The sequence below is a fragment of the Ornithodoros turicata genome, chromosome 1, assembly GCF_037126465.1.
Source record: "Ornithodoros turicata isolate Travis chromosome 1, ASM3712646v1, whole genome shotgun sequence".
Taxonomy (NCBI): domain Eukaryota; kingdom Metazoa; phylum Arthropoda; class Arachnida; order Ixodida; family Argasidae; genus Ornithodoros; species Ornithodoros turicata.
The window spans coordinates 80445730-80517818 of NC_088201.1; the positions used below are offsets into that span (position 1 = coordinate 80445730).

Sequence of the window (72089 nt, forward strand, 5' to 3'; positions counted from 1 at the left end):
CTTCTCACTTAGCCTCACGACCAATGAGAACGGCCAGCAGGGGGCGCAGGAATGCTCTTCTCTCTTAGCCTCTCGCAGGTGGCGGTAGGAGCGCGCAGAGGGCGCTACGAGCGCGCGCATGCGTAGCACCCGTAGAGTGGCGCTTACGTCAGTCCACCTCTGGCTCTCGTTTGGAGAAGACGTGCGGTCGTTCGCTCCGTCGTCACTTGATCCCTGGCTGTCGACGAGAGCAGTCGCATCGGTCTGCGCTCCTGCTGCGGTGAGGTGATTTGTTGCGTAACTAATGCTTTCGTCAACTTTGTTCCCGCTTTGTTTGCGATTTTCGTGCCAGTGCTGGTTGCTGTTGTCCGGGCATTCCCGCCATTTTCTATCATCTTCTGCCTTGGGACCGGGAGTAGCGCTGGCGTGATTCTTAATAATTTTGTTGTGAGATTAGTTGAGAAAGTAACCGCTAGGGGGTGCAGCTGCGGGGCTTTATACAGGACAAAAAAGCATTACGAGTCAGTTTCTGCCTGCCTCTCGGATGGAGCAGTCGCATGGTTCTGCGCTCCTGTTCTGGTGGGCTCATTTGTTGTGTAACTAATTGTTTTTTCTTGTTAGCTATTGATGGTTTGCATACTCTTGCTTTCCCAGCCTCTGTATTACGAGTGTTTTTCTCCTTGCATGTCCAGAGCTGTCCTAACTTGCCCAGACATGCCATGATGACGTCACAGCTGACGTCACAGGATGTGCGGAACTGGTGCTGCGATGCTTTGCAACCTGCCTCTGTGCTCCGTCGCCCAGCGACGGTCAGCGGCCGTTCCGGGCCGCTTTCTTCAAGATGACGTCGTTGATCTTCAACTAAACTCCTTCTCTCCACTCTATCTCTATCTTTTTATTTTATTTTCTACCTATTTTTTTATTTTTTATCAGCTCAAGTAGCCGGAAACTCACACAGTGGTCTGGACGTGTCTTAGATGATCCCCAATTAGTGTAATGACTCCCTGGTGGGTCCTGATTAATGTGGGGGGTCCCAATTAGCTCTAATTGCTAATTAATGGCGTCCAGACGAAGATGTGAGTTTCCGGATACTTGAGCTGATACATTACTACTTATATTGCCGTCACGACAGAACAGACAAGCATCACTGAAAAAAAAAAAAAGCTCGTCTCATATGCTGCCAAGCATATCTGCCAAGCCAAGGTCCTTTCAAGGTATTGTTCCGAAGTTGACATCTATAGCATTTGAGATTAGCTTACTGCGTCATGTGAAGAGGAAGCGTCTGCTTAGCGTCATGTGAAGAGGAAGCAGACACTGCTAAAGGGATAGTCCATATCTCAATGAAAATGACTGGCAAACTCAGTAAGTCACACACGGCATGTGTGAAAAATTACACTCGAATTTCAAGTATTCTGCAAATTCTGCACTTTCAAAGGCTTCATGTCTTTCTTCCACTAGCAGCCGTATCAGCAGCCGCTTATTGCCACGGGATCATATGTTTGATTCTGCCACGCAATTTCGTCAACATTGTGTGTGCTCGCATTCATTTTAATGCCAAACCAGGGTAATCCTTGGTTGCTTAGTCACTCGGTATTCCAGGCCTACACAGTCTTGTTTCATAAAATGTGGCAGCACAATTTTCTTCATTTAATGCGATGCCAATGCACACACTATTATTGGCAATTATAAGTGAAACCTTTGGCAGATCTCTTCCACTGAAGTCAGACAAGCACCTTTGCTTTTCAAAGTACTCCTCGTTTGCTTGCACAAATGTTTAGAAAACAACCTCTTTATAGTCAACCTCATGTAGCAAAAACATGACTAAGTGAAGTCACATAATATACACAGATACTGCAGCTGCTCTGTCATATGAAGAACAACGTCACTTACGCTTCAATGCACGAAGCTTCCGAGGAGTTAGTGGACGTTTCCCCTTCGCCCCTTGCTTTAGATATCTTTGGCATGGTCTGCCACACTGCGTCCCTGCAGCTGTTCTGGTCGCCAAAGGGCCCTTGCAATCTCTCGCACAAATAGCGAATCTGATTAGCTCTCTATTGCACACTTCAACTTTTCGGGTGGTATGCCAATGCCATCATCATGGCTGTCAACCTAAAATGGAGGAGGTTCACATGTGATATTTCACATTGAATACATCTATGTCTCGAACCATGGTTGATGCCACATTACAGATAAATACCGAATATTAATTTTTACCCGGTGCATAAGGAAAAGCACAATGCAAAGTCATTTTCTGATCGCCACTGTTTCATAGTACCGTCATAATTACAACAACATGATTGCACCCCTCTTTCCGCATTTCTTAGAACTGTGTGCCTTAACAGTCTGAGAAAAAATTCACAAGCCATTAGGTGAAACAGACTAGACATTTAATGTCGGTGTCCCTTGTTGTACACTCTATTGTCTTTTAACAAGTTGTGTGTAAAAGCAAATTTTCTTGCAGACAAACGTAGGAATTTTAATTTTCACATATGGCTGATAATGGGGACTGTAGAACTAATTATGTGGCTCCTACAACATTGGATCGTCATGCGGCCACTGCAATTAGGCTGCAGGCTTACCTGTACTTCAGCCAGAGCAGAAGTTGTCATACTCCCATCGCATTTGTGGTGGCAGTGGTGTTCCCATGTCTGCCTGTGGTTTCCCGTCCCGGCACACTGAGGATGGCACTCAGGTCACATGACGGAATCTAGCAGATGGAACGCAAACCACAATTTGAACGCAAAGAATAACGATGTGGGCTGGTTGGCATAAACTGAGCAACATCGTAGTGCGCAAAAACAGACACGACACGAAATAAGAATTCGGGATGAGCACAACTGCCATTTATTCCGAACATTTCCAAACAGGAAAAAAAGAAAAACAAGCACTGGAGCGACACCGTTCACCTACAGCACCATATCTAAAAAAGCAATCTCTCTTTCAGATAAAGCAATCGACGGCTGGCTGACCCAGGCGCGACCATCAGCCCGAGCAATCGTGTGCCTCTCCTCTCTAATCTCTCCTCACTAATCCTCCTAACTTCTCTAATCAAGGCTTTTTTTGCAACCCCCCAAAAGCACCGTCCTGTCAAAAAGGGGTTTGCACGAACAGCGGCTACAATGGACTGCCAAACACAAATCCCCGTCTGGCCAATAAAACGTCGCCCACATTACAGCGGAATCTTGTAGGCCACTCCCGTTCTGTACCCAATAAAGGGCCAAGCATGGCTTTCCTCACACCAGGGACTAACCACAGGCAAATTAGCATATCTGCACCACCTACTAAGCCGGTTCGAGAGATTGCCTTTTAGATATGGCGTTGTATTTGTGCGGTGACACTTCGGTGCTTGTTGTTGCTTTTTCCTGTTTGGGAATGTTTCGGAATGTTTGGAATAAATGGTAGTTATGAGTGTGCGCTCGTCCCGTCTTCTTCTTCCGTGTTGTGTCTGTTTTTGCGCACTACGATGTTGCTCAGTACAATTAGACAGCGCAGAATAAACAGCTTACAAAAAGGCTGCAAGCATGGGCACTCTCAAGACCCTGAATATCTGACAAGCGAAATGAAGTGAACTGTACACAACTAATTCCACAGAGGATTCTCACGGCAACAGTAAAAAATGCTATTCCTGCAGACTTTAAAACCTCCCTGTAATGGTTCTCTCCAAAAAGTGAATTGGAACATGTTCCTCGAACTAATTTGATGACAGTCATTTGTAACGAATATTACTAGATGTCCTCAAGGCAGCCAAAAATGGCATGATCGCAACAGTTAGGTTATTAGCAATGGGTCTTGGTACTTCATCAGATATAGTGCAACCCTAATGTTGAGTGCGAAGATGTCTGTCCGAGCAAAGTAGATGGTTCTGGGCAGAAGCTTGATTCTGAAACGTTCCTTTCTTCTATGCTTTAACCATGAGGCAGCGACAAAATGAGGAAAAAAAACAAGACGCTTACTGCTTCAGGTAAGGCATCTTCATTCAGACATCTCCACGCATTCTGGAGATTCGTAAAGGTGCCTGGGCATGACTCCATAACTCCTGGCGTGCTGACTGCACCACATTCGTCGTGTGGCTTGAACACAGCATCTAGTGAACAACATACAAATCAGCATTCAGTTTAATGATAGGCATAGTCAAATAATGTTAATTTCACTCAACACCTTGTATAACGAGTGTTTGTCAATGGTCAAACATATTATGTTTGCCACCAAAGAGGTACAGTATTCACTGTGAGTGCCAACATCAATTTTGGGCCTCAACAAAAAAATTGTAATGACATTACAGTAACGATCGAAGCTCATTACCTATTTTATCAAGAGGCGTTTCCTGGGTGCGGTGACACAGCTCCCGTTCTCGCCGAACTTCATCCCTGAGTTGATCAATCTCACACCTGAGCTTTGTGATGGTTTCATTTGCTGCCTCGAGCAACCTCTTGGGGACAAACTCTTCACCAGAAGCATTTTTTGTCAATATTTCCCTTAGTCCTTTATTTTGCGCTGTTCGAGCATTAGGTCGCTTCGTGTTCTGAGAAGGAACTTGCGGCTGCTGAAGGGAAGAAGCGTCATCGGTTGTAACCGTTATAAACTATGTCCCACCTAACTTGCCAGGAACGTTCAAAATTATGTGCACAGCAGAAAAGGGTGTGCTCCACAGGTTGTTACCGTCAAGACGTTTTCCTATAAGCTGATAAGCTATTTTATTTAATTTCCACCGCACTGAACCAGATATCCTGTATATCCTGTATAGACACAGTTCTTCTGATTTTGTAATGCAGGCAAAATCACGACACTAACATCACCCGGAATATCAGAAATGCACCTTTGAAGTATCCTACCTGCCCCCCCCCCCCCCTTTGAGTGGTTACCAAATAATTCTGCATCAAAGATAGTGGGGTCGGCCTCCGCAGGCGTGAGAGTGTTGCCAGTACACTCTAAATCTAGTAACCTTTGACGTTACTTTTAAACCGGCGTAACTTCCAGAATAAGGGTTACCGTCGTTGACCGTAGAGGTTACGCCACATTTATGAGCGGTTTCTTGTGTCTGAGCTGTTTTTAGCGGTTACTAACACACGCTAACAATGCACGTTACCTATAAAAGACTGGTTACGCTTAGCCTGAGTAACCCTTAAAAAGAAAAAAAAGAATAGGGGTTACGATATGCGGCCAAAGTTTTGAATTCGGGACAGGTGTCATGCTGCATGTGCATGTATAAAAGGAAACACCAAAATGTCCATTTGTGGATCAGCTCACCAATCCTTAAAGTTATCTCGAAGTGCGTGCTCCAGAGTGCCATCCAACGCGATCTGCAGAATTCGTTTTCTATCTTGGTGTTCAAGAATTAGCTATCATTATTCACAGGATAACGTCATAACCCAGATTCACAGACCTCAAAACTCGCGTGTTAAAATAATAATAAAGGAAAAACAACAACAACAATCATAGGTGATATTTGCGGATTAGTAAACATCTGCCAAGAATGTAGCGGATTCCGTTCGAACGGCGGACTGCAGTTCGCAACACTACCACAAGAGTTTGCGCCGGCTTTGATTTAGTTCGCGTTCCTCCCTGCAGCTCACAGAAATCGGGGAACGCTGGCTTTCGCAACATTCGAAACGCTGCGACAATTGGTGAGTATGTTTCTCTATAACAGCTTGGGGTTAGTACTCAGTTTAATCTTGTGACGTCAATGGATACAGGCGGATGACTTTGACAAACGTCGATATCCGTGGCGTCCCACGTGGACGCTGCACGGACGGGGACTGCGATTGTGACGAATTCGTTACTGACCACGACGATAATGGTTGCGCAACGAGGGTGCAACGCAAAACTGCTGTGTCGACCATTTGTCACGACGGTAATCACGTACATCACGGTAAACATCATGGAAACGTCTCTTGCTTTTCTCGGCCTCGGCCTACGAAGAACCGCTAATGTTATGTTTGATAAGCGCCGCGAAAAGTGGTTTAGCAAGGTAAAACTGTGCCGGGAACGCCGTCACATGAGGGATGTGTTTAATTAAATCACAGTGAAAGATAGCAAAGGAATGTTAGAGGTCATGTAGAAAGCAGATCTCGTTCACCAACATATCAATGGATTGTTTAAATAGTGTTCCTGTCAATGGACAACTGACGTTTTCGTCCCGTCTATACTGAGAAATGTTGGCCCAGAGCTTGGTTTCTGGATGCCACAAAACACTTCTCGCCAATGTGGTGCACTGTGACTCAATGGGGCATTTACAGCTCAGTGTCATTACCACATGAGGCAAGTAGGCTCTCTCAGGTGCTGTAGAAGATCCAGAGTATAATCTTTGTCATTGCCCACACTACTGAGCTTTCCAAACTGCCATTTTGAGATCTCAATAATCTGAACTCCTGCCCCTCTCTCTAAAATTTCTTGGCCTATAGCTAAATCGAGCCCACGAATGTCTGCTCTCGAAGCTCTTTTGGCAATTTTGGACTCCATGGGACATTATTTCCTTCCTCACACCACAAGCAGCTATGGGGTAGAGTACCGCCCCAGGCAATGAAACTCTCTGTCCATCTCAAAATAAAGTTGATGAACAGCATCTGCAACTTCTGTGAGGTGGTTTAAACCACTCTTATATCTACATGATACAGACAAAATATAGAAACCGACACTTCCTCAGGTAGGACCTAAGGAAGCGTGGACCTCCATGCGAAACCTTGTACAAATTAAACTTAAACAAAAATCTTCAGTGTCGGTTTCTGTATTTTGTTTATGCGATCTACAGGACTTGACTCCCCTCTTCGTATATCAACCACATGGTATGTGTAACCTAGGAATGCTGGTATGTGGGTGGAGTGACTAGTTTGCCACAGTACCACAAATAGGAACACAAATGGCTGATAAATCTGCTACAGAATCTGGGCCAAGACGATGAGCACTTGGAATCATCACAGTTTTCAATACCATGCAGAGGAAGATAGAGTAGAGTACCCTCAAATTTTGCACTACTTTTTCTGAATTACTTGTAATTATGCAGCAGCTACATAGGCAGCAGTTAAAATGCTACTCAGAATTGCCAAAACTTCATGCTAGCACTCAATTCTTTTTACAAACTTTGGTTTGTGATGTGATGAAAGTTTCGGTGACTTCCATAGGCCCGGTTTCACCACCTCTGGTTAACTGAACCAATATCAAGGGTTGCCAATCCTCGAACAGACACTTAACAGATACTTCTTTTTTTCCATCGGTGATGTGGTGAAGCAGATAGTTTAATGACCGTTCATCTTAGTTCAGATGCTGAAAAGGTTGGTGAAACTGGGTCATTATGTAGCCTTTGTGTTCTGGTGCTGTGCAATGGTTTTTCAAGGGATTCAAACTATAAAAAAAGGGTAGTAATAAAAAAAATTATTGGCATACCTACCTACCTACATATATGTCCTGGACAGCATGTAAGAAACTCAACAGAATAGAAATGTCATCATGACATTGGTAGCCAGACTGATACCGAAACAAATCGGAAGGGGAGGGCTGGGTTCCACGAATGGGCACTTGTTCACTGCCTCCTCTTGAAAGAAAAGTAGGACCGAAAGTTGCGTGCTCTGTCAAAGACCACCATAATCCCCTCAAGACCGTGCCTTTTTGATGCGAACTCGTCCCACCTAGCTTTGAGCGTAGCTCAACTGTACCAAATTGGTGGCACTGTTGAACAGTATGATGTCATTTGTTTTTATGATGGACAGTGTGATGTCATTTGTACCGTTTCTAAGGCACTTTGTACGAGGGTTTTGTATGCCAGCAGTGTCGTGTCTGCGAAAGGTAGTTTCCGTGTCCACTTCAAGAAGACCATTTTATTTAAGAGGCTTAGAGGATGTGTAACTAATGTGTGATTCCCACTAAATATCAGAAGAGAGGTGCACACTTAAATACCTGAAACCCTCAACTCAATTAATTGTAGGATTAAAATTACGTGGAAATATATTGAGGTTTGTCTCGTTCACAAAAGACATCATTGCACACTCTGCAAAGTGCATCGGTAGTTGCCATGGCCTACATCAATCATAGATACTGCAAACCGCTCATTGAGCATAGTCAGTCCGCGGTACACAAAGTGAAAAGCGTCATTGCCCATTGTGAACATGGCCATGCAACAGTGCTTGCGGCTCCGCATTTCTCACTAGTTTCTTTCATCACTTTGTTATGAGATGACTAACGCTTTGCCAATTCAACACTTGGAACTTTGGAACAACTTTGCAAAGCATATGTACTCGTACGCACTTCCTTTAATCGCTTCAGGAGTATTTCTTCCGTAACATATCTCAGCAAAGCAGTATGTCATGTAGGTAACACAATTTTGGCACAGTATTTGCTTGATATGTCCAACAAGCAGAAATATCAAATCTTTGTGCCAAAATGGTGTGCCACGTGTCCGTGTAAAGACGAGTCGCTTAGATGGAATAGGTACAGCATCTTGATGTTGAATGCAAGAAGTTAATGTTTGACAACATATATGTCATGGGTTAAATAGAGCAGTATATCATACACTTCAGAAGAATGCCAACACTTCAGTGCTTTGCCTTTACCTGTTATTCCAATGTTTACTCTCCCTTCTATTGGAATTATGTATTTCAGAATCATTTTTGTATTACTGAATTTTAATGTGGCAATCCTTTCACATGTCTTGTGATAGACAGGTTAGCAATGTAAGCAGTGTTTATGTGCCTCTCACAACCTGCATCTTTATGCAAAAGTACTCCAAAAGCCGGGAGACGACATAACTAGACAAAAAAGTAGAGAACTCCAACTTAACATAACAAAATAACAAGGTTTACTCAGACGTTTCATCCGTCATGCGACAGACATCATCAGTGCCAAACTGAATGAGCGATTGCACAACCGGTCATTATTTAAGGAGATGGGAGTATTGTTCGGGGAAGGGCCACGATTTTTCTTAAAAACCGAGGGTCACTGCGTATGTTCCGAGACTCTAGAAGCTTCCTGTGTCCCCATCTTTGTTCTCTCTTGTTATGTTAAGTTGGAGTTCTCTACTTTTTTGTCTGCATTTTTATGTCTGAGGGTGTTTTTGTGACAAGAGGGCAAGGGTGCCGGCAACATGGCACATGTTCACAAAAATGCGGAACCAGAGACACACACACACACACAAAGTATAGCATAACACAGTCCCAATCATTTTGTCGTGTCCTTTTTGATGTGTCGTCTGTTCTACAGTTTTTTTTGTTTTTTTTGTTTTTTCGTGTGTAGTTTCTGGATTTTAAGCCCAGGAGCAGTTGCTGTAGAGGATGCTGAGAACATGTGAAGCATACATTTTCTCATTCTCACATTATGCTGTAAGCAGTATGAAATACAACCCAAAAGGAATTTAATGAGAGACAACTTGTCATCAAGACCAGTGTGGGAACATTGCAAAGGAAAAATAATTCTGAACCATAATGAATTTCTATCCTATTTAATGGTACAGTATCAGATGAAAGTAATCCAAATAATATTAAAGAAGTAACCGTGCAAATTATGAGTCAAACAGCGAAGCTGGCTGCAGTACACTACAATGTGTCACATGTAACAATATCAGTGTTTCCAAAACTGACACATAACCATAGGGAGGCCGCAATAGTCAAAGCAGGGGTTACACCAGTTCGCGAAAAGAAAAAGCAGATGAAATGAACGCAATATGCGACAAAACCAAGGAAACTATCAAGCTACAACTGCAATATATTGAAGTTGTTTTTAAATAATAGAATTTAGTTCAGCGCACAGATATCAGCTGTCGAACACACAGCCATCCCGAAAACTATGCCCATCTTCGTTGATGTACCTACGAATCCACAGGAAGACCGCCGAGGCTTTCCCACTCGGATTAAGTATCTGTACCTTGAACTGTGAACAGTTTGGTGTACACTCCAGAAAACGAGAACAGCTGATTGCCGATTTCATGGGCGCGGCCATGCGAGCCGACAAGGACAGTTCAACAGAGGAGCAATTTGAACGCGAATGTGGCGCTAGTGGTAGGCGCAACAATTTGCACTTCAAACGACGTAAAGTGACCAAAAATTAAGCAGCGAGGATGCGTGCTTGCTCATTTGTGATTATTTGGGCCTGCAATCCACATCACGGTTCATAAAAGCTGCTAAAAATGCCGATGACTGGCACACGAAAAACGAGTTTGCAATGTTTTTTGACCCGTTGCGGTTCAAGCGAATATATCTTTTTTGTGCTTCCTTCCTCTTTTTTTTCTTTCTTGTTTTTCTTTTTCTTTTATTGTTTTTTACTGTTGTCGGTTCCTTCCGGAGCCCTAGCTTGGAAAGCTGCTCCTGTTTAGTTTCGGTATAAATCGGAATGGGCAGGGGGAACAGTCCACCGCTTCTCGAGTTTTCACAGTGCTGGCTCTGCCCCCCACCCCCCACCCTCGAATTTTCCCTCCGAGGACCTCTTTGAAAATGCCGTACTTCTCAATCTTTAACTCCTTGTCCAGCAGTGCTCTCCTTCAGGTTAGGTTAGGTTGGGTTAGGTTAGGTTAGGGCTCGCTCCCCCTTGCCGACTTCCGAGTTAGTGCGAGCGAAGTATCTCGATAATGGAAAATCTGAAACGGTGCACTAAAAACAAATGTCACCTCTGGGGATAATAATTTGAAGCATATAGATGAAGGATTCATCTCATATCTAAACCGATTGCCAGCAATTCTGCTCTTTCTGTTTCTCGAAGAAAGAAGAAGAGCTTCACACACACACACACACACACACACAAAACATCTTAGTGAATTATGCAAATTAGAATGCCAAAATACCTTGCAGATAAGGTTTTCCTCCACTCGCGTACGCGTACGTGCGAAACTAATGTACACATAGTCCTAGTTGTTTTATTTTAAAAAAATCTCCATTAAAATATGGCTACGACCACGAAGTATGCGTTTGTGGCACCCGGTTTATTTTGTGTGTGTGTGTGTTTCAGCTTGGGGGGGGGGACAAACTTTTATAAAAAAGTCACCAGAGCACGTCATTTTCACAGTTGAGTTCTACGGGCGCGTATCTTTTCCAAGAGAGACTGTAATGACTAATAAGGATGACTAATCAATTAAATTCATTAATTAACTCTAATAAGGACGTCTTGAACAAAAGCCAGATACCGATATGAGAGACTGTCCTAGTTAAAATCCACGTTTAAAAATTTTGAAACGCGTACGTGTATTAAAATATCAATCCCTGAATTTTGACATGCAAATGGTCAAAACCGAAACCGTGGCAAACCACGTTTGGGGTGGTGGTCTTCACGGTACGGGATCTGTATGGGATACTTCTGTAAGTCAACTGCGCTCGCAACTATATTGTCTTGGCTCAGAAACCGTATGTTTCTGGAACGTAGAGAGGGAAAAAAGGAATCACACAACAGGAATATACTTCAAGTACTCTTCTCCTTAGGGAAGCGAGGAAGCGAAAGATTTATTGACTCTACGTTGCACTAGTGTCAGCGCGCTGAGCGGTTGAGCTGGAATTGGAATTAGAATTGGAAATGAATAAAAAAGAATGATAAATATTACTAGAAAGAAAAAGAATGAAGAAAGCGTTATCTGAGCTGATCGAACTCGGTTCACTCTGGAAATTGTTGCACCGACGACTGGCGCCACGTTCGAACTTACCTAAAATTGCTCCTCTGTTGAACGGTCCTTCTCGGCTCGCATGGCCGCTCGCATGGCCGCGCCCATGAACGCAGCAATCAGCTGTTCTCGTTTTGTGGAGTGTGCACTAAACTGTTTGTAGTTCAAGCAACAGGTACTTAATACGAGTGGGAGAGCTTCGGCAGTCTTCCTGTGGATTCGTGGGTGCATCAACAAAGATGGGCATAGCCTTCGGGATGTCTGTGTGTGTCAGCCGGTGTCTTTCTCCGTCTGTTACGTCGCGAGACAACTGAGATCACCGTCTGTGCGCGCTCAGGAAGCTTGAAATCTGCCCTGATACATATACAGTACTATACACCTTCAACATACGCTGATACATATACGGTCAATAAATTGGGACTTGCTCCACGGCAATCTTTCCCGGAGTTCACAAGAGACACTGTTTGTGGATTTATGCCTTACATTTAATCTATCGCATGCCGTTCCACATCCTACCCGAATAACTCATGCCACGCAGTCAACCCTTGACTTGGTTTTAACCTCCCATCCTGAGCACATCACTTCTTTGCATGTCACTGATGGTCTCAGTGACCATTTTCTAAGATATCTCTCCAAGTAGTCCAAATGTTCCTAAATTCAACGATAAAACCATATACGACTATGCTCGAGCTAACTTCCAAGCCATCAACGAGGGTCTTGAAGCTCTGTATGAAAATTCATTTCATGGCACCTTGCCTCACTCCATTGAGGATAACTGGTCCCTCTTTCGTGACAAAATAAACTACCTTACCGAGTACAATGTTCCAAAGATAAGAGTGAAATCTTATTATCACAATCCTTGGTTCACGAAAAGTCTTAAAATCTTGCTAACCAAGAAAAAGCGCTTATTCAGGAAAGCAAAGCGTCTTGGCGACAACGTATCATGGGCTAAATTTCACTACTGTGAACGGGAATACAGGTGCTCGATCAAGGAAGTGAAACATAAGTTCTTTACCATCGACCTCCCGTCTCTCTTGACGAATAAACCAAAACAATTTTGGAAAATCTTATCTCCACCAAAATCCCACCGTATCAGTCTAACTGACACACGCCGACAGCGACTGCGCCAACGCTTTCGCTTCCTTGTTTTCATCTGTTTTCAACACCGATAACGGGTACACCCAAACTCCATTATCAGTAATCGCCTTGTCACTTATGGTCCCCATTCATATCAGCACTCATGGTATTTGTAAAATCATTGAGTCACTTAAGCTGTCGTCGAGTGCTGGTCCGGACTCTATTAACCCGAAGGTTCTATACAACACGAGATCTATTTCCAGCAAGATTCTATGTTGCATATTTACTCAGTCACTCCAAGATTCTGCCATACCGCAGGACTGGAAGATGGCGAAGATTGCCCCTATTCACAAATCAGGCAGCTGCCACATCGTTAATAACTACCGCCCCATTTCACTCACATCTATAGTATGTAAAATTCTCGAACGCATACTCCAACGTAGTTAAGTACCTTGAAGAAAAATGCTTCTTCTATTACTTGCAGCACGGGTTTCGAAATCTCTTTTCATGTGAAACTCAACTAGTCAGTTTTGTTCACGACATCTTTCTCCACGCGGACAATAATCATCAGACTGATGCCGCTTTCTTAGACTTTCGCAAGGCCTTCGATATGGTGCCGCACTCTAAGCTTCAATACAAACTCTATCTGCTTAACCTCGACCCGTATGTCGTCCATTGGATAGCTCAATTTCTGACTAATCGTACGTTACTTGTTACTTGCAACAACCACCTATCCCCAGATGTACCTGTGCTTTCTGGTGTCCCTCAGGGTTCAGTCCTCGGCCCTCTCCTTTTCCTTATCTATATAAATGACCTTCCTTCAGGCATATCTTCCACGATTTGTCTCTTTGCTGACGACTGTGTAGTGTACGGGCAAATCCTCTCTCTTTCTGACCAACTAACCTTACAAAGCGACCTTTAACTAATCCGGCGTTGGTGCAATGGGTGGCAAATGCCTCTGAACATTGCACAGTGTCGCACTTTGTCGTTTTCTCGAAGACGGGTCTCCTGCCTTCCTCCCTTCCCCTACACTCTAAGTGATATCACATTAACCCGAGCAGATTCTTACAAATATCTTGGAATCCACCTTTCCTCCAACCTAACTTGGAACGAGCACATCAACCACATAATAACTAACGCTTCTCGCTCCCTAGGGTTTGTTAGACGCACCCTCAGGTTGGCGGGCTCATTCTTAAGCTCCTAACCTTCACGGCTCTTGTACGAAGCAAGCTGGAATATGCATCACCTATTTGGGACCCTCCCCAAAAGTATCTCTGCGACGCCCTAGAAGCCATCCAGAATCGGGCTGCCCGTTTCATTTCCAACGACTACAAATTCGATCCCTTGTAACCGTGTTAAAATCAAACCTTAATCTCGACTCACTCGAACATCGTCGCCGTCTTGCCAAGTTAGCCCTCTTCCATTGGTTCTTTTTCATCTTGCCACCGCACCAATCGCCCATCACCTGCCCGAGTGTCATTTTTCCTCGCATCCACCACACTAATAAGGTCACATGCTTTCATTGTAATACCAATGCATTATCCAGATCATTCTTTTGTTCAACTGCCATCGAATGGAACAGCCTCCCATCACCTCTCGCAACTACTATCTACCATACACTATTTTGTAACACCCTCTCCCGTTCACTCCACCCACAAGACCACCACGCTTGTATGTCAGTTGCTATGAAATTTTTCACCTCCCCCTTATCATATTTGTTAATTATCTGTACTTATGTGAACGAACTCCCTGTTTTACGCTTTAATACTTGTTTTCATATAAGATTGTACTGTCGTCGTTTCTTTATTTTCCTGTTTACTTACTGCTAATTGTGTTGTTCTTTTCTGCTTGCTTGTTTGTTTCTATCAAGTTGCTGTAAATGTATCTTACGCTCCAGTTCCCACCCCCCATGTAATGTCCTCCGGACCCTTGGGGTTCTCGAAATAAATAAAGAAATATGAATGTTATACTAGTGCGTGCAAGTAGCATCTGATGTAGGTCCACGGTCTCGTCATGATACAGTGAGGAATACTGCGGCACACTTGATTCAAAGCATTGCTGCGAGTTAGCTTGTTTCCCGACTGATTGTGTGCTGAACTGAACTTGCATTTTTGTAAAACAACTTCAATATAATGCAGTCATAGAGAGATACTTTCCTTGGTTTTGTGGCATATTGCCCTCACTTCATCTGCTTTCTCTTGGGCCCCGTTTGGGCTATCGCGGCCTCAATGGGGGTCCTGACACATGGTTTGGGAAACACTCAGGCATACTGTATATTGTTACATGTTGTAGTGTACTGAAGCCAGCTTCACTGTTGTATTGTTTCTTCGCATGGTTACTTCTTCAACATTACTTGAATGAGGAATGCGGAGAATGAGGAAATGTATGCCTTGCATGTTCTGGATGTGCTCTATTTGCTGACCCCTGCTGTTGGGCTAAAATCCAGCAACTACACAAAAAGATTAACAAATGCAGAACAGGAGACAGAAACACGGACACAATGACATGATTGAGATCATGATATGCTGTCAATTTTTTTCTGTGTCTCTGGTTCTACATCTTATGAACATGCGGCACATTGCCAGCACCCTTTCCCTCTTGCTACGAAGAGAGCCTCTCAGCAATAAAAATGCGGGTTGTCAAATGCACGTAAACAGTGGTTACATTTTTTTGGGGTCTTCACTCATCTAATGTTTATGCCAGAAAATGCTCCCCTAGTTCACATGGCATACTGAATATGAGTGTGCTCCACAGCCACAAACTACATTGTAAATTAGCACTGCAGTATGTTTATTGGCACACATGAAATTACCCTTCATAAGTGCATCATGCAAGCTGATTGATTATGATGCCAACTGCTCATGAAATAAAGTGGGGTGGGGTGAAAGACACTGGAATCACATGTTGCGTCACTAGCAGTGCCGTACTCACTCAGCAGTGACATCACAAGCAGTGATTTTTCACTGAAGCCTGCAACTCAACGATGTAATTTACATCTTGATTGCAGAAAAAGTAAGCACATGTTTGTTATTACTTGGTATACAGTTGAAACTTGTTAATGTGATGACGATCATTCTCGTTGATTTTGGCAATGAAACCATTTTAGGATAAAGAACACCTGTCAAGGTGTAAGCTATGAAAAGTAGTAAATTGAGTGAGGCATTTTAAATTGCCTTTTTTCCTTTATATTTTCAGTGCTGACATACATCAGCTTGTGTAACTGTCAATCTGGGCTATTCCAGCCAAAACCAGCCAGAGATGTAGCTTGACTCTGTTAAATATCACTGAAAAAAATTGTGTGCATTTTTTAGATGATGCATATATCGAATGTAACTCATCATTTTGTTTTCTTGAACAATGGGGGCACATTAAACTGTGCCGAAATATGAAGTTGTCCCTTACGAGCTTCCTTCTGACATCTACATATGCGTCATTTGTGCGCTGTAGCATTCTTGAAGGAGCCCCAGATTATTTATGCTTGTAACTGATTGCTTGTGATTAGCTTCACATAAAAATATCAAGCTGATCTATATTCATTGTTTAACCATGTGTTTGAGAATAACAAGCACTTGCAAAAAATTACTTTTTTTTTCAGATAGTATATTCACATATGGGTCGTCTAAAAGAAATATTTCCTTATTTGTATAACTAGTCCTCTCCTGCAACATATTGAAAATCTAGAGGTTTATTTTTCTTTAAGAAAAATTTTAAAAAATTGTCACCATAATGTGCTGCAGCTTGTTCGTCAGTTGAGGCCATCTAGGAAGCAAAAAAAAAAATATTTTGAGAACCTACAGGTGTATTTGCTCTTACGCAAGAAAAATGTTTCGTCAGCTCATTCATATCCCATCTGTATGACGCTATAGCACACTTTGAACAAATTCTGCATTCAACCGTTCTGCCCAGTTCTACAGATTAATTGCAGTCGCTGCTTCATGACAGCTTTGTCAACATTTATGATTGTTTTCACATACCTGAAGTCATTTGGAAAGTGAACAAATCTCATCATTTCAAGGGCATACCCTCTCCTATAGTATGTTCAGAATCTGCTGGCATGTGTTTTCTGTAGGTCTTATAGCATCAGCGGACCATATTGGCTCAGATCATGTCAGAATGCGACGTAACAGCTTTTGGAAACAATTTATTATGTTCTCGTGTGCCCTTCAACCACAACAGAAAAAAAAACCCAGTCTTTCTTTCAGTGGAAATAGCTGTTTTTGCTGCATTAACAGAAGGTGGCTCAAATTAATTGTGTACCTCCTTGTGGCCTGGGTGGAGCATGCCTCACTGTGCTTTATGTCCAGTAATTTCTTCTCCAACCGCATCTCTTTGGCAGTGAGCCACAACGTATGCAGTCTTCAAGCTTTCTTTCACCCGGAAGAACAGCTTACAGCTCTACAGGCATCAGAATATTTGCACGCAATAAGGGGCTACAATCTAGCCCTATAGGTGCCAACGTTTTAAATCGTACTGCGAACACAGTCATAGTACCCTATATCACGGCACAAAGCAATTATGTCAAAGTTATGCTTGTGGAGGCAAAGTCACGCTTGCCAAAGCCAAAGAGGCAAAGTGATGCTTATGGAGGGTTTTATTATGCCCTGCTGCTCAGTGTATGGCTTCTGTTTTTAGCTGGAACAAACCAATAAAAAAAATCTGAGGAAAGAAATATGCCACCTTCAGTTGTCATCGACCAAGCAAACTAAGTCAATAATGGTGGTTGTTATTCACTCTGCTATGTGATTGTCTTCATGTAAATTCACCTCTTTGGTACTGTGGTATCAGGTAGCTTCCTTGTAGCGTAACATATATGTGACCACATAGAGGACAAAGAGGAGGAATTAGCTAGTCTGGCGTAGGAGCTCTCACACTGGCATAGCTGGTCAAAAAGAAAATGTGGGCCATACATCACATAAGACACAAATACCAGTATATTTTCAGCAAGCACTGGTTAATTTCTAGTAGGTGCAGTGCATATAGCATGTCCATGGACTGATATTTTATTCTTAGAGAAATAATATTTTTGCAGTTATAAAGGATGACAACATGTTCTACATCCGAAGCGAATGTACTAATTAGGTCTCGCTTAATTATTAGAAATAGAAGGTCGGTGCAAATGCAATGTCGGTTTCCCTATGTGCCGCTATAGTTTTCCAAAGTATGCTCGTGACCATTTAGTGCGAGGACATGGCCCCGAAATAATGGCTGTGTGAGAGTAAGTCCCGGAGCGTTCTTTTTGCCTTTTCACTTGAACGTGAGGAAGAAACAACGCTGCAGAACTGCAAGCAGCACATTTACTGTAATGTCGTACAGGATGCAAGTTTTACAGCGATTTCATATTTCAGCACAATATTTATAAGCTGTAAAAATGGGTGCAAGGGTACCATACAGTGAAGTAGCTGGTACCGTAAATTTTAGACCTCTTCTTGGCGTGGGTGCTTGGCATAAAGAGTGACTGCTAATAAACGTACTTGGGGATTTCTGAATGCGAAGCGCATAGGAGAGAAAGGAAGGAAACAAATACAACAGAGGGTGCCATTCATTTCTCACACTTCTGATTTCAGTTACTTCATTGCTCTTAGTTTCCTTCAGTTCCGACATCTGACAACCAGAATTTACACTGTATGTCCACGCGAATAAAAAAGATGCAAAAATTCCTGTGAGAAAATTTCATGGTTTTTAATACCTTGAAAATGGCATTCTTCGGTTCCAGTGTATTCAAAGTCCAGTGAAAACAAAGTGCTTGAAGTATTATGTCTAGATACATCTTTTGCAGCTTTTGCATGGCAAATCGTTGTCTAGGAAGGTGCGCGAATCAATCGTTGTCTAGGAAGGTGCGCGAATCAATGTGGATGTTCCTGAAATTAGAATCTTATTTCGTTACACTTTGAGATTACCGTATGCTGGTTACAAAAAAATTAGGACCTCTGCTGACTCAAGTTATTCATTTGAGAGAAAATAGTTTTTTTCTTGCAAACAAACACACAATTTCTTCATATTCATATGCAGCTTATTTGCAGAAATGCATTTCGAGAGTCTGTCCAGTACCTGTTCCGTGCGTTAATCAGAACGTAGGCTCACAAGGAAAACCACAGGCAGGTTCCGATTTCACGATTCTACGGTTCTGAGGCTGGAACACACACAAACACATACAGACGGATAAACACAACACATCCACACGGTATCGGAATCAGGCGTCGATCGTCACTTTTCAACTCTACGACTTCACAACCAAGGCAGCTGCAGGAGAATGGCGATGTTCGCGACAATGTTTATAATATAGCAGGTGTCCACCATAGCTGGGACGGCTGGGACCAACACCGGGAACTCATTCGGTGACACCACACGAATTCAGAGTTCGACATACTCAAATTTGACAGGCGAGCAGCAGAGCAAATCATTAACTGCAGTGTCAACAGAATCCTGATAGCCGGCGGAGAATACAGTAAACGATTCGTCCAGACTCGGTACTCTCGTTCCCAGCCCACCGCAAAAAGCCTCACCCTGCGGGGAAACTATTTTGAGACGCGGGAGCCAAAAGCCTTCGCTGCTCTGAGGCTGCCGTGCCTGTCGACCAATCAGAGACTATTTATTTTGAAAGTTTGAATCTGAAGCGTTTGTATCGCAAAAGTTGATTTTTACGGCTTTATCTTTACACCGTGGATTTTTTCGTGATTTATTTCGAGGAGTTTATTCTCGAAGTTTATTTTGCGAAGTGTAAACCAGAGTGATCCCATCACATGAGTTGGCCGGTGGACGCCTAAATTTCGCGCAACAAATTCACAATGCTGTAAGAGCCGATCTGTTTTCGGCCAGTGAGTGAAGGAGCTGTAGCGACTCGTTGGGAACAAACGCAAAGCGGAAAGCCGATATTCCATTCCAAGCGATATTCGATTCCAAGCGATATATTTTCTGTTAAAAATCCGTTATGCAGCTTAGCACAATCTTTTTGCCCCTTGTTTGTGGGATACTTTCTGGTGATTTATGAGTCAACAACCAATCAATCATCCCTGGGGTCTTTCTACTAGGAAACTCACAGAAAGAGGGAGTGAATGATCCACGTCAACTGGAGACTTTATTGCCTGCCCCCTGTGTCGACGAATATGGTAAGCTCTAACATGACACACAGTGAGAGAGTATGTAATTGCTTTCTGTGTGTAGCACATCACAGAGCAGCTCAGCTCTATAACGAACGCACTGATTATGTCCACACATCACGTTTCAACAGGGGATTTTGAAGTAGCTGGCTCTTGCGAGGCTCAGTTCCCTGATCAAGAGCGAGGTGCCATCGGCCTCGTTGAACAGGGTCAGCAGCATCTAACCATCAGCAGTGACAGAGACCAGGGAGAACAGCAACGACTCGAGGACGCAGCCCACTCTGTACGCTACATAGTTGTCGGTATTGTGAACTCGAAACAGCTTCCTTCCGTAGATTTCGTAGCCACGTAGCACATTGTGAAAAGTCGAATTTCATGTTTTCATGCCAGTCATGTGGGGCTACATTTCGGTCTCAGCTACAGTACAAAGGCCATTGGGAATTTTGTGAAATTCAACCTGCTGCACCAGTGGAAATAGATCAGAGCAGCGAGTGCTCCATACAGATTGTTGAAGAGGTGGAGTTAGATGGGGATGGGGCTAATGAAAGTCGTCTTGCTACAGTCAGTAAATTGGGGCATTTGTGCAGGACTCTTGAAGGGCACCACAGGTGCTCTAAGAAGGTTGTTGAGACAGTGGTGGACTTTGTGGAACAGCTAATGCTTGAGAAAGGTGTGCTGCTTAATTCTGCCACAATGAGCTCAGATAAAGCCCGAAAACTTCATTATGAGGCATGTGGCCTGTATGTTAAACCGGAACTTGTTGCCCTCCCTGGTGGTTCAAAAGCCTATTTTATTCCCTTAAAGAAACTGCTGCAGCATCTAGTGAGGCACACAGAATTCCTGAGATACTTTAGATCACCCTTCAGATTTGTGGATGATGGGGTCTTACGGTACTATAATGATGGCCTCAGGGTAAGATCACACCCTGTTCTGCAAAAGCACACAGAGAATGTCATAGGAATAATCCTATACAGTGACGATGTAGAGCTCACTAACCCAATAGGAGCAAAAAGGGGGATGAAAGGAAAGCTTAGTCTGTTTTATGTCACATTCACCAATGTCCCTCCAAAAGAAAGATCCAAATTGAGCAATATTTTCCTAGTTGCAGTGGCTCATGCAAAGGAATTAAAAAGTGCTGAGGCAAAGCACGCTATACTACAGGATTTTGTAGGGACAGTAAACGACCTATGTAATGGTATTTCTCTGCAGATAGGGCATGAGGAAGAGACATTTCATGGCTGCTTGGTTGCATATGTGGGCGACTCATTGGCCAGTCACGGCATTGGGGGTTTTAAGGAGAGCTTTGGTCGCAACGTACGCTTGGCCTGCAGGGCTTGTAAGCTTCCCACGTGCGACTTTCACAAGGTGCAGTTTGATGCAGATTGCCCGCCAAGAACTGACAATGAAATCAGAGACCAGGTACGGCAGCTAAATGCTACAAAGAGCAAAGCAGAGAGGCAACGGCTTTCTGTCGAATTCGGGATAAATAGTACGTCAATTCTTTCTGAAAGCAGATATTTCAATATTGTGACTGATGTGCTGTTTGACCCGATGCATGTTCTCCTTGAGGGCATCGTACCACGAGAGATACGTTTATTTGCCAAGTTCCTCATATATGAAGCGAAGTGCCTGACTAAAAAGCAGTTAGATGATGTTATCACCACCTTTGGTTTCCACCACTCCATCAGCAAGGGCAATGTTCCGCGTCCCCTAGACCCTGACTGTAACCCTATTGTGTCTGCAAGCACATGCTACATACTAATGCTTCACATGCTGATCATTCTGGAGCCGCATGTTGGGTCTCCAGATGAGCCCCATGTAAAATGTTTCTTGCTGCTGTGCACTTTCACTCAGGTAATATTGTCACCCGAAATCACGGTAGACGCTTTAAGTGATCTGGAAGCTATAATAGCAGAGCACAGCAGACTGCTCATCAGCTGCTATGGGAGAGAGGCCCACACAGCAAAGCACCATATGCTTGTCCATATCGTCAAGCAGATTAAAATGTTGGGTCCGGCAAGACACCATTGGACGATGAGATTCGAGGGGAAAAATGCATTACCCAAAACCAAGAAGTTTTGGAATTTTAAAAATATTCCATTGTCCGTTGCTGATCTTTACCAGGTTAACACGTCATTTGACCTCTGGGATGAAGAAGGCAGACCACATGTGTGTGATGCCATTAAGGCCCCAAGAGCCTGCTCTCCCATTGCGCTGACCTCACTCTTTGTGGCTGCAGGTGTCAACAGGAATGACGTTGGGAAATTGGCACTCTCTGCACCATCGGTTACAGTGGACAATGTCGTGATCCGTACGTCTGATGTAGTAATGATAAAAAACGATGAAGAGAATCTCACATTTGGAAAGGTTCAATATATCGTTTTGTGGGACGGACAAGTATACTTCGTTTGCTCAGTTCTGACAAGCAGCGAATATGCACAGAAAATCAATGCTTTTGTGCTGCAAGAAAGTGACCAGACCAGTGTCGTCCACTTAAATTCGTTCCTTACTCCATGGCCAGTGTTGATTTACAAGCCACGTGGCATGATGTGTGCCATTCCAAAGTGCATTCCCTTTTTTCCCTCCTGTTAGTCATGTAGAATGTGTAACTGATCTCTGTATAATACCTGTTCTCAATATAACTTGATGCTGCTTATTTCCACATGTGTGTGCATAAGGAGTTTAGTCCCCTCCACAAAAAAATTCATGAATTGTGAAAATAAACAATTTTTCCTTCTGCTTATGTGCTGCTTCTCACGACCTCGCAATACACCGTTCTTGCAGGACACAGCGTCGACCGTGCACCTTCCACAATTCTCTGACTTCCTAAAACCTTTGCTAGAAGGCAAAGAAATGACACCAAAGCAGAACAGACTCCAGAGCATTCAACTTCGGCACGAGCTGATTCGTTACCTAGAGTATGTAGCACATATTTTCATTTCACTTGTGCAATGTAGTTGGACAAGGTAAGCCACATATACTTTTCCTCCTTACTGCAGCCAGCATAACCTAATCACATCTGGATCCATGGCAAAACTGCGCTGGGAGTATAATGCTTTAGGTGCTTCCTTGGCAAAGTCATATTCCTATATGCTCTGGGAAAATGCTCGAGAGGGAACCAAGACGTACAAAAAATGCAAAGAAGTTTGGGTGAGTTGTGGCATATTTGCTCTCATGGAACACATAAATGGTGCTGTCTGCAATAATGGTTTGTCGTTTTGCAGTCGGTGTTCACCCATCGATTAACCACGTCGAGAAAGCAAAGGCGCTACAGGAAGCGACATGCGGACGTAGAAACTGAGAACACCGGCCAGCAAGAAGTCGTGGCCCCACCAGTTAGTCTTGAAGCAGCAAGTGCAGAGCTCGAGGTAAGGGCACCGCAACAGTAGCAGCATTAACCGGCAGCTGTTTTCCTTAGCTGTCTAATAGGCCAGTTCCTACTTTGTACGTGATGTCATATATATTTGCTGTTTTTTTTTCTCTCTCTCTCTCTCTTCAGGAACTGTCCGTGCCTGCAGGCCGCGATGTGCCATTAGCCAGGGTGCCAGAGCTTCTTTCCATCACGTTAGAAATTAGAAAACAGCACCCCCCTAATACCCTTCCAGGCTACTTCTTGAGGAAAGACATAGTAAGATGTCTCCTTGGCTTACATGCTATCTTGGTTACACATAAGGCAGTGTACACATAAGGCATGACTTTTTCCGGTTGTATTTTCCTTCAGAATTCGGGTTCATTCGGCTGAAATTTCTGAAGTGAAGTTTTCACTTTCAGGAATGCCACGTCTAAGGATTCATTCCATAATATATTGTTGGCCAGCTTCCGCTGAAAGCTAGCCAATGATTAAAAACGCGAACAACCTTATGAATTGTTATTTAACCAGATCTCAAACGCACCTGTTTTCGAACTTTTTTATTTTTTGTTTTTTCACTTATTTTCTTTTCCGGTCATTTTTTACAAAAGTTAGGGCTGCCCATTAGCACCGGGGACAACCTTCGCAGGTAAAATTCGGATTTAATCCGAATGCCCCTAATTTTGATTCAGGGGAAATATCGAATACATTCTGGTTTAAGAGGAAAATGTCATGCCCCATGTATACATTCCTGACCCCTCGCCTAGCCACCTTGGTGGCCTGGTTGGTAGCGTGTCCGCCACCCAATCCCAGAACCCGGCAGAGAGCCTCTGTTTATTGTTCAATGCTCACATTCATGTGCTTCCACACTTTATTTATATTTTCATTTGCCCTTTCAGCTGACAATGGAAGCTGCAGTTCGCTTCGGAGTGGTATTCGAGAAGGTGGAGAAAACATTGGGCCTCATAAACCTGGACTTTGCAGAGGTGACAGGGGAGGAGCCTACCTTTGCAGCTATTGATGGATACTTGAGGTCACGGCACGTACGACAACAGCTGGTCATGGAGGTGAGTTACATGTGAGCTCTAAAGTAAGTTGTATTACAGTGTGTACTTATTTCCATCCTAAGACATTCAACCCGGATGGGCAATTACCACCTGGACCTGCAATTTTCTTCACGGAACCTCAGAAATGGTTGTATGGCGGCACCCAAGGGGAACGCATACCACTTCATCATGCGTGCACATTGGAAAAGGCCCTCGTCCTGTGCCTTCTCATATACTACATTAAGGACTGGTCCTACCCACTTGCATACAGCCAGACGCTGCTGCTGATGCAAAAAGTAGTCGTGAATGATAACGTTCCCAAGGCATGCATGAACGGAAAATTGAAGGACCTTCTGAAGCGGCTTGCGAAGAAGGACATAATTTAAGTGCAATACTAACATCCAGGTCAAGGAGTGGACATAATTTAAGTGCAATACCATCACCAAGTTCACAGGGCAGATAAGTTCCTTTTTGTTTTTCATTCACAGGTACTGTAGACCAAAGAATAAAAGCTTCTGTCGCACAGGTTGTGCACAGGTGTTAACATTGCTCAAGAGAAGAAGTGCAAGATCCAGTGGTGGCAGCGAGGAATAAAAACACGACAAGGATGGCGCCATCGATGTTCTGAGCTGCGGCTGCTGTCCCCATGTTCACCGTCATGATCATAAGTATAGTGCATTGAAAGGTTCCTGATGACATGCTTAGAAGTTTACTTCAGAATTTTGTTCATGGAAAAAGATGGGGCATGCTAATATTCAGCAAACTTCTCAACATGTCACCACAAACCCTAAAATGCATTGCCTATGATCAAGAAGGTTAAAAGTTCGGAAGCAGCCCCTGCTGGGATATCGGTGGCGCCACCCCTGGGTTTCGTAACCTTCACTACCTATGTAGCATCGCAAATAACCTTTATTTAAGGGTTACCAGTCAGCCACGGCTCAAATGATGTATCGGTTACACTGTAACCAAACCTCATGGGTTACATGTTAACTGCTAAAATAAAGGTAAAAAACTAGCACACTTTTTACTCGTATATATGGGTTACTAGATTTAGAGTGTAGGTCTTCTTTGGTTTCTGTAGATATATCGAATAGCAATTTGTAAAATGTTTATGAAAACAAACTGATGAAAACAAAAATCGATGAGATAACAATTATCATAAAAGAACAAACACAAATAACAAGGTACTGGGCGTGCACTGGCATAGAACTCGAATGTGTCGCCACTATCTGTATTAAAGGTGTCGTTGCTGAATTTCTAATCACTGTATGCATGAGCAAAAAATTGTAGGACATGGGGTAACACAATCTCGCAAACTCCCCATGCACACATGTTCTAATTACGTATCCGCAAAGGCTTTTAACACGAAATTGTTGACTATGGTCTTTTATCTTGAACCAGTCGTAATTATAACACAATGATCTTGCTGCGAGGTCAACCGAAAAAAGAAGGCACTTAATTCAAGCAGTAATGTCGATCTCACATTCACTCATTTTGCACATTGATTCCTGCAGGCTCATTTATAAAAAGAACAATGCATCCATCGGCTAAGAAGTTTTACTCACCTCCCAAAAGTATGATCCCTGCACTATAGTACCCTTATACAGAACCATCTGTCCAGAATACTTCCTTCGCTGAAGACCCCACGTCATTTACGTCTTTCGGCGCGGGTTTTTTTTATTCCCGACACGGGCAGTACGGCTTCCACACTGTCGTGGTACTTTACGTACGCGTATATATCGCCCGGTTTATGCATACACAAAGAACAGCATAACAGCTATTGCAGGCACAGATGCTATTGCTTTCTCAATACTGCGGACGCAAGGAAGAATGTAAAGCGAACTGAGAACTTACACACTAGACACCACGTGAAAAACATATGACAGCGCAGAGAGAGGGCGAGTTAAAACGTGCAATGGTGGGTAAAGTCAGACTGTAACAGACTTTTCCCGCAGGGAGACTTCGCGTGCAGTATGGAACCCGCTACTGAAACAATATTTATAAATAACTATCGGATTGTCATTTATAAGTCAATTTTACGTGCTAGCCTGCTCTTTAGTGTGGCGACGTCTGCTCCACCCTATCGTTCAACCAACATGGCTACCTCCTTTCGCTGTTCAGTGATGTTTTGGTATTGCTTCGATTAGAACATGGTATTTGCAACGTATTGCTTCGTTTTAGTCGCATGATACAGACAAATGTGTAATGGGACGGAGAGACAGGTTGGCAAATTTGAAGACCAAATACAGAATACAAAGACAGGCGGCTGGCTCTTCCGCGCTCAACGCTGCACTACCGGGCGAGGCGGAATTAAAGACTGGTCAACACTACGCAAGACAGTGTAACAAGTACTACAAGCGACACAAATGGAACGCTTTCGGCGGTCCATCTTCCAGGACCGGGCGAAGTTGGCGGGAGATCAGTTAATGCGCTTACTGAAGGCAGCCCCCAACACAACAGCCTAGATGAAGAAAGTACCACTAGTACTCAGCAAGAGACTAACCTCAGCGAATCAGACAGTGACTTGGAACGCAATGAGGAGGAAAGTGGCACAGAAGAACCTGACGCAGAAGAACATCAAAATGCAAAAGGATTGCCAGCTATCCAGGAAGCAGAGCTTCTAGCTAGTTGTTTGAGCCAGTTTGGAGATGAGACGCTTCCGAATTCGGCAACAAAAAAAGGCAGACGCCATTACTATGATAAATGTCATTTTCCGTTGCACATGTCCTGACATGGACATGTGTCGAGGATCTCTTAAAGCTGATAAATATGCTTTTTGGTTCCGACGTGCTACCAAGCACAAAGTATCCGTTAAGGAAACTATGGTCACCTGAAGAATCAAACCATGTAAGTCACCACTACTATTGTCAAGATTGCAAGGCCCTGCTTGAAGAAGATAATGAGACGTCGTTTTTAAAATCCAAAACATGCGGCATATCTAGGGAAAGGTCTCTTCCCAGACGTGCAGGAGACTTCTTTAGCATCCTTAACTTCCATTAACTAAAATTTGTAATATCGAAGAACAAGGATGGATTGTACGAGAATCTCCAGAAGATAGAACGCGCTTGCAACTTAGGGCCGATACAGGATATCACAAGGGCTAAGCTGTATCGAAAACTGCGAAGTGGAGGAATTATGGCATCCAGCGATATAATAACAGTCACATTTAATACAGATGGAAGCCCAGTAGGGAACTCATCAAAAACCTCAGTTTGGCCCATACAGTTCACTGTCACCGAACTTCCTCCTTATGTGAGATTCAAGAACTGTGTGCTGGCTGGATTATTGTTTTGAAAAACGCATCCAAATATGACTTTGTTCCTGACCAAGCTTGTATAAGCAAGCAAGTGTATAAGCAAGCAAGTGAATAAGACTCCGCCAGTTCTTTGGCAGCATGGATCTCAAGTACTTTCATCACGTGCCTATGGTCTATGCTGCTGCGTGGACACACTGGCCCGCGCCCTTGTGCAAAACCACATATCATTCAATGGCTTCTTCCCCTGCACATGGTGCCTTGTTTGTGGCGAGCACATGGAAGGTAAAAGTTGACTTTAATTTGCTTGTGTACCTGTCATGTAATCACTCCTCGTATTATTATTTTTTCTTCTTTTTTTCTGTTACAGGAAGCATGAGATTCATTTCTGCTTCTCCGGATGCAGAAAGGACACATTCATTGGTGAAGAGAGACATGGCTCTTGCGTTAGAAGTTGGCCTTCCGATGAATGGCGTGAAAGGTCCCTCGCCATTGATGAACCTCCAGCACTTCGACTTGGTCTGAGGGCAGACCAGACTGTCGATTATATGCATTATGTATTGCTTGGAGTGACAAGACAAGTTAGAGAATCAATGCTGATTTTTTGTAAGTGGCGTTTTACCATAAGCATACCTCAGTACTTCAGGCTCTATTACAGCACTGTTGCCTTTGCAACATACAAGCAGGTCATCAGCCCTTGAGACCATAAACAGTCGTCTGGAGGCTATCACACCACCGCATTGCTTCACAAGATTGCCACGGTCCTTGGGCGAAAGAGCTCACCAGAAGGGGAGCGAGTGGTGGCACTGGCTGCTATTTTACAGCCTGCCGTGTACACTGGGTCTCCTACCGATGAATGCGTGGAAGCACCTGAGAAAACTTGTGGAGGCCACTTACATTCTGCTTAAAACGGAACTGACAAGTGACCTACTTCATCCTACTGGTATGTTATTGACTGGTTACGTCTTTGTAACTCCATTAAACGCTAATATTTCTTCCGTTTTCAGATGAGCTTCTGGGATCTTTTCTATCCCAGGCAAGAGAGCTCTATGGGAACAGCACTTAATACGAAAGTCCTGCTACGTGATGATGAAATTATTAGTGTCGCAATAATGGCGATCACCTCTCAGACTTTTTATAATAACACAATTTTGATTGTAATCGTAATGATTAAGATTGTCTTCAACTAAACGTAGTGTCCTTTGTTATACATTTTATTTCCTCTTGTGTTCGTGTCGTCCCTCTATGTTTTCCATTCTCTTCCAGGGTCCCTGTTGTGCACAATTAATTACTTACATCTATCACAACTTGTAATTGAAACAAAAATCCGCTGTTGCAGTGATGGTGGCCACGTATCAGACTTTTTATAATAAAACTTGAAATTTTGATTGTTATCATATTGATTAAGAATATCTTCTTTGATTAAATGTTATATTTCATTTTAATTCTGATTCATTGAAAACTTGTGTGTATGATTAACGTTAATAAAAAAATATTTTGTTTCATCCTTTCTGTGTGATAGCTCTTCAATGCTATTGCTTCATACCTGTAATAAGTAAGTATATGCTTTATTATGTGTATTGTACTGTATTGTGTTTCCTCTGTTTCAGGATTTTGGCTGGGTTTTTCTCCTTCACACAGAGTCACAACATAATTCCCGGCATTATTGGCTTTAATAAGTATATTTCAACTTATACTTTTGTGTATGATTGTCATTGGCATGTCTATACTTGCATGTAAACCGCCCCACCACACAGCTGTTGTAACGAAAAAAAATTGCGTGTGAAGTCGGCCCAGGCGGAAAAACCGCGAATGAAGTCGGCCCAGGTGCGATGGTGGCATCGCTTGGCGGTGTTACCAGCGTGCATGTCTATACTTGCATGTGAACCGCCCAGCGCACACCTGTTGTAGCGTAAAAAAAATATGAATGAAGTCGGCCCAGGCGGAAAAATTGTGAATGAAGTCGGCCCTGGTGTGACGGTACCATCGCATTGACCGGGTTGGCAGTGTGCATGTTTATACTTGCATGTGAACCACTCACGCGGAACTGGGAAAAAAATTGCGAACAAAGTCAGCCCAGGCGTAAAAATCGCCAAAGAAGTCGGCCCTGGTTGAAAAATGCGCGACGGTAAGCGCACGCGCAGCCCTCAGCCAACGCGCCGGCCACCGCGCGCGGAAAAAAATTTGCGAGTGAAGTCAGCCCAGTGGACAATAAACGCGCCTACCATTCTCGTCGCTATTCCCTCCTAACCTAACAGTACGACTGACACCCTGATTGCAACAGAAGATAAATAACGACTTCACATCTTCTATATAGATGTGATTTATTACCATAAAGAGAGCCATCGCCCAAACAGAATTAATTCAACTCTACATCTGAAAATATCGTATGAATGTCAGTCAACACACATAGTTGTACGGATCAATAGAAGCAGGCTGGGCCAACAATTTCCACAAGACATTCCGGATTACACATATGCAAAGAATAGATATTACCTCACATAGATAGAGGCACGGAATTAATTATTCTATGTTCTTATTAATCGAAAGACATCACCTGAAGGGCACAACAAAGGATAAACAAACAAGCAATGGGCAATGTTACATGTAGCAACACGTAAGCCCGCTATGGTATCATCAGAATCATAACAAACGTTTGTAATGATTCGTTCGGTATACACCGTTTGGTTATTTGATCAGACTGCTTTCTTTATAAAAGTAACTCAATCGGCGAGGATTCCGACCACATACCCGACGTCGTGTATTTCAATTCTTCGTTAGCGGACTTCAAAAATTCGACCAATAGTCCTAGTGGTCCTTTCAAACTTGATGCACAAATATTTTTGGAGCAAGTGTAGACGCGGCGCACAACCTTCTTGAGCTTCCCATTCTGTAATTTCTACTCCCTATACGACCATGTCTATGACACACCGAAAAGCAGCGATGATGATATCGTTTCGTGGATCTTTTTCGAAGCAGTTCTGTACCAAATCCTCCCACGAGTTATGATAACGTGTGCCGAATTCGATCACCACTCCATTACGGTGTCTAATATTGTTGTCGAATGCGATAGCGTAACGTGCGTCGATGTGTGGGGCTGATTTCCCGAATTGTGTGTGATTGGAGCTAACCTCGATTAAAGCATACTGTGCAACACTGAGGTCTCGAAATGCACGCTAGCGGTTGTCTTGGTTCATTAAAAATTGTGTTCCCAGCCCGTGCCACGTTTTGGAAATGAATGTTCGCTGCCCGAGCCTATAGAACTATTATCGTGAACTGACTTGAATTAAAAATGTGTGCTCAAAATTTATTACAGAACAAAGATTGGTACACGTAACTGTTGTATCTCTGTGGCTTGATCAATGATATGAAGTAAAAAAGTAGTCGTACGAATACTAGTGAGAGAAAAGCAAAGAAAAATGATGTTTTCTTTACTCAAGTTTCCCCGTTTTCCATGGTGCTTTTGCACTGAATGAATGCACACCGCTTGCTTATGCTCAGATTTGTCCGTGGTGTTGTGAGAATTGTTGATTGTATCATCCTTAATAGACTGGTCTTTTTCAGATGTTCTCTCCTTCACTCGATTGACATTGGCGCTTCCTGATTCTTCAGATTGTCTTCTTTCATTAAAAATTTTGTTCCCCACTGTGTCATGCTTTCTGAATCAATGCAAATCTTTTTCGCTTGTGATGTGTAGTGTAGCAACCCTTGCAACATATGATGGTCCGAAATTTGGCAATTATACATTAGTTTATTTTTTACCGTTGTCGTTGAAGGTGTTTTGGAATCCTACCAGATACGAACACAGCGTGTCAAATGGGGCTGTGATAGCGTCTAGGTATCGAGGCGGTTGTCAAGGGGGTGATAGCGAGTCTAAGTGCGGCAATGGTTGAACAGATAATGAGATGGCGATCTCTAATTATATGATAATCTACATCCTCCAGCTCGTTTCGAAGAAAGATAGAAAGAAAAGCGTGAGAGAGTTGGAAATGAGTTCTTAGTGTATTTGTCGCTTTGGCTCTGTGTGCATTGTCTCCAATGGATTTCATAAAAATGTGACCATCTTTCAATTTAGAGTGAAAGTTGTCGTGCTAGCCCTAGCTCAGGTCGCTGTGTGACGCGAGGATATATTGGTTGCGCGTGAATATCGCTGTTCTGTCCCTCTATCAATTCTCTGTTGTTCCTCTGATTGCTAGCATTGACTATTTTTATTTTTAATGATATTGCTATGACTGGTTGTGTCTGATTCCACTCCTACTTGCTTTTTTCCTTCTATTGATACTTTGACTGTGCTCGGATGAGTGTAAGATTTCTACCGTTGACAAATGCTAGCTTTAATAGATTGCTCCTCTGTACCTTATCCACCTAACTACGCATTCATCTATTCTGCTGTTCAACTCATAAATTCGAATAGCTTTCCAATAATATGAATATAGAATAATTAACTAGGATGAAATAATATAATGTATTGGTTGGTGTGCTTTATCCATCCTCTGATGCGCTGTTCAGTTGATAGATTGGAATAACATTAGCGTAGAAGAATTAATTTCGTACACATGTGAATCGTTCGTTATGGTTCTCATAACAACATAGTGCGCTTACTTGTTGCTCTATGTAACATTGCCTATTGATATGTTTGGTTCGTGTACTTTGTTTATCCTTTGTTGTGCTTTTCAGTTGCTAATTTTTGATTAATATGAACCTAGAATAATTAATTCCTTGCATCTATCTGTATAGCTTGAATTGGTATAATATCTATTCTTTGCACGTGCAGTCCGGAATGTATTGTGAAAATTGTTGGCCCGCGTAGGGGACATAGTCTGTCCCTCTATCCATCTGTTCCCCTGTTAGTACACGATTTCTATCGTTGACTGTTGATAATTATTGCTAAGATTGGTTGCACATGAATCTATCCCTCCGTTGACCTCTGTCGTTGGGATGGTGGTCACATACAGGAGCCTCAGACGCGCCATAATACAAATTGTAATTTTGATTCTCATCGTATTGAATCTCTTCTTCAATTAAAGGTTGTGTCCCTTGACATAGAATAATTATTACCAGATAAGGTTTTATTCCTCAGACAGTAGCATAGTGGTTGTTGTGATTTTTGATAGATTGCTTGAGTCTCACTACTCTGCCGCTCTGTCGGTTTCCTGTGACTATTTAGTATTCTATGATAGATTGGTTGTAGGTGGTTGGCTTCTATGATAAAGAATAATTATTGCTTGAATTGGCTTTATTTCTCAGATACCAAGAATAGTTGATATAGACAAATGAGTGTTTGGTTGGATGGCCCATTGCCGAGGGTTGGTATAGAACAATTCTTGTTAGCTTTGCTTTTACTCCTTAGATATTATAGAAATTGTGGTGTTAGGAGTGTTGCCTGCTGCTATTAATCCTTACACCTAACTGAGTTGATTGCCGTCAATAAAATATTTTTACTTGTACTATTGTGTATCTCTAAAGCTCATTTATTTATTTTAATATACTGCAGCCTCAGTCGAGGATATAGGAGGAGTCAACCAAAGAACTGTGTAGAAGACAACTGAAGAACATTACCATCAATGGCATTCCACTGATTAAGGCACCGTGGAAAAAAAACCCACTAAACTTAAACCAGTCAACTCGACATGTATACTATACGCGATTCAAACTGTGAGGACAGATAGTTCTCGAACTGTAACGGAATTCTCAACACACGACTAACTACAGTGAAAAGTCCTCAGAGGAAGTGGCCGACGCCTGGTACATAACGGTGTAAGTTCTAGAAGGGGAAGAGCAGAAAGAGAAGAAGAAGAAGAAAAAAGAAACAAAAGATAGTGCCTAGCTAGTATGAAGCGAATGGCCTTTTTGAAGTATGAATAATGTTTATATTTGCTGTATGATAAGGATCCCAAACTTCACAACCATATTGGAAAATCAAACATAATTTCAAACATCAAACATCCCCCCCCCCCCATTGTTGGGCAACACTATTTTAGCCAAGTTCTCTCTAAATTTCCTATAGCTCCTTGGTGAGCTCCTTCCTTGTTCAGGTAAATTTGTAACTTGGAGTTAGCTCTCTTTGTTTTATTCTGGTTCACAAATAAGGTGAACTGCATCCTCCCTCTGAATGAGAAGACAGCCATGTGCCCGCAGGCTATGCGTGCCGGATGATCATTTATCAGCTATGACGTTCATCGTAGTGACGACTAATAGATGTCTAATGGATGAGGCCACTGTGCAGCTAATACGTCACACTTCTCGCCGTTAGGAAATGTGCTCACAGGATGGCAACGGATTGAAGGATTTTACTATGTATCCAAAATCATGAAACATCAAACTAAGAAAGCACAGAAAGGTACGGCTTCCTTCATCTTACTTAAGATTGATATTCGCACCCATTAACTACCCACCACCCATTAACTATACGAAGTTCAGGAAGTATTATGCAGACTGCGGAGTAATTTTTCCACGCTCGTAACTTTTAATAGTAACTCGCTATTTTCACAAAGTAACTCTGTGAAGGTACTAAAGTAGTTACTAGTTCAAAGGAACTAGTAACTTCGTTAGCAACTTAGTTACATTCTTTATGTAGCAACGAGTCCATATTGAGTAAAGTAGTAAGAGGCAAGCAACCTGGTGCAATAGACTTGTAGGCAACATAACAAAAGTAACAAACATCCTCATACTCAAATAAATGTTATCAACGAGTTTTTATCGTCGAGTACCTGTAGAGTAGCCAGATAAAAATCCATAAAGCCCCCGTCACCTGTCTACGCCACTGCCTTTCTCCTGTTAAGTATTCTAAATAATTTTCATCCATGTAGCATATCGACAATAATCTTACAAATTGCTTCTATCGCTCAGCGTCACTTGCACAGCTTTTTTTGATAATGTAGTTGCAATTCGAGGTACAACTCTAGGCGAGACGTATACCAAATATTTTAATAAACACACACATAAGCCCCAAAATGTCCAATAAATAAAACCATAGAATAAAATAATAGAACTGTTTGTCGAGACACAAAAAGTCAGCAACTGTCTCATGCCTTGCAGAAGTGGAAGACCAGGAGCGGAGTTCAGTTGTGCTGAATCTTGCAGAGCAGGTCATCGTACATCTGTGTCAGCTGGGAGTTCTCTTCAGTCTGAGAAAAAGAAAGTGAGACGGAATCAGGTGCGGCACCTCACCACCAATAGCAATCCTGCAAACGTGGAGGTAGTGGGTAGTTGGTGGATTTCTGGGCTCATACTAAACCACCGGGAAAAGGCTCAGGGTTAAATAAGACGCTATTGCAACATATTCGATCTCCAGGATGCTTGGAAGCCCCGAACTTTGACGAATATTTTTTTGCCATGCAAGTTTGGCCCTTACCTTCGATACGCAATCATGGCTTACTCTTGTGCCTGGACGCGGTCCATATACGATACCAGATTTTGAACGCGAAGACAGAATCACGGTTAGATTGCAAGGAATAGCCATTGTACTTCGTCTGACCAAATCTACCCGTACGTTACAATCAGTGATTTATTAAGACCTAATCACTAAAACCCTCATATGTTTGGCGACATGTTGTGGATTCGATTCCGGCCGAGGATACTATCAGCTTTTCGGCAGGGTACAAGTTGCTTATAAGTACCACGCCGTCTTTTCAAGGGACATAAATACGGCGTGCCATGTGCTCAGAGTTGGGCGCACGTCACAGTAAACGTGATCCACATAACCCTGCTTCTGCAGGTACTGCGTCATAATCAAGAAAGGTAACCACTCAACCGACCAATGGGGGATAAATCCATGTTGGAAATCGAACAGTCGATCCTTAAGATTAGACAGCATATATTTGTACAGAACATTTTCAAAGACCTTAGAGAATGTCGGGAGTAACGATACGGGTCGATAGTTCGTCACATTACCAGTTTTGTCACCTTTAAAAATGGGAGCAACAACAGCGAGCTTCCAAGATGTTGGGAAATGGCAGTGGGATAAAGAAATGGCAAATATATGAACCAATATAGGAGTAAAAAGACTACTATAGCCCTTAAGTATCAAGGATGGGACACAGTCATGTCCAGCTGTCTTCCCTGAAGAGAGTCCACGTATGTCTTGTTCCACGTCTTCTTCCGAGGTGATCGGGAGTTGTACGCCATCATCCGTCGCGCGGGCAAACTCCGGATCATCAAGGTCACCACATGTGAAAACACTCGAGAAATACTGGGCAAAGAGTTCACTACTCAGCTGAGTCACCCGGAGCTGATCAAGGGAGCTCAAGTCAAGGGAAGTCAAGGGAGCTTATCTGTTCACCATCTCGAGAGAGCGTTAGCTGATTTAGGTTCGTGCTCTTCATTCGTTGTTTCACGAACCTCCAGAAAGTTTTACGGCACTCACGCAGACTCGAAGAGATTCTTGTATGATAGGTCATCTTATCACGTCTGTAGAACCGCTGTACCTCACGCCGGCAGGCGCTGAATCTTTTTTTTTTTTTTTTGTACGAACATTTGCTTCTCGTGTTTTTAAATTTACGAAAGAACTTGAGCTTTTGTCTCATTAGTTTCCTCAGTTCTGCAGAGAAACACGAAGGGTACGAAGAGACTTTAGTAATTCTGGTCGGTATAAATGCATTCATGGTCGTTATTACCAGTTCTGTCAGGACGGTGACCGCTTCGTACACATTATCCGACGAAAGCACATGCGACCAGTCTGATGTTTGCAAGAAATTGTATAGCCCAATGTAGTCACCACGGGCGTACGCATATTTTTGCACGCCACCACACGCTTGCATCTCCCTCCTGTGCACTAATTTAAATTCTGCCAACAAAGGGGGGGTACCATAGGTCGACCTTGACAAGGGGGGATGCTGTGATGTCCAAAAGACTGACTTGCGCATTGGTGAAAATGAGCTCCAACGCATTTCCTGCTGGGTTTACTTTATCGTTCTTTTGGGTCATGCCGCTAAAATGAAGGAAAGACGACAACACTTCAACGTACGAGGGAGGCCATTGGAGCTGGTTAGGCCGAACTTTATGAACTGCATAATGCCACAAAAATGGCGTGCGCCCCCCGTTTTCAGCAAATCAGGAAAGTTACGATGTCACGCGGCATGATGGTTGGCTAGGAGCGTGCTATGTGGTGAAGTTCATTAAGAATGTAGCTTGTACTTTGTCACCAACCCAGCATATCAACTTTCAAATATGCTTCAATTTTTCAAGAATATTGAAAAATATGTTAAGAAGAATACAGGAAAATATAAATATAAAACTGTTGAGATGCTTCGCAACTTATTTTGCTACCGAAGAATAATCCAATATTTTCGGTTCAATCATTTCCGACATAAACGGTATGTAATATACTGCAAAATATCTATATAAATCGTAATTTACAGGAAGAATAATGTGTGTTACCACTCTCACTGAAATGTCTTGGGTTATTCGCGCCGCCCAATTTCCCATGCAAGTGTTTTTGTTTTTCTTCATTTCCATGGTAGCGCCGCGAAGCAACTCTTGCTATGTGCAGCGTACAGAACTGGATAGATAGAGAGAGGACAGCAGGAACGAGTGGGGGGACAAAGGGGGCCCATGCAAGTGCATAATCATCTGGCGTCGCCGATAGCCTGGCGAGAGCCTCCGACGCCCGTGTAAAGATGCCGGCGAGCGCAGGAGAAGACGAGAGCATGGTGACGCATTTTGCGTCATACATATTAAGCTTCTCTCATGGAAACACCGGCCGCATGAAAAAGGAACTGTGCAGAACACTCGAGAATTTCGCACTTTCGCAACCTTTATACTGGAGAGCAGAAGCTCGCTATTTCCACTAATTAAGCTAATGATAATTCGTGGCTAATTAAGAACATTAATTATGGGAGTTAGTTAAAACTTGTACTAATTACTTACACAATATTACTTTTAAGTAGCCCATATCGAGAATAACTATATGCTTTGACCTTTCAAAAGGAAAAATGATGACGAATTGAAGAAATGTTTTGTCAGTTCCTCGTGACCCACCCTGTAGTTTTCATAGTTTTCCGTCCCTCAGACACTTCGGCAATGTTACATCTAAGGAGTAAAAAATGTTAATACAAATAAAAAAAGCACAGTACTAATGACGCCATGAACACTTGCTCTTGTCAGCATTCGCAATTACAAAGTCAGATAATGCATTTCTAGAACGTGAATAAAGCTACCTTCTGCTCTAGATGTTTCTTCAGGCTGTTGATCTTCATCTCAGCTTTGTTCAGCTGAGCCTTCAGCACAGTGTTTTCTGCGTCCATTAGTTTTCTGGAACTCTCGATTTCTTTGTTTGCCCTAGTCACATAAACATATCCTGAGATATATGATTTCTCATCTCATGAGACAAAATTTAACAACTACAATCGTGAACAGTGGTCTGACCATGGACCCGCGAATATCAGAGAATGAAACAACGAAAGCAGGTAGTAATCTGCGTCTGGCTTAGACGAGGTAAAGAGTGCGTTATAAAACATGGCAGTAACAAAACGCCACACTCTCTTGCTCAAATCAGAGATTTCTCCTCCTGTTCCTCAGAACAGAAAAATGCACGTTATAGGAGCATGGAGAATGTCATGAGGCTCCGAAATCAGGAAGAAGTGTTTTGGTCGCTAAATGGCACATGGTGACAAGGTAACAAGCAGTACTGCCATACGTGACCAGCTGGCACATTATCCGTGCAGAGTTCTTGAGCAACATAGTCTGTTATAGGAGGTGTTAGCACTTTGGTGACGTTTCAAGCTTACTTGCTTAAATTGAGCGTTCAGTGGCAGGTATGAGTTGTCACAATAGTGTATTTTGTAGTATTCATTTACTTACCTGGTTACACGTTAAACGCCCGTTAGGGCACTATACAACGAAGGGGGCACAGGCACGTAGAAGGATAGTGGGGATGATAACGTCAAATAATAAAATGCAAAGAAAGGAGGTGCCAACATGTGGCGTAAACGAATATCGACAACAGAGAAAGACTGACGTGAATCACGCGTTACATGCACAAGAAGATAAGGCACAAAAATAGGCGATGTCAAGTTGCCGGTGATGAGTAGATCAAAGAGTGATATTAAACGTTAGGAGCAACTTATTTATTTACACATGGTAACAAGACCTTCGTGCACAAGACTGCACTTAACCTGACGAAGTGCAGTCTCGTGCACGAAAGCCTTGTTACCATGTGTAAATAAATAAGTGCTCCTACCGTTTAATAGCACAAGCACAAGAAATACATCAGTAAAGATACAGCAATGTTAAATTCCTGAGGGTCTAATAGCGAGCGAGGGTAGGGATCGTCTGCCGCAGGTTAAGAGCCGGAAGCGAAAGTCGAACCTTCAGAAATCGAATCCAGGAAATCGACGCCTGTGAATGGCATGACCTTGCTCTTGTCGATATTAGGTGATAACTGCCACATTGAACGCCGACTAATGTTATTGAGATCAGCCTGAAAGGCCTGAGGATCGTACAACGCAATAGATAATCCGATACGAGATTATAAGCCGGCGGGTAGGTCATTAATGAAAAGAAGGAACAGGAGGGGGCTCATGACTTAACCTTGGGTAACTGCAGGTGAAAGAGGAGCGAGGGAAGACAGTGAGTTGTTCACTGTGAGAAGGTTTTGACTGGGATGGGAACAAGATGATGGATGTTGAGATTCGATAGTTATGGCCACCAAGGTGGCGGTGAAGAGAAGAAAGAAGATGGGTACAAGGAGACAGAAGTCCGCGCTCACACGGAGAGGAAGACAAATGATGCCTGCAAGCTGGACAGACGGACGGTAGACAGTAATCAGTTCGGCTGGTCATCTCTCAGGGGCTTCAAGGAGGATTCTTGGTATTGTTACTGTGCGGTTTTCGGGGAATTCAAAGGTTCAAACTAGAACAACAACAGCAAGTGCAAGCGTAGACGGCACTGGGACGACAGAGCTGCTGCTTACGACACGCGAACTGAGTTTCATGATTCCTTCAGCCAGTTCGGACTCCTCGCAGAGGAACTGGTGATAACGCCGACAGATTCATTTGGACAGTCAGAGGAAGTCGCTGGAGAAATAATTCCCCGAGGATAGGTCTAGAGGGTTCCTTCGGTCCCGAGCAACGGGAGGGGGGCAGGGGCGCTACTCAGACTCGGGGAGTCGCTTGATAAGCGGTTCTTTTAGGTTGTCATAGGGTTTTGTTGCCGCGGGATGAATACGACGTCACGGACTTCAACAGTTGTAGTGGATGGCAGCGATGCGATGACGTGGTTGAACTTCAGTTTGTTACATGAGACATGCCGCTTTGTAGACTTCGCTTCCACAAGTACGAACTATAATGACGTGCGGTTCGTCCACAAAGGTGGCAGTTTTAGGTCGGTGATGCCAACACCACCTACATAGAGAAAGGCTGCTTACTCGTCGACGTGACGTAACAACTAAGAGTCAGACAAGGGCGAGCCCTTTCACCACCACCACGGGCCAATCAGGATCGTGTTTTCAAGGGTGGTAGCCAATCAGGAACGCGGTTTCAGCGGTCGTAGCTATGGACACGAACAACCGTCGTCTGCGAGTAGTGATTGAACGTCCCCATGTACTAAATAACTTTAAAATAAAGCGCTAAACGGTTCCATAGCACTAGTGATTTTCTGGAAAGCGTGTTGCACTTTTTGTCTACAGGTTCCAAGTTAGTTGCAATCATTTGCGAGTTCTTGAATTCGCAGGACGGCGAATCGCAATAGCAGACTAATTCTGACATTATATGTTCACAAGGGAGAGGAGGCAATAAGCAAGCCTTCTGTATCTAGGTGGTGTTGGTGGTGCTGACCTGGGGTGAACAGGCAGCTTGTGGGCTTCACCTCTATCGTCGGACATGGCCGGTGGCTCCAGTTGGATCGGCTCAGCCTGCAGATGGAATGCTCGGAGACGTGCGGGTCATCAACTGTGGAGGTAAATTTAGTGACTGCACACGGGAGACGCCCGAGAATCATGCGATTTTAACAGCTCTGTGCATAAGGACCGTGAGAATGAGTGGATGATCATAGTCGTTATCGGTCCAGGTGGTCCACCACAGACGCTTCCCTTGTCTAGCAGTCTGTGCCACCACGCCATCCGCCCAATAGTGAGGCGCGCGTCTTCTTTTTTTTCTTTCTTTCTTTTTGCGCTTACATTTCGCAAAAGCAGTTGACCAGTCGCCTTGCTCGCGTTCTGTAGCAGACGATTCTCCGCACCTAATGAAAGTAGTCGTGTGACCTGGCGTCAAAACACACCAGGAGTAACTGGGGAGATCGCCGTTGCTGCGCGTGCCCTTTTTTCTCAAGAAATGCGCGCTTCCCTAAGGAAATATTTTCCGGGACATTTCCTGAAGGTAGTATGTTCATGTCACGCGTTAAAATATATGTTCAAGTGTCTCCCTTCGATGCTCGTTTAAAACACGAAAAGAAAAGGAAACAGTTCATACGTTTCAGTGGATTCCTCAACTTTGGTCCTGAGTGTGCACAGCATATTGTTCCTTCTCTCCAACATTGTCTGAACTTCTGTCAATTGGATCTCGAACATAGTTTCATTCTGTTGGAAGAAAGACAAGAAGGCTTCTAGCAGCAACGCAACACAGAGCAGAATCAAAACTGGCGCCTACAGAGATGTTCAAAAACAATACCTCTTTCATTTTGCCAATTGCATCCTTCGCTCGTTCATTTCTCCTGTGAACTTCCGAAAATGCAGCTTCAGCTCCTCTCAAGTCTTCCATCAACTGAAATTTGAAGTGAGTAAACAAAGATGAGGAACAAACCGCAACTGCAATTTATTTTTGGAACCTCTGGTAGCTACTATTCGTCACTTCTGAGCTTCATGAATTTATATAGCCATTAGTTCCAAATAAACTCACACGAGTAGAATGGGAAAGACCTGTAGAGGACTTTTGGGAGTAGAGATAATCTGGTACCGCATCATGGAGACAGACCGAGAGGCACTAAGGATCCATCCGTCCGTCCATCCGTCTGTGCGTGTGTGCGCGCGTGCGTGTGTGTCTGCCCGATCCGTCCGTGCCTCTGGGTTTTCCTCCATGACCACACATCAGCCTTTTCTTAAAATGGATCTCTTCCAGCTTTTGATCGTCATAAAAGGTGTGGTCGTTCAAGTAAACTCCTTCCTGGTTGTTTATGGTGTTCTTGTTCAAAGCAGAATCATCACCCACCTCGTCCCTTTCTTTGACGAGTTTAGTCACATCAGCTATTAGGAGCTGTCGCTCCTTCGCGTCATCATCACATATCCTGGATATCTCCTTAAAATGTTTCGACATCTCGTGAAAGACGCTGTCTTGGACCTCCAAGCGTTGTCGCATTTTTTTGTGCTTTTCCGACCACTCTTGGTCTTTCTGGATCATCCGTTCTAGGAACATCTGTTCCTGAAACTTCAGTGTCTGTTCCATCTCCTCCTCGGAAAACAGGTGTTCCTGGAACAAGAGAAGAAAAAAACATGTGGAAGCCTTACTAACAATACGTTTGCTGGTACATTTAAGTACGTTATGTGTATATTCACATCCTCGCAGCAATTTTAGAAGACAGATACCATGAGTTTAGGCTGTTTATTTCCTCCTTACCCTGTTCTACCATTTATCGCCAATGAGACTGACCTCCGATATCTGTAGAAAGACACTAACTCTCCGCTACATACACTCTTAAAAATGAGTTTCACCACATAGCACGCTCCTAGCCAACCATCATTCCGAATGACAACGTTCTCGTCCCCGATTTGTTGGAAACGTGGGGCGGAGCCTATTTTCTGATACTTATGCTGTTCATATTTGTCACGAAAAAGGCGTACGCCTCCAGTTTTCAGCCAACCGGGCAGATAACGATATCATTCGAGATTGTGGTTGGCTAGGAGCGTGCTATGCGGTGAAGTTCATTTCTAAGTGTGTATATGCAGTATCCGGGGCGTGTATTTTTATCCTCTACAGAATTTTTAAAAAAGCTATGAGAGCAGCACGGATGTCGTTTTTGCAGTTCAGTTATACGGCCAGGCGGACATCGTGTCGAGGACAGTATGCAACTACACGAAAACTAATTACCTAAAATTCATTAACTCTTTAATTAGGTGATTTTGGCCAAAAGCGACATAGCAGAATGAAAGACTATCCTCGTTCAAAGCCATTTCTCGCCTAACAAATTCTGAAACACGCACGTGCGTTAAAATATCTATACCCGAATATTGATATGCAAGTGAGGCGAAACTGAAACCGTAGCGACCGGGAACGTCAGGGAGCACAGCGCTCATTTCACGTCAGAAGGCCACGTGATTTGGAGCGATGGAGATGAGTGGAGTAGGTGCCGATCTGCTGGCCAAATAAACCGCTTTCCGGCGCAGATAAGCCTCCGTCGGCGTAGATGATGTGCTCTTGAGGTGCGCGTTTTCAGTTTCGGGTGATTTACATACCGAAATTCAGCGATTAATATTTCACAGCACGCGCTGTTTCCTTGATTTTTAAAGGATGGAGTGGGTTTCAATTAGTTAACACTTCACTTTGGGCACGTTGGTAGAGATCTATACTAAGAGAAGCGCGTCTAACGAAGGGACGAAAACAGGACGGCACACACACAGCGCTTTCAACGAGGATTGTCCCCGTTCTGCTATCTCGCTTTTACCCAAAATTCCCTAATTGAAGAGCTAATTAATGTATTTTAGGTAATTACTCACCTTGTAGTTGCATAGTCTCTTCCAGAGGATGCCCACCTGCCCGTATAACTCAACTACAAAGACGACATCTGTGCTGTTCTCATAGCATTTTTATAAAAATTCTGTAAACGATAAAAATAAGCACCCTGTATACTGGTCGCTGTGCTCGGCGCAGAGCACACTGGCTCTTAGCTAATCTGATTACATGAAAACTCAGTTTGTCCAAGCGTACCTGATGACTGACACTTCCTGCTAATTTCCTAGTTTCCTGATGAGTTGTGTCCTTTATGTATTATTTACTTATGCCTTGCCTTCGACATGTTTCTTGTATTATGTATCTTGTAGCACATTAAAATTTCCTGCCGAGTTGCGTGTTTTGTGTATTGTTAACCCGTGTCTTGCTTTCGACATATTTATTGAGTGTGTTATTGAGTCTTGACTGTATTATTCCACTACCCGATGCAATGTCCGCAAGCACCATCGGGGTCCGTTCAATATAATTCAATAAATAAACATGTGCGGATGCTAACCTTTCGGCATCGAATGTTGCATTTGCCTAAGTATATGTGACTTTGAAGGTAAAGGAAGCTAGAGTTGCCTTTCTGTGCTTAGTTATGCATACCTCAAGAAACAATGCAGAAACTCACCTGGTCGAGTGCTGAACGTTTGACGTCAGCTGTGAACGCTACGTGGTCTCCATCACCAGATGGGCCTTGATTGCACAACATTATATAGCGGTTGGAATTCGAAACACCAGCGAAATCCGTTCCTTGTGGGGAATAGGTGTCGATTGCGAAACCAATATTTTTCACACTGGCGAAATCCAATGCAGTTTCTTCTCCAGCGTGCGAATGTAAGATACAGCTTTCACTCCTTCGAATGGATCCTGAGTCACGTGACTGAATCGCGAAATTGTTGCACAAAATGAGAATGCCTCGTTCTTTCAAATGTGGCAAGTATTCACATAGATGTCAGAGAGGTGTCGAGGAGAAGACCGAGATATAATAATTACGGTTGTCACTCTTCTAATGGGCAAATGTTGTATTATAGAAAGTTCTTGCGTATCATCAAGATTTGTCTAATGGTTGTAAGCCAGGTTAATCGCGACAGATAAGGCGCATTTTCCAGCTGTGAGGATTCTATGATACAAAGGGCATCAGCTTTCGGTACAGCTTTTCCCTCATCTAGTGCGGGATATCCTTGCACAATGGTCTAAACATCAAAATTGCTATGCGAGCTACAAAGAAATACATATGTGTGGGATGAGACAATTACGGTGATAATGATGTCTGGGACAATGGAAGGTATAAAGCCCACCGGAATATCCCGTGCGTGAGGACATGTGTCGTATTATAGAAGCTTTTTTTCTTATACTGTACATTTATCTAAGGCATTCGTTTTCAACATGACCAAGAGTTAAAACTGTGGGTAGCGATGAGGTTAATTAATGACTACTATGAGGTTTGAATGACATTACATGATGCTACCAACAGGTATTGCCTCAGTGCAGGAAAGCCTGGTTTCGCAATTTGGCATTTTTGTCGCACTGACGAAGCGGCATCTACTAGATGATACTAACTTGACTTGCAAAGCATTCTTAAGCCTAACAAGATGGGCGCAAACAATTACACAACTAAGTTGTAATATGATTAATATGATCAGAAGAACCAAAAAGGAAACAAACCTCAAATGAAGCACAATACACGGTATTGCCCTCCGTTAGTTGAGTTGTCATCGTTTTTCCATGGTCGATGTGTTGTGGCCCGAGAGGTGAAGTTTCTTCAGTTCCACTGAAACATCGAATACGAAAAGGTCGAAATCATGTAAAACACTTTCTTTGCCACATATACAACACCCTTTTGGAGAGTACAATTACTCTCAAAAGGGTGTCTCCTAACTCCCTCAAGGGAGTAGCATAACACCTTCTCCCTGCCGGAGAGTAATATTACTCTCCAGTAGGGAGAAAGGTGTTATGCTACTCCCTTGGGGGAGTGAGGAGACACCCTTTTGAGAGTAATTGTACTCTCCAAAAGGGTGTTATATATGTGGCAAAAAAGGAGTTAAAGTACACCCTTTTTTTAAGAGTGCAGCAGAAACAGCGGGCACGCTGGTACCGTCAACGCCCGTCTCCATCCCGGCTTTCAGATGGTCAGGCGTATAACTAGACTGCATCGATGCGCACTAGGCGGTAGCCGACTGAATAGCTGACTTGGAGAGATTTGGAACGAGACTTAACATGGCGGCACTTCCGGTTAGACCGCTAGGCAGTCGACTAACCGGGGCATTGGAACGCAGCCCTAGATTGTCGAGTTGCTGTGCACAGGAAGCTGGGAACATTTTGCCACGGAACATAGGCCGATGGTAGATTGTTCAACTAAATTGTCATTTAGCTAAACTATGGCGCTTTCTATACAGTGTACCTCGCCGCAAATCTTAGTTATGTAATTCTTTTGCTCCTTATGTAACTATAAAGGAACATGGTATTGGCGATAAAACACGAAATTGTAGCACCGCAGTAGTATTCTCTCTGCACGCACGCTCATACTGTTGATCAGTAGAACAACGGAGTTATGTATATATAGAATAAAAAAGTGTCACACTTGTATTATTAACCGAAAATACTTGAATGGAATTGATGCGATACAAAGGGTTCCCGGAACATCATGCTAAACTCATTTTATCCACTGATTCATCGGCCTAAGAGCGCTAGCGTGACAACATCAAATACACTCATGATGATAAATGGGGAAATTCGCCACCTGGGTTGTGGCCCATTACCAACAACCTCAATGCCGACATTATATATTATAAAGATTCCAGTTGAAAAGCGTAATATACGTGCGCCCTATGACTTGCTAAGTGTGTGCTTGGTGTGAGAACAAAGGCTTTGCCAACATCATAGTACTTGCAAGGGAGCTTAGTACAAATATCTTGGGGTCGCCGTCCCGTCCGATTTTAGATGGGATTTTTACGTGCACTTAATAGCCATTACAGTCAAGAGAAAGCCTCTTCTATCTTAGAAGAACACTTCATTATGCTTCTGCTTAGAGTATTAGTCAGACTACCAGTATATAGAACACTGCGTATAGAACCGTTACCGATCGTGACGTTCGCGAAGGTAACTTGGGACCCCTTTGCTGCGTCTCTTTTGCGGGTTTCTTTCGAATTGGTCGCCACAATATGAGTGAATTATGTGTGCATATTATAATTAATGTAGGGACCAGGAGTATTCTGAAATAAATGAATGAATCGTTATTTTTCGTGTCGTCCCTTTTGTCTCCCGGATTCCTTCCCTCTACAGACTGCTCATATGTAGACTGTAATCAGCAATTCTATCGCTTCCGTTGGTTAGCTGCAACTAACGTATATCTCACGCTTATAGCCCAACACCGACTTCAACATTTATATCAATTCCCCGTCACCGGACCTCGCAACCTAGAAGGTAAAGGTCGCGCAAATGAAGGGAAGGATGAGCACATATCACCAATATCACTACACACAGGCAAAACCGGCTGCTCGAACACGCTTTATCCTTATCACAGTACACCGACCCGGACCCGAGGGCTGATAGGGACGCGTCGACGAATGTCAGCACTGGTATCTAGACATGCCATTCGTTTGCTGCTGCGAGGAGGAGGAGGAGGAGTGTCGTTGGGAGGAACCCGAGAGGTCTGCCTGCCTGATTAGGCGGCATGTTTCTCGGGAAGGGAAAGGTGGTGGAGAGGAGGAGAGGAAAGGGTGAAGTGGAAGACCGAGCGGAAGCGGCTCGGGGGGAGGATAGCTGCGTCCATGGGCCGACTTCAGGGGAACTGTGCCGGCATACGCCTATTACACATCTTAGGAAAACCCAGGAAAAACCCCAGACGGCACAGCCGGCCCGCGGATTCGAACCGCGGACCTCCCAGTCTCCAAGCGCACGCGTTACCGCTGCGCCACCGGAGCTGGTGTTTGCTGCTGCAGGTGACACTCAAGGGGCATTTTGCATGCAGAGGAAAGAAAAGATACGTTCGTGGGTTAACGGCAGGTGGGCGATTCCACGCGAAATGATCCAGCGGACCTGCTCGGCCCTCGCAAAACTATCGCGAATTTTTAGGAAAATTTTTTTAGCAGTCCCTAATAGTGCAAAACGACACACCACGAAACATTTCTTCCCAAATCTCAATGTGACGGGTGCTACACACGAGCAAAGTTCGCAGCGCTGGCGAAAACCGTGCCTGGCGTGAATGGCAGCTGCGGCTCATAGAAAGTACCTAGAACTGCGCGGTTTTCTTTTGCATATAGAGGAAACCATGCTTTACACAGCGTTCAAATCCCGGTTGTCGTGCTGTAATCGGTGCTGGTATACAAAGGCCAGAAGTTCCGCAATTTTCCTTCTACTTCGCGATTTTTTTGTGGAAAATCAAACTATTAAATTTTAATGAATATTTTTCCCTGACAAGGCCTCGTGAAATACTTCAACAGGAAAAATCGCAAGACACGTAATTCTTGTAGTCATTGCAGGAAAAAAAGAGGAAGTATCCGATTTTTCCAAAATTCGCTACAATCGAGCGTAAAACACGCAATGAAGAGGTCGGAAGAGACTCCTGAAACCAACGCAGTTTTATAGAACGAGCCTTCCTCTACAACATATTAAAAAATCTCGAGGGTGTTTTTTCGTATACGTGAGAAAATAATTTTTTTGTAGTAGAGGGTATTACGGCCACACTGACCCACGTTGCATGTATCCGATGGGGTGCTATATTTGTTTCTTGGGCTCCCGTTTTAATTCTTCGTACTTCCGATTTTTTTTCTGGTTGGTTTTCAATATGACAGCCACCCGGACCAAAGGAACATGGCTCCAGTTGAGCGCTGTGGAGTTCCAATTCACCAGGATGAATATTATAGGCGCGTAGATGCATTTGCGTCGATGCAGTTCAGTTGATGAAAGTTTCCTTTAACTGTCACGTTTAAATGCTGAACAATTCAGCAAAAATATTAACCTTCTGGGTTCGGATGCAATATGGACGCTTGTTTTGATCTGCGGATCGGACGTGGATGGCGCCGGATCAGGAGCGGGTCAGACTCGGATAAACCGCGAGATTGCGCCATCAGTTTGCTTCACACTAGGTACAGAAGATAGAGTACAAGGTGTACGAAAGCAGCTCGCGCATCTGAGAGAGATCTCTGGCTCTGGCGTCTCGAGTCGAGGTGCGCTCCGAGCTTGCGTTTCACTTGCAATAAACTCTACTTATCCCGTTTTGTGCAAAATGTGTTGCTGTGCTTGGTGCCGTATAATCTTTCGTGGAAGCTAAATCTGTACTTGCTGTCGTGTATCCTTTGGTAGCGTCATGGTCGCTCAGGACCTGTCCTCGCTACAAAAGCTATGCCGCTCCGGGGTTTTCACTCTCGGAACGAGAGAGAGGAAGTCGCCCGTGTGGATGAAGTTTGGCGACAGCTTTTTTTGTTGACCCCCCCTTTTTTTTGTTTTGCTGTTTTGTGCTGACGGGAAATAACGTTTATTTCCTGGAAAATTGGCCTGATATATCGGGCATAGAAACTGAACTATTGTTTCTGGCGATTTTTACTGGCGTGTCTGGCGATTTTTACTGTTGAAGTATTCCTTGGGGCCTTGGCAGGAAAAAATATTCATTAAAATTTAATGGTTTAATTTTCCACAAAAAAATCGCGAAGTAGGAGGAAAATTGCGAAACTTCCGGCATTTGTATACCTGCACCGATTACAGCACGACAACCGGGATTTGGACGCTGTGTAGAGCACAGCTTCCTTTATACGCCAAAGAAAACCCCACAGTTCTAGGTGCTTTCTATGAGCCCCAGTTACTGTTCACGCCAGGCACGGTTTTCGCCAGCGCTGCGAACTTTGCTCGTGTGTAGCACCCGCCACATTGAGATTTTGGGAAGAAATGTTTCCTGGTGTATCGTTTTGCACTATTAGGGACTGCTAAAAAAAATTTCGTAATAATTTGGGATCGTTTTGTGGGGGCCGAGCAGGTCCGCTGGATCATTTCGCGTGGAATCACCCAGGTGTGTAATCACGTGACGAGTAGCATTGAAACCAGCCGCAAGAGGCGATTAGATCGCATAGCGCCGAGATACGCTTGGCGTCATCTCTCGGCAGGAACATAGGCGGGTACATATGACAACCGCCGAACGGCACACCAGTCTTTCTAGCCCACCATACTCAGTCTCCGCATCTATTGGAAAACCGCCAAAAGCTATTCAGCGTCACATAGTTAAAAAAGAAAAAAAGAAGCTTTTAAGATAACACAATATGAGACGCGTACACTGCCATGTCATAAATTAGGTAAGATTCTACAGACATGAGATTGTGTTCATAATAGCACTGTGAGACTGATTCACCGTTGTCACCCCTGGTCATCACCATCCCCATCGTTTCATTAAAGCTTCTGTCTCTTCGTCTCATAAAAGTTTCGTTTTCGACCTGCAACAGCTTGGAGGAGGTGAGGGTATTTTCCTCCTTATCAAAGGATTTTAAAAGCTGGAGGCCCGTAATCGAAGGCTTCACACCATGCAAAACGATCGAACATACACTGCTGCCGGTAATGGGACAACCCCAGTGTGGACAGTCAGTACAGTACTGCCCGTTCGTGTTGTGTGTGTGGTTGTATACGTGTATGTAACCATCACACAGCCACCCGTCGTCCAGTGGAGGCCCTGTCCGAGCCAGGTCACGGGAACGGGAGATTGGTAGAAGTGACTATGAAAGTACAAGTGTTAGCTCAAGCTAGCCCCGTGCCAAGCTAGCCCCGTGACAGCATTGACTCTGTGTCGTACCTGCCTCCATAACGAATTGACTGATATTATGTATCGTGACCTTGCTCCACGACTACCAATTGCAACGTTCAAGACTCTTCCCCCCCCCCCCCAGACAGAACTAGGGCAATCAACTTCCAATAAGAAAAAAAAAAACGGGACAGCGCACGGACATCATTAGTATACATGCAAGTAATGTGGCCCCTCAAAAGCTGTTGCCAGATAAGAATGGAGCTATGCGCTAAGTTCAAAACCTTTATTGTTCATTTGGACACTAAAAGCGGGCACAGGTGGCCATACCCATTTCAGTCTGCACAACATGGAGCGCTGGGAAAGCTGGGTAGCTCAGTAACAAAAATAAAATTAAAATAAAGCAAATGCTCAGGACGAATGCTTATACATTGTCCGTGTCTCATGGGATAGACATGATTGCCAATGCTTGTAATAAAACAACCCAGGAAAAATATACTGACGCCACCACCTGGACCCCCCTGATTTTCGCCCAGGGATGCTACCGTTACTCGACGCCAGTAAAACTTTCTCTTGAGTTAGAATGTCCCAAGTTATGGTCGTTGGAGGCTTACGTCTTTGTGTCGTCCATGTTTGTAGACTGCCTGGAATAATTCTCGTTGGTTACGTTACCAATGCTTGAATAGTACTGCTATAGACGACACCCACCAATCATCATCATCATCAAATAAAGTTGTTGTAGTATTGGTATTGATAGACGTTAACGGTATTAACGATGAACCACTGATTCCCCCACTCCCTACAGCCCTGCGCAAAGTTACAACCCCACAGAGGAGCTGCCATTGTAAACTGCCGGCGGTACAGCGTTCATCCCGTAAATTTTGGGGACCATTCGAACATTTTGCATTATAAATGCATTTGCCGTCTCGTGGAACAAGCTCGACACACTACGGATTTTACTTGCTGCTTCAGCTAGAGTGGCACGCGCATCAATTGCAAGAGATCAGAACACACACCTATAAAATCGGAAATGACCCTACCACAGGTAAGCATTTCACAGAAACAACGTACCATGCGTGCTGCACATTATTCATATTACCGCCAGGAGATTCCAGTACTTCCTCAGGTGTAACTCAGCAGTAACTGTGTCTGTTCTCTGCAATCTCCAGGCTCAGTTCCGTTTTCAGGGAAATGTCGGGACCGTATCAGCCCCAGGCTACTCCAATTGATTCGATAAGGCTTCGGAATGACAAGTCACGGCCAGCTTCTTCCTTCTTCTTCCTTCTTCTACAGAACTTCTTCCTCGATCACTTCATTCTCACTTTCAACGGCTGTCTTCTTTTTGATAGCAAGAAGGAGCTCTAGATGCCTTTCCAGCACGGAAGAGATGAATCTCACTGCGGTTCGGCACTTCTCCTTCCACCATGTGTAGCTCGCGGTTGTATATTGTCGTTCAGGATGTTTGCTTTCTCCGAAAATGAATCAGGTAGAAGATCCGACTCATCGTTGCCGCTTTCTTCCACACGTTGAAAGCTTACACCGTCGCCATCAATATTCTTAAGGAAACAAATCGTGAAACAGACGCTTGTCCTTATATGCTTTTTCATTGGTCTTGCTGGAATCTATTCTGGAATGCAGTCCAGATCTGTCGTATCAGTTTTTGCCTTCGCACATTTTTGTGTTTTGATCTAGTGCAAAACTATAGGGATGCTTTTATGTTTTATAGGGGACACAATGTTTTATTTTATAGTTGGACAAGTTCCGGAATAAAATGAATCGGACATGGTCACCGGACATGGTCACGCCGGGTCATGGTCAGGACACAGGCTTGAGACGGCACGGGAAGAGCTGCTTCGAGTACGACCTCCCTCCCGAAGTTGTCAGGAACACAGGAAAGGAGAAATGAACGAGAATGCGAAGCACGCTCCTGAACACCATAACTAGAGGTGAAATCAACATAAATATCAACATGTTGATGCACTTTTCGGCGTATAGCGGACCTTAGCGGCTTCTTCGCAAAATTTATCGGATTCTGGCAGAATCGGTTGGCTACTTTGGCGGATCATTCGTCTAGAATGTTGGCAATACTGGTCGTAGTGTGCGCATTCACTCCAGGAGAAGCCTGCCGCCTCAGTACTTGTGTCGTTTTCAAGATCCCTGATCATCAACTAGCTCTTGTGCTCGTCCGAGGTTTGTGTTCTAGTTTGATAGTATACATTTACGTTATTTCTACAATTGAGCAGTGTGTGGCGCGCAAGAAACGCGCAGAATAAAATGTGTAAGAGCACGCAGCATCAACAGTCATAACTGACTCGGGTGAAGGCGTCTCGTAAGCTGCATCTCTGAAGTAACCTGCATCGTAACCGTTTGCTGTACATCACACCGCGGAGTTCATTGAAACGACTGAAATGTTTGTTCTTGTGCAACAAGGGCAAAATAATATGCCCCAAGCTTTATGAACAGCGGTGCGTTTCGCCTATGCATTGAAGCGCACGAGCTTCTCCTCGTCAGCTGTAGATAACGCAATGTGAAGAACCTGGGCAATTTCATAGTATTAAAAATTGAATATCGTAAGTTCCATTTGAGCCGTCATCCAACAATTCAACTTTCTACCGGTAACGCATTACAAAGTGAAAATCGCATAAAATTGGGCCTCATGTACATGGAATGGGTCAACGAATGACTTAAATTTTGCGCCGTCATTAGGGTAGCATGCAGTGGTCTTCTGGTCTTTTTCGTTTCAGTTTAAATCAAGTCTGTTGGTGAAAATTAAGGTGAGTTGACTTCACGAAGTTCGAATGAGCGTTTTTGGTAGGGCGAATTGGCTTACATTTGGCTTTCCGTATTCCGTACACGTTTAAAATACAAACACTTTCTTTTTTTATTTCCAGTCCCCAATATGCCTGAGTAGGTGCACTTGCCCTTTCATCTGGTACCTGCCGCGTCACCCGTGAGGAAGAAAACCCTAGTCATAGAGACAGTTCACCATACAAGACAACGTAACTCGTATTGCTGTTCCTTATAACTAATGTGTATCAGCGTTTTGCAGAAGTTTCGTCCTCGCATTCGGAACACTAGTGGTCCTATTAAGAAGGTTATATGGATATACTTGATTTACGGATATACTTGCATTTTGCTTTAAAACCTAGCAAAATCCTCAATGCTAGCTGAATTACAATAAATTAAGACGACAAAAGCACAGTATGTGCAGTTGACGTTCACCTGGACAATAATATCCAAAAGAGATGCTGGAACAACAGTCCTCTGTGCCATATGTTTACGGGACGCACGACTATCCTATCTATAAAAAATCGTCATGGGGCATCTATTGCAGAGGCGCATAGGTATGGGGTTGTAAGTGACCACTTACAATGAAACTTCCTTGACGCTAAACAAAAATGTATTTAATGTAACGTAACAAGAACATGAAGCAAAGCTCAATATGAAAAAAAAAAAAGAAAAAAAACATATATGCGGAGTGCGTGTGCTCTACCTTTATATAGATTGTCGTTGTTTGAGGAGTATCCACCGGGCAATTCGAGGGAGGGGGGGGGGGGGGGTCTGTTGCCTTTTAATATGTGGGAGCATGCACAAGTTTTAACTTTACTGAATATAGTATTTTATCGGTGTGTTATTATTTTAAGTTCAAATTAAGTTTCTTCCATATGCCAGTGTCCCTGTGCATGACAGCTTGCTTTCTTGTTTTTAAAGGATACTCCTCAGTTGATCAGCGTATCTAGTTATCTAGTGTGCTGTTGTGTATGTTTCTTAGTTAATGGTATGAATATTAAACGCAACCCTGTGTGCGAGAAGCGGAATTTCGTCCCAAGTGCCGTGTTTAAATGAGATGGCTCTGCTCTTGTCTTGCAGTGGTACCAGAGCACACGTTTTTCCATGACGCTCCTCGCGGGATGACTGTCACAGAAAAACCTGTGCAGAACCTGCGCAGATAAATCGTTGCAAGACCAGCGCAGAGCCATCTCATTGAAACACGGCGCAAAGACCGAGACGCGTGCGCAGTAGAGACACGAGCAGCACAGATGCTACACTCTAAATCGTTTTACACCTTAAAGGGTGTAAATCAAAATGTTCATGGCGCACACCTTTTAAGGTGTATTTTAACACCCTCATGGCAATTGGGGTGTAAAGGGTGTAACGCCCAATTAAACTGCTGGGTTTGTGGCAATATGCTGGTAACTGTGTATTCACAATTACCAGCATATTGCGTATAATCACACTGAGGTCCATATATGTATGCACATCAAGGTGATTAAATATGTGTGTAAACATGCACAGCTGACATACAGACAATCATGTATGGCATGGCAGCTGTGCATGGCAATGAAGCATGGCAGCTGTATATAGCTTTTCGTGAAATTGTAGACCTTCTCATGAGCAGGCACCTCCCCCATATGCATGTTCATTACTTAGAACGTTGCATTTATTCGTTTCTTCAAGGCTTTGCAGTGTTGTACCCACAAATATATAACCCCTGTAAAATGCATTACGTTGTTCAGTATCCGCGACTCATCAGGATGTTTGATCCTCTCCTATCTGTATGGTTGTACGCGTTTCGAAGGGAAACACTAGCATTTTAAAGATGTTGCTAGAAAAACTCCACACTTTAAGAACGTAACCCTTTCGTTAGCAAGAAGACATCAATTTTATCAAATGTATGTGTGGTCGCAGCCCTTCATCAGAAATGCCACATCTACTGATGGTTCCAAGGAGATAATACTTCAACATGCCCCAGAAGCAATTCAGAGTTCCATTCATGACCGTGATATTCACGCAGAATCTATAGTCTACGTGAAAAGTGCAGTTGATAATGATAACATATTTGCTGTTGACTGTGTTGTTGCCAAAGAATCTTCCGAGGAGGACTTACCCGTGTTCGTTGAGATTGCAGGCATGCATCTTATTAACTCTGATACCATTTTTCTCATACAAACATTAACTACAGTTGAGTATGATGAGCACTATCATGTATTTGTTCTGTCTTGCAATGAGGAGCAACGTGTTTTAGAAATTTAAGCACTATCTCAACAGATCTTCTAAATCTGCATGCATTACCAGATGGTAGACGTGTTGTAAATCCAAGCCATGCACTTTTGTAATGTAACTTCCTGTTTCATGTATTATATATATAATTTTGTTCATGTGAACGAAAATAAACATACTCCCTTTCTACACCCAGGCGACACACTTATCACCATATTGCACCTGAGGGTGCAGTTCACCATTGTTACACCCTTAGGAACTTCCAAAACAAAGTTGTAGGGTGTGAAAGGGGTGTGATCTTTGTTAATACACCTACTTTACATCTTTAAAGGTGTGAAACGATTTAGAGTGTACCCGGGCAGGAAATAAAATAAACAGGATGCAAAGGGACGCGCCTCCCACTACGGGTACATCCGGTGGCGGACGTGGTGTACGCATAACCTGTGATAAAATACGTAGTTTTGGCTTGATTTCGTTCGTCGTCGTTATGTACCCTCCATGGCGCGTGGCTCTTTACGGATGTACTGGAAAGCATGGCTATCTCCGCGTCACACGTGTCACCGACGTCCGCGGAACTGATCGTGTGGACGGTTAAAGCGCCACCTCCAGTCTGTTTTATCGAGCTGCTCGGCGCCACGGTTGGCGGGGGAATCCAAAAAGGGGGATTCTTAGAACCCGGTACCATAAAAATATTAGGATGTGGGAGGTGGGACTTTGCGTACGAAGTGCGCGGAGTAAGGTGTACAGGTCGTGCGAGGGGGATGGGAACTTATGAGTATTCGGAGGAGAAACCTCAGACTCAGTTTTTTCTTTTTATAGCGTGTATCATAATATGAGTGTATCGCATTCACATCATTACTTATTTCCTCCAACATATGTCTCAGCGAGATTAGACCACGGCAGGAAAGTAAGAGGATATGTCTGTAGAGCCCACGTCTTCGTATACTCTTTTTTTCATGGTCGATATCCCAGTGATATATGTTGCCGGACCACGTGTGGTTTCTCAACCGCTTTAGAGGACCACTGAGGTGACCACCTTTTTTTTTCGCTGCGACGTGTTATACAACGAATAAAATGAGCTCCTGCGGAAGAACGACGAGTGCAGGTAGTGCGACGAGTACCCCCTAAGCACATGCGAGGTCGCTGTTCTGCACATCAGGGGAGAAGGCAGCACACATGACAAAACACGAGTGCTGCCCTCTCCCCTTGTACATACTCCCCTCTCATTCTTTGGAATTGTCGTGCGTCACCATAATACCTCATTCCTGTTGAAGACAGCGCCGCTGTCGAAACGTCCAATGGGGTATTGCAATGGGGCGCGTTCCTTGATCGGAAACGCGCATCTCTTAGTTTTCAATGAAGTCCCCCTTTTATATTTTTCCGATAGAAGCACTGTCGCCACTTCTGATTCTTACTGAATATATATATATATATATATATACATATATATAGGTTAAAGAGGTTGATATATCAGACTGCTGCAAAGTTTAATAAAAGTAAAATAATAAGACGTGGACGACAGATTACAGGACAGTTAACAAAAACTAATTTATTTAGTGGGTAATCTAACACAAAGATTATAATATACGAGGGGTGTTCAAGTCAAACCGGGATTTTCTGTCTCCTGAGTATACAAATGGCTCGCGTTACTTCTTTTTCGTCATTTTCACACGCGACAGGGCTCCGCGTTCACCACGTGGTGGTCCAAAGTTTGTGCAAAACAGAAGACACGTGCTGGACAAGATGATTGACAACGAGGTGAGCGCGAACAGCGAATTGTCATTAAGTTTCTCGTGAATGAAGGCGTAAAGTCATCTGAAATTCACAGGAGACTTCAGGCTCAGTATGGCCACGATACACTTAGCCGCAGCAAAGCGTTTGAGTAGTGCAAACGGTTCCGAGACGGCCGTACATCAGTGCAGGATGATCCCGGCCGGGGCGGCTCAGAGCCCAGTGTCAGAGTTCCTGAGGACATCCAACTTGTGGAGCGCCTGATCCTCAACGACCAAAGGATAACATGTCTCGAACTGGCTCGAAAGACTGACCTTTCTGTGGGAACGTTGGACATTATCATTCATGAACACCTCCAGTTTCGGAAAGTTAGGGCCCGTTGGGTCCCGAGGCAGCTGTCCGTGTTTGACCGGCAGAGAAGACTGGAAATCTCCCAAAGGCTAAGGTACCGTTTCCACACTGAAGGACAGCCGTTCCTTGATCGGATCATCACGTGCGATGAAACGTGGGTGCACCATTTCACTCCTGAGTCTAAACGCGCATCAAAACGGGGGAAGCATCAGCGCTCGCCAGCTCCCACGAAGTTCCGAAGCTCGCCGTCTGCGGGTAAGGTCATAGCCACGGTTTTCTGGGAAAGGCTGGCGTTGTTCATGTTGATTTTCTGCCCAGTGGTACCACCATCAATAGTGCATATTACTGCCAGGTTCTCAGGGATGTGCATAAGGCGCTGAAGCAAAAGCGGCCGGGCCTCATCACCAAACGAGTCCTCCTCCTACAGGACAACGCACGCCCGCATACCGCGCATCCCACGACACGCACCTTACAGGAACTTGGCTGGGAGTTGCTGCCATATCCCCCTTTCAGTCCAGACCTCGCCCCCAGCGATTTCCATCTCTTAGGGCAACTGAAGGCGTTCCTTGCGGGCCGCCACTTCAGCTGCGACAACGAGGTCAAGAATGCCGTCCGACCTTCGCTGCTACGTGCCGGTAAAGATTTCTACGCTGCTGGCATCCAAGCGCTCGTGAAGCGCTGGGACAAGTGCATTAGTGCAGCTGGAGATTACGTTGAAAAATAAAACTAATTTCTCGCCTGTAAGTTCCTTTTATTTTTGCGAAAAATGAAAAGTCCCGGCTTGACTTGAACACCCCTAGTACTATGAAACGTTTAAAAGAATGGTCGACGTTTCGGCAGTGCCATTGTCTTCGTCAGGACAAAAGGGATTGAGAGGTTGCACATTTACTTAAATAGGTTCGGTAAGGGACGTCACAATCTGTTCAAGTACTCCACGTGGCGGTCGTCGGTGAGTAACATTCCGGAACAGTCCACAAGGCCAAGTCCGGGCGGTGATGTCATCCTTCTTGGGGAGCCAGCTCAGGGTGAGCTGTTCTTAGGCCATAGCTGAAAAAAAAAAAAGAAGCGAAAAAAAGGCAAAGGAAAGTACATCCTATCTAGGCGACCAGATTCCTTACTGTTGAAAGTACACCGGGATCTTCGTCAATGATTGATTGGAATTTGTAAATGAGGTAGGACTCGCGCTGCTCCCTGCCTCTATCTGAACTAAAGTTTGATTGAAGAATAAAAAGGGCGACGTCATTTATTGAATGACCACGCTGTTTGAAATGACGAGAAACAGGAAGATTTGTCTTTTTGTTAACGTCCGACCGGTGGTTGTTGAATCTGATCCGAATATATGTTTTGGTTTGACCTAGGTATTGTGCTTGACACATGTTGCACTGAACGGCATAAATGACGGTGATTGAATTACAGTCAAAGTCACCATCAATTTTAACGAAGAAACTAGAATTGATGCTCTTAAGCACGTGCGCACTTTGCATTAGTTTACATATTTGGCATCTGCGGCCATTGCATGGATGGTAGCCTGCTGTCGGACTTGCTGGTTGGTTCACCTTGGAGCTGATTAGATTATCATGGAGGTTTTGCGTGTGCCTGTAGGTCACCCGTGGGGGTTCCGGGAAGATATCGTCCAGATATGGTCTTCATGGTTTGGACATATTAAGAGGACGACCTAAATATATTCATTAGCCATTGGGGCGAGCGCATGGGGCAAATCTTCCCGGAACCCCCAGGGGTGACCAACAGGCGCACGCAATGGCTCCATGATAATCTAATCAGGTCCAAGGTCAACCGACCAGCAGGTCCGAGAGCAGGTTGCCATCCGTGCAATGGCCGCATATGCGAAATATGTATGCGGCAAAATTCATGGTGACTTTGACTGCAGTTCGTCCAACGTCATTTATGCCACTCCACTCATTTATGAGTCATTTATGCCACTTAAGGATACACATGTCCAATGCTAGCAAAAACAGGAATCGCCCAACGTTGACTTCAAAAAGAATTTCGCCAAAAGTATGACGATTTCGCAAAAATTCGCAGAATTGGTATGCAGCGCGGAATTGGCAATTGGACAATGCTTGGCACAGAATTTTGTGGAAGTGCACAATTTGATTCCATTCGTAAAGCGTGCTTCTCCCGCACACAGGAAAGCGCTGCGGGAAGCCCACTTTAGAGAACCGTTTTCAGCAAGTCACAACTTTGCATGCAACAGCCCAGCTGTGGCAGTGGTTTTTTTATGGCAAAAATCCCTTCAAGAGACTATTCTTTTCCTCAGGGGCGGTGGTCACTTTGAGTTACCCGTTGCATGTGAATTAATGACAGGCATTATACATGGGTAAGGGCCATCTTTTTCGGCTGCGGCAAACCTTGAATTCCGCGGCGCGACTCCCTAAATTCTGTGATTTTCTGAGGCAACAGTAAAAACCAGTGCTTGTTCAGGCATTCCTCATGGTTTGCCGCTAATAGTGTCCTGTTTTCGCGTACCAGTTGGTCTACACAGAGGAAACTTACACCTGATATTCCTTCCCAGCCAATACCCCAGATGGTGCTCTTCCAGTCGCGGCTATATATGAGCAAGATGAGTAACTTTCTGTTAGCAATGTAATTTCAAATTTAATGACTGCAAAATAGGTATCGTTCACAAACATTATTTGTAAAAAATACATCTCAGCCATTGCATGCAAGGTATAACCACTGCACCACCTGGAAACTGTCCTGTAAAGGCAGCTTTCTGCAGTGCTTACGTGCGCCAGGAAGCTCGCTTTAGATACAAGCATCATAATCATATATTGAATTTTCGAAAAAAATGCGAGTTCAGGAGGAATACTGCGTACAATTTAACGCTCATTGGACAAAAATATAAAGTCATAATGACTAGAAATGTCATCTTGCGATGGAAGTCTTCCGCAATTCCGCGAGTGAAATAGGAAGGGCCTTGTACATAAGTATGTATGGGAAGGGCCTTACTTTTTCTGGTCTAACCAGAATCCGCCCGATATTTACCCCCGAACAAATATCCGCATTCCGAAACCAACTTCGTAAGCTTGCTTCTGTGCCATCGTGTGCAATGGAAGTCACTGAAAACATTGCAATAGAAGTGAAAAACGAAGGAGGAGGATGAATTGGGAGATGTTACTATTCAAAAATACGCGTGACAGAACGCTCGCGTGATTATCTGTGGCTAACGGCGTTGCTCAAGGTGGCTTCACTGCGCTACTCTGAAGCATTAGCTGAAACCCATTTTAAGGCACAGGCGGGATTGCCTGGTGTAGGTTTGAATTATCTGGAAATTCGACTTAATGAGCTTTTACTCCCTCGTCTTTCTCACTGCAATTGGTCCTTGTTCCACAGTTGTTCCTTGTGCTCATGCTATGCAATTTGATCTTCGTACCAGCACTTTTAATCCTTATTCCCTCATTGAATGAAATTTAAATTACGTATCATTGCCTATCAATGTAAAAATGTCGTGCTGGACACAAACCATGAATTAATTACTATCCATTAATGAATAACACCATCGGCCTACCGCTGTATCTATCAGCTACCGACAAGCCATAAATTAATTGGTAAACTTGTGCACTGACCATGGTCAAATTCTGTGATCTGAGGGTTAATACTACAAAAACGAGGGTGAAATACGAGAGAAAGTCTGTGGCATGAACAGAGAGGCACAATGTACTTGATGAACAAATGAAAATATGTGAAAAATGTCGATACAAGAGACATAACTAAAAATGGTTTTACAGATGGTCGGGCTGCTCCTTCAGCAGCAACGGCAGAACACGCAGGACAGTAACTGCAAAGCAGTCTAGATGGGCAAAGAGACAAGAAATTAAAGATAAAGATATCAGTGAACTCAACGTACAGGACAGAGAGGGCTCCCATGCAGCAGAGAACAACAGACTGGTGGCCAATTCGCACTACCAGGGAAAGGGAGCACGCAAGAAAAAAACTGCTTGCCACGTGCTGTGCCTTTGCCGGTAGTAACGATAGCCGTGAATACCTGAACGTTATCATTCCGGATGTGGTAGCAACTGCGCGGTAGAAATATAGTAATTGTGGCACAGTTATAGTAAGAATAGCACTTAGTACGCGTACAGCATCGCGAGGTCTGAAAACTAGTAGTAACCACGGGTAAGAGGCAGTAATGGGAGAGAAGCGGTGGTAACTGCAGCCATTACTACATTTTTTCGACCTTTTTTTCTAAGAGTATACTCCAATCAGATACTCAATAACAGTCCAGGTATTCCTGTTTTTCGGGCTGTACTTCACGTCGAGGATCCAGTAAAGTTCCAAAGCTGTTGCAACGGCGCTTGTCGCGTCAAACATCTCCATGCCAAACTGTTCAAATTTTACCCGGATGTCATTGGTCTCATGAAGCTTTCCATCATACACCAGGGGCGGGTACACATCCTGTAAATGGAAAACAAAGCTGATTGTTTTTTTGGCAACAAATGAAATGCTGAAATTCTGCAGAATGTCTGGTTGCTGTAAGAATGTGTGAAGTATCATTGCAAAGGAACCTCATTGCATACTTTGCCGATTCACTCTACAAGGCGTTCCAGCTGACTGTACACATTTTTTTTTTAAATACAAACCTTCCTTTTTCCTATGAAAACTCACGTACACGTAATTCAGCCATGTACTCAAAAGTTGCAAAAAATTAGACAGTCGGGGCAGCCTTTAATGAATTAACGTAATTAACTGTGTAAATTAAGAAAAATGCCTGATGTAAAATACAAAGGTAAAGGGTGGAGTCGTGCAATGTGTACTCTATCAAATGGCAACTTCCGACGACCTTCCCTAACATGATAAAAATAATGGGTGTATGACCGACGTTAGCACGAGTTTGATTGTGTTAGGGAAGGTCACGGGAAGTCTCAATGTTATGGAAAACACATCACATTACTCTGCCCCACAACTTTGTATTTGACGCGAGGCATGAGTTTTTGTTGATTAATGTAGTTGAGCATGGTAACTGATTAAGGACTTAAATAATTAGACAGTCGGAGAGTGTATAATAAAAGCAATTTTAGTAGGGCACGGCTACAATAGCTGTACATGACATTTTCAACAGGAAAAAGTAAGGTTTGCATTTTTTTTAAATATCCATACAGTTAGCTAGAATGTGTAGTTAGTTAGAATGCGTAGGCAGTATAAAATGTGCTTCTTCTGCACCGATATTTCATATATTGCCTACCAGACATTCTTGCAGGCGCTTCACACTTTGCCAGTGATGCATGCGGTCAGTCTCATGTAGTTGCACACTTACATTTTTTTGAATCGCCACTGAGAGCTGAAACGCTGTCATCAATGTCGGAGAGTGTCTCCCGAGCACACCTGTTAGACCTTGCGAGTTGTATGCACGAGTCCTCAATAATTCTCAAAACGTTGAGCAGCTTATCATCTGCTTTCACAGCTGTGATCTTTGTGAACTCTTGATGCACCTGTGAATAAGAGAGAGAGAGAGAGAGGGTTTAATGGCACAAAGGCAACAAAGGCCATAGAGCGCCAAAATTACGGTGAGTATGTGAGAGATGATGATGTGAGAGAGATGTGATGTGCACCTGTGAATAAGTAAAATACCAAATAAGCTTTCTAATCATCATGGGTGGCTTACATAAGGTGGGTGACCTGCTAATCACTGAGGAAAGGGTTGACAGGCTATGAGTAGAATCTGGAGGTTTAGTGTCTAGCTCTACGTTCCCCCAAATGTGCACCTCAAATCTAGGTTCACCTGTTTCGGGTTAGCTTGTGAAGTTGCTCCATTTTTGGTAAGTGACCTTGACAGGAATGCTTCCGTGAGAGAAACAGTTCACGGTAGAAAAATAAAAACTACACCGGAGTTTGCCTTCACTATATCAGGGTCTTCACTATATGAGGGTTGACTATAATGAGGTTCTACCGTACCACTCTCCTTGTGAAGCCATCTCTCTCCATTAAAAGGTAACGCCCTGCATCTAAAATATCCAATGAAAGAAAGCAAAAACCTTGTTTGGCGGATGGGGAGAGGGTGACTTCTCTAAACAGTTTTGAGGTCAGATGAGAAAAAACTGCCCGAAGAACCTTTGAGGCGAGGTGAGGAAAATTTTCAGGAACATTTGAGGTGAGGTGAGAAATGCATGACGAACTAGCACTGGGAACGGAACAGAGAGAAGAGACGACAGGACAGGTGCTAGACTTTCAACAAAAGAATTTATTGGCAACATAGTACCGTCTTTAAATATTACACTCAGATGGTTACTACGTCATCTACACACTCGTCATCCTTTTCCTTGTCCCACATTTTTAGGAATTTTACTTCATTATCAAACAAAGTGATAGAAGCATGACTCACACACTGTTGCTCATTTTTCCTTATTTCGAATGCCTCTATTATTTCTCTGGTACGCTGATCACAAGAACGACCTTTTATCCTCGTCTCCGGGAATCTTGAAGAACAGCCACACGTGTTACAATGCACCGACGAGTGACCAGACGGGGTACCCCTCAGGGTCGCAGCATGCTCCCTTAGCCTAATGTTTAAACATCACCCCGTCTGGCCAATGTATGATTTACCACAGGTCAGCGGAATTTTATAGACCATATTTGCCTTACATGGAACAAACTTCTTGAGGTGTTTTATGTCACATTGACCGACATTCATTCTATGGCAGGGCACATTGCTTAATTTCCCTAATTTTTCCGGAGCAGAGAGTGCCACATGAATAGAATGCCTGTTTGCAAGTTTCTTTAAATTATGGGACAGTTTATGCATATAAGGAATGATAACCGGTACCCCTACAGGTCTGTTCTTCGCCGGAGCCTTCCCTCCCATGATGGTCTTTAGCAACGCCTCATTCACATTGAATATGAGTTCATATGGGTACCCAGCACTTCGCGCCCGATCAATCTGTGAATCATACGCCTCTTTTACACAGTGGAAGCAGGACTTGCGCCATGCACTATGTAAGCAGTTACTCAACACAGCTCTTTTTACAATCTTTGAATGAGATGAGTTGAATGGTATTAGACCTTTCTTGCTTCTGGGAGCATAACACCAACATACATGTTGCACCCTCAAGGTGTATCCGGATATTAAGGAACCATCATTGGATCCGGATATCAAGGAGGAATGTCGGTGCATTGTAACACGTGTGGCTGTTCTCCAAGATTCCCGGAGACGAGGATGAAAGGTCGTTCTTGTGATCAGCATACCAGAGAAATAATAGAGGCATTCGAAATAAGCAAAAATGAGCAACACTGTGTGAGTCATGCTTCTATCACTTTGTTTGATAATGAAGTAAAATTCCTAAAAATGTGGGACAAGGAAAAGGATGACAATTGTGTGGATGACGTATTAACCATCTGAGTGTAATATTTAAAGACGGTACTATGTTGCCAATAAATTCCTTTGTTGGAAGTCTAGCACCTGTCCTGTCGTCTCTTCTCTCTGTCCCGTTCCCAGTGCTAGTTCGTCATGCAAGATCAACACCAACACGCCCGGGTTTTCACTTTGAGGTGAGAAATTTTTCAGAACAAATTGAGGTGATGTGAAGACAAAATTTAGCTGCAACACTGAGGCAAGGGGAAACCTCAGTCAATAAAAAAGTGAGGTGAGATCAAAGATTGTGAGGGCAACTGTCTACCTCTAATGAGGTTAGGTCAACTGGGACTGTATGCCGTAGTCATTAGGCGTCTTCACAGGCGAAAAAAAGCAGCTTGTTTTTCACGGCATTTGGAGTATTTTCGCATACTTATAGGCACTCTGCTCACCATTTCTGGCAGTGACAATGAAGGATACGCCGTCAGGAGGAGAGCAGTTGACGGATGAGCATCCAAGATCCAACGTCGTCTGTGGCTGTACGTCTTGTCTATAGCATTGCTGATATTTTCCACGTTAGGCACCACCCTCTCCATCTCTTTCTTTGCCTGCCGCTGGAGTACTTCGAGCTCTTCATGCCTGTATGTGACACTCTGCAGTGCTGAAGCCTGAAATGAATGCCGGCAGTACAGTCAAATAATCACGTGCAACGTATGTGTGAACCAATGTGTTTGGCCAATAGGCCATGAATTAATCAATGAACGTTTGCGGCGCAGTGTAAACATTACATTCCGTGTCCATCATCCACACAAGCTACTGAAGTGGTTCCGCGTGAAAAGCTGCATGACATAGTTGGATGCCAGTTCCGACGCAGTTATATATTGTTACAGGCCGGAAAACAGAACAGGAACAACCAACATCAAGCAGCATGTATTCCGAAAAACCTCGCGCCCTTTATCCTCTTCTACGGCGATCGCCAACGCCGTAACACTCTCCCCCCACTCAGGTGAGAATCGTCCGGCACATTTAGATCACGCTTACGGCAGAGTACAAGGTTCATATCCGGACCAGATACGGCTTCAGCTGGCCGACGTGAGCCGGAAATGGCCGGTGTTGCCTCACCCCAGGTCCTTGGCCTTCTTGGGTTTTCCGCACTTCATAGGTCGCAGGTCCGAGTTGCCGTTCGACGCGAACCGGGCCAATGTAACGTGGTAGTAGTTTCTGGGCTCTTCCCCAGTGTCTGAGTCGACGCCGGACAAGGACAAGATCTCATGTGTGAAACCTCGCCTCTGGGAATCCATGCTTATCTGTAAGCAGTTGTTGAGACCGGAGAATTGCGGTGCGGGCCTGGTCTCTCGCGTCTCGTAGGCGTGACTGGAAACCAGGGCCTAGTTCTTCGCGGCGAAGGGACCAGGTAACGTCAAGGGACGCCTCCTGAGGACGGACAGCCGTCGTCCCGCACACCAAGTAGAAGGGAACCTCGTTAGTTGTGTCTTGCCGAGCCGTGTTGAGTGCAAAGGAGACGTAGTCCACAGCGACGATAATATAGCGATTTCCACGAACGGTGGAAGGAAAGTGCCTCAGATGGTCAACGCCAACCATCTCGAAGGGGCTGCGTGGAGGCGGTATAGGAATAATGCCCGGCGTAGGCATGCGTAGTGGCGTCTTACGAAGTTGGCACGTATCACATGTCCTCACGTAGGCCGTAATGTCGCGTTTCATTTTGGGCCACCAGAAACGTTCCTGGACCCGATGTAAAGTCTTGTTTATGCCAAGGTGGCCTGCTGTAGGATCATCGAAGCACGAGCGAATCGTGGACTCCCTTGTGGGTTGTGGCAGTACGGTACGTGGCCGGGAACGGGTTCCAACTAAACGGCACAGCAGATGGTTTTGGATGACGTAGTTGGGGGAAACAACCCGACGTTGTTCCCCATGCGGTGGGATGTTCTCGCTGGGACGTGATGATGTTGTTGGTAAAGTTGTCAGCTCTCTGTGCCCTTGCCAGATCGGACAAAACGAAAACACTGGTTGATAGGGTGGCGGGACAAGAAGTCAGCATCTTGATGGGGGAACCCACTGCGGTGTACCACTTCAAAATCATATTCCTGACGCTGTATAGCCCATCGAAAGAGTTTCGCAGTGAGATTCGTTTTGCTGTTAAGCCACTTTAGAGGAACGTTGTCCGTTACCACGACGAAGTGTCGTATAGGTAAGGGCGAAACTTATTGATAGCCCACAGCAATGCCAAGCATTCCAATTCCGAAGAATGATAGCGCATCTCAACATCACTTAATTTCCTACTCGCGTACGAGAGGACACGAAAGCCAGTCTATGATCCTGTGCTTAAGGGACCGACCTTAACACGACCCATGTCAACTTTGCAAATTGCGGCATGCAGGTCTGGGGGTACTTTCGGCAGCTTGTACGACTCTATGCTGCACGACCGAATGGGCTCTGCAGCAGCTGATGTAGACGACTCCGTTGTGGCTGACGGTTCCGGCGAGGCAACAATACTGCCTGGTGCAATTATGACCGCCTCCATTTCAGGTCTGAGCAGACAAATACATACACAGGTGAACCTGTTGCATTCTTTTGATAGGTGTCACAATTCTGGAATTCACCTTCACCTCACATTCTGGAGCATTAGGTGAAGCATGCTTGCAGGTTATCCTCAGTGTGAGGTTCGCTGGCTGGATAAGTTACCTTGAAGGAAGGAATGAGTAGGTCTGATGGTTGGATAACCTAACCTACAGTGACTGCGTAACCACCAAACCCGACCATCCTCTTTTTTTTTTTTTTTTCAACGTACCTCACTTAGCTAGCGACATCCAGTCAAACCAGAAATTGTACTGAACCTGCTCAAGTAGCCAGCAAGTACAGCGAACCTAGCACTGAAGATAACGTGCACCGTGTTTTACCTAGTGCTTTAGAGTATGAGCGAAGGAGACTTCCAGAACGGCGGCGGCGTACGAAAAGTTGTCCTAAAGCCTTGCCCAGATGGAAGTGATATACCTGGTAGGCGTTGCTGGTGCTTCACTCACGATTCTTAGGATGTCGCATCTGAAAAAGTCTGCCCTTCCTCTACGTCAACGAATTCGTTGAAAGTAGTGTTGTACACCTCTGCCACACGAGTTGGCAAATGCGATTGAATTGATATTGAATTGATACAGTTGAAGGATATTACGAAAGCACAACTGTGCGCTTCCTCCTTGTAAGCTGCGATAACGTGAAAAGCTTACTCACCTCCAACCAGAAGTGCTGCAGCGCGTCTTTGAAACTTGTTGACATAAGTGCAGCCACTCGGTCGTCGACCTTTCTCCCGCCACCAAAAGACAGCACCTTTCTTCGTCCTTCCCACTCCACAAGACACCTGATGGTTGTCTTGTTACTTCGTGCAGTGGCAACACACGAGACAGATGTGTACAAAGACCGTGCCTGCTGGCTCACAGGCCAAGACCAAAAAGAGGCTCTCTCTTTATTCAGGTTCGCTTTTGTGCATTTCAGTGTGACCCATCTGTGTCACGTGTTGTTTACAGTTCAAGTGATATCGCTCGCTTGAGCTCGAAGAGATAGCGCTTAACACTACATCTCCCTTTTATTCTTTTTTTTTTTTCATTCAAGTTACATAACGCTTGTACATCAATTTAAGGACAAAGACAAGGAAGTGCGGAAATGAATCTTTAAGTTAGAACGTGTGTATTCAAGTAGACGCGAAACAAAGACAATGCAAAACTTCAGGAAGCACGCACTTCTGTTTTTTTTTTGTTTTTTGTTTTTCAGATTTCTGGGAACCGCCGAGGTGGCTTAATTCGCCGTCCATAGCGTGATACTTTCACGTTCGATGTTGGCGTAATGTCCGTGTTTCCTTGTTGAGGCTGCGAAAGCTGGCCGGACTCAGTTGGCTGGGTCACTTCACCGTGTCCGACGGAGTCCCCGATGCCTGTGATGGCAGTCTTGAATTCTGCAGGCTGTCCTGGTGAAGGAGACGGGATGGTCGGTGACTGCCACGTCTGGTTTTCGGAAGGTGTAGGTGGAAGGGCGATGAGCTGACGTCTGTTGCGTCGGAGAGTACCTCGAGGAGTTTCCACCGTGTACGAACGTGGTTCTGCTGTTTTCCCGACCACTCGCCCCTTTATCTTCATCTCAGGAATCCAGACCTGCTGTCCTGCAGTAAGAGGAGGTAGAGACCGTACCAAATGACGCTCATCGAAGTTCTTTTTCTGCTGGGCTTTCTGTCTGCGATCTTTTCTGGCCCACTTGCGAAGATTCACCTTCCCAGGACGAAGAAGAGAAGAAGCCATTGGAACCCGACTCCGAAGTCGCCGGCCCATCAGTAATTGCGCAGGGCTCAGGCCGGATGGTCCAGGTGTAGTCCGATAGCTGAGCAGGCTTAGATATGGGTCGGACGCCTTGTTGAGTAGGCTTTTGACAGTCTTCACCATTCTTTCACTTTCGCCGTTCGACTGAGGGTACAGGGTCGGACACACATAAGCGTATCGCGGGAGCGCATGACCTGCAAGTATGCCAGCGCCGCGCAACGGATGCTCCTGGGTTTGAGACCTCGCGCCTAGCGAACATTCGTCACCTCTCGGTTGGGTCCGTCATTGCTCTTGTGGCGCCGGCAGGTGGGGCGACCCACCTGCTCTTGCTATTCAATCTCTGCTGACGATGTTTTGATCAGTGCGTGGCGCGACGTAATCTTTGTCTTATCGGAATCGAGAAGAAAAGTGAAACAGGCGCATGTCGTGGCATACTTGCATTTATTGTAATGTATAGTTATCTGTTCGTTTGCGAAGGATGCATCGTATGTCATCACATCCGTCTGTTTCACTTTCCTTCTTGATCCCGATAAGACGGTGATGTCGTAAAAGATTACACCGCGCCACGCACTCATCAAAACATCGTCAGCAGAGATTGAATAGCAACAGCAGGTGGGTCTCCCCGCCCGCCGGCGCCACGAGAGCAATGACGGACCCAACCGAAAGGTGGCGAATGTTCGCTAGGCGCGAGGTCTCAAACCCAGGAGCATCCGTTGCGCGGCGCTGGCATACTTGCAGGTCATGCGCTCCCGCGATACGCTTATGTGTGTCCGACCCTGTACTTCGGACTGCTTGTTGTTTGGCGGAATCCATAGTCCCTGGAGAACTGAAAGAATTCGTCACACTTGAATTGAGGACCATTGTCCGGGTACACCTCTTGTGGTATGCCGTAGCGGGCAAATATTTCTTTCATGCGCTGAATTACAGCGTTTGCTGACGTTGATGAAAGCCGCAGAACATCAGGGTATCGGGTATCAGGGTATTTTGAGGCATAGGCCACTGCTTTCATTTCTTCATTATCTTGCTTCTGAAGTAAGACTGCTCCCAGGCCTTGCGATGACGCATCTGCTGATACGATGGTTGGACGGGAAGGACTGTATTTTGCGAGGCACTTATCGGTTGTTATCAAGCGTTTTAAGTTATCAAAACATTCTTGCTGTACTGAATCCTACGTCCACTGCGCAGATTTAGATAGAAGTGCTCGAAGTGGCTGTGACTCGTGCGATAACTGGGGCAAGAACCGCGCAACATGATTCATCATTCCTAGGAACCTCCTAAGTTCGGTAACATTTGTGGGCGGTGGAAGGGTCTTGATAGCGCTGATCTTTCGAGGGTCAGGAAAGATTCCTTGATCAGTGACTATCACTCCGAGAAACGAAACTTTGTTGACTCCGAACTTACATTTATCTCTGTTCAGGGTCATACCGCTTTGATGAAGACGGTTCATGGTTAGCTTTAACCGGTAGTCATGCTCTTCCTTAGTCCTTCCGAAGACTAAAATATCATCCATCATGTTTTGGAGGCCAGGCAGTCCTTCTAGAATCTCCATCATCTTTCTTTGAAAAACTTCAGGTGCCGAGTTTATGCCAAAAGGTAATCTCTGGTAACAATAACGTCCGAAAGGGGTGATGAATGTAGTTAGTTGTTGACACTCCGGCGACAACAGTATCTGGTGGAATCCCGAGTTCGCGTCGAGTTTTGAAAAAAAACTTCGCTTCTTCCAAGTTCCCCAGCACTTCTTCCACCGTTGGTAGAATATGGCGCTCTCGCTGAACACTTTTGTTTAACTGCGTGAAGTCCACACAAATGCGGACCTGACCATTGGGCTTTAGCACTGGGACTATCGGCGCGCACCATGGAGTAGGAGTTTCCACTTTGCGAATTACTGAAAGCGACTCTAGTCGACGCAACTCTTTGCCAATAACTTTGCGTAATGGCAGAGGTACACGACGCGGTGTCAAAACCGAGAAGGGCACGGCGTTCGCAACTAGCTGAATGGTGTGTTCACCAGGTATCTTCCCGATGCCGTGAAATATCGACGGACACATCGCTTCGTATTCAGACGGGAGAGTAACACCACTCAAAAACTGAATTGCTCCCAGTTCCTCTATCGCTGGCATTCCTAGCAGCGGAGTTTTCAGATTTTGAACCACAAACACGGTCTGCGACGAAAATATTTCTTTCCAAGTGATGACGGCTTTAAACTTCCCTAGTACGTTTAGCGGTATACCACCCGGACCCATGAGCGGGTCGCCGTGACTTAACTTCTTTGGTATGCCGGGAAATTCTTCGCCCACGACGGTGACGTCTGCCCCGGAGTCAATTTTGGCCTTAACAAGATGTCCATTGATGCTAAGGTCAATGAAGCGTGCTCTGCCCTGGCTGCTCCTTACAGCTCCGAGGAAGTTGTAGTCTTCAACCGTATCCATGGCTTCCACATTGTCAGCTTTGTTAGGGCGTTTACCACGTCTTTTGGGACCACTCCTACAGACACTCGCGAAGTGCCCAATTTTTCGGCATTTAGTCCAAGACTTGTTTCGCGCCGGACAAGCTAGGCGTGCGTGAAAGTCGTAGCCGCAGTACCCACATTTATTCGGGTGTTTCTTTCTTCGGGGGAATTCTTTACGCTTAATCATGGTTAAAGCGTCCGCGTTCATATCAGATCCCATCTCGCTGCCGGCATCGTTTTTCAGTTGATCTTGTTGCTTCCTTACATCTTCGGAAAGTCTTGCTTTTGCCAGTGCTGTCGCAGCAGTTAGTTTAGAACCCATTTGAAGATTCTCCGATAATTTCGTGTCCAAAAGACCAACAATGAACTTGTCCCGGATCATCCTTTGCTTAGCTTCCCCGAAGTCACATCGTTCCGCGCAAGGAATGCAATCTTGTCATGAATTCATCTACCGTCTCTGCGGGCTGTTGTTTGCAAAGGTTGAACCTTGCTGACTCATATACCACATTCCTGGTGTGGACGAAATGCCCTTGGAATTTCGCCTTGACGGTTTCATAGCTTTTAGCCTCCATATCTGTTAGCTCAAATGACCGCAGGATTTCTCGGGCTTTCCTACCCATACAATAGAGAAGTGTTCTTACTTGTGTCTCGCTGCTCTTCTCTATTATTCCCGATGCATGCATGAAATCCTCAAACTCGTCGCACCATGTCGGCCACTCGCCGACATTCTCGAAGTTGAACGGTGGCGGTTGCTTCAGACTTGCCATTACTGCCGAAGGCGTTTGCACTTTTGATGCTTCTTCATTGGACATGGGCTGGTCTCGTGCTTGAAGGTCGTCGAAGGCGACGTTACTGGTTCAAGCCGAGGTTGCGGGTAGAGTATATCCACGGTACGCCTTAACTTCTGACACCATGTCTTGTTACTTCGTGCAGAGGCAACACACGAGACAGATGCGTACAAAGTCCGTGCCTGCTGGCTCACAGGCCAAGACCAAAAAGAGGCTCTCTCTTTATTCAGGTTCGCTTTTGTACATTTCAGTGTGACCCATCTGTGTCACGTGTTGTTTATAGTTCAAGTGATATCGCTCGCTTGAGCTCGAAGAGATAGCGCTTAACACTACAATGGTGGTATCCGATACTTGGCAACCGCTGTCACCCAATGACTTTATACAGTTAACTGCGTAGGTTGTCGGCGTC

At 44.3% G+C, this 72089-nt stretch overlaps 1 protein-coding gene across 1 annotated transcript; it reads right to left on the bottom strand.

Moving 5' to 3' along the window:
• Positions 1–34046: 34046 nt before the first annotated feature.
• On the bottom strand, positions 34047–44777 carry LOC135401481 (uncharacterized). The gene is made up of 7 exons (XM_064633923.1): positions 44677–44777; positions 43640–43891; positions 41512–41769; positions 40975–41067; positions 40777–40883; positions 37528–37648; positions 34047–34497 (listed from the first exon to the last, which is right to left on the bottom strand). Exons 1-7 carry the CDS (start codon positions 44725–44727, stop codon positions 34432–34434), a joined length of 948 nt encoding a protein of 315 aa, XP_064489993.1. The 5' UTR covers positions 44728–44777; the 3' UTR covers positions 34047–34431.
• Between the last annotated feature and the right edge of the window lie 27312 nt (positions 44778–72089).

Excerpts from the sequence above, each read along its gene's own strand:
- LOC135401481 (XM_064633923.1), bottom strand. The coding sequence starts at position 44,727 with ATGACAACTCAACTAACGGAGGGCAATACCGTGTATTGTGCTTCATTT. Across the intron at positions 40,884-40,974 it reads CAATTGGCAAAATGAAAGAG|AATGAAACTATGTTCGAGAT; the intron begins GTATTGTTTTTG and ends TTCTTCCAACAG. Across the intron at positions 34,498-37,527 it reads AGAAACATCTAGAGCAGAAG|ACTGAAGAGAACTCCCAGCT; the intron begins GTAGCTTTATTC and ends TCTTTTTCTCAG.